Source organism: Primulina tabacum, chromosome 7 (assembly GCF_025594145.1).
Source record: "Primulina tabacum isolate GXHZ01 chromosome 7, ASM2559414v2, whole genome shotgun sequence".
Classification (NCBI taxonomy): Eukaryota; Viridiplantae; Streptophyta; class Magnoliopsida; order Lamiales; family Gesneriaceae; genus Primulina; species Primulina tabacum.
In genome coordinates, this window is record NC_134556.1 from 9,120,696 (window position 1) to 9,192,784 (window position 72,089).

The following is a 72,089-nucleotide window of genomic DNA, read 5'->3' on the forward strand; positions in this document are numbered from 1 at the left end:
ATAACCGTTTAATCTGCTCGCCATGAACCTTCGCTTGTTCTTGTAATAACTTACCAAATTCATCAACAACTTTGGTAGTCTTATCAGTGGTATGGGTCCTATCAACCCCTTCAGTAATATTTCACTTGGGAGGCATATCCTACACATATGCTCACTTTAACATGGATAGGAAGAAAATACATCAATGGCAATGAAATAGAATCAACTCTCAATGTTAAATCAATAGATACAGGATCGAAAACATACCGGATTGTCCAAGATAGAAGAAGTCATATATGGTCCGAAGAAAATGGCTCTGATACCAATTGAAACAACCTACTCCCATGACAATAACATTTAAAAGAAATAACATACGCGGAAGTCTTAACATTGAAAAGGGAAAGAATAAGATATCATTTGATCATAAACATCTTTTCCACTAATTACACATATTCATTTACAAAATATCCAAAAACTATCACAAAGTTTACCACAATTTATTTAACAACATACATAATACTAAAATTTCTAATGTTCACTACAACCCATATAAAAGTGACATGACAAAAGTTCAAAGATTTTTCCCTTTCCATTAACCATATGACTTCTTCCGTCCTTGACAATCTGTTTCATTTCTTTTTATCACATGCATCACATGATATTAACTGAAATGAGATATAACTCAGTAAATAGAAAGCTATAAATAACAAATACATATACATAGGATTGGCTTGAAACATGGCTATATCAATGGCAATGAAATTGAATAATACTATCTTCATATGAACAATAATATCAAAACAATAAAGATAGTATTTCTTAGCATGGATTAAAGAAAAGAAATGACAGTTTCTGTGACCTGTGAACTGTGGTAGTATCTCTTTGATATAAATATCAAAACCGTGAGAGATACTTCATAATCATGTGACTGGCCAATTACATGTATGAATTACTATCATTCCTTGGCTTTAATCATAGGAAATCTCATTGAAGCAATAAAACAAACACTTGATAGGCACAACGGTATATTAGTTCCTTGATCAATGAATTCAATCATAATCCTTGACAATGAATATATAACAATATATAGATCAACTATATACCAATGAAAGGAGCTAATCATCAATAAACATGGCTTATATACATATAATTATCATGTAAGCACAAGGAGAAGTTTCTACTTACTATCCACAATCACTTGATTGCTATAATATCTTGAAGGAATTCCTACAAGATAAACACAACAATAACTATAAATCATCACCAATAATCAAAGAAATTCACTAAGCCAACATGAACCTTCATCTTCTTAAACTCTTCTAACCTCTAAAAAGATAAGTTCCTTACCTTGATGCTTGAAACCTTAGGTGAAAACCAATAAGGACTCAACTATGATCCTTGAACTTGAAGTAGAAAATGAGGGAGAAAAATCTTGAAGAGAAACTTTGAGGGAGAAAGGCAAGAACCGATGGAATAATAAGGGAGGAAAAGAAAATGATTAGAAAGCCCTAGTCAATGCAATATATAAGTCCTTTAGTGCGTAAAAAACGTGTTTTCAAGTAACACTTCTCATCCGCCTAGCGCCGCGGCGCCACCATATTGGCGCTTCGCGCCTGGCAGCGCTGCAGCGCCAGGGCTTCGGCTAGGCGCTGCCCTGCACGCCTAGCAGCGCTGCAGAGCTGCTCCCCTGCGTTGCAGCGCTGTCCCTGCACTACAAAATCATAACCAACACACCTAAATCCATCCCATTCCTATACAATACCGATGAACTAAACATCCAATTACATCCTTTAATCATCCATCAAAACATCACATCAACAACTCATCCTTTTCCATACCCAATAACAATTAGAAAACATAACTCCAAAAAACATTCTAATAAACATAACCATAACCATTCTATTACCATTTCAATAAACAGCACCATAAAAAATAACCATTACCAATAACCATACTACATATATTCAACCATTGAGCCATATAACATATTCGTAATAATAAACCATAGATATTAACATGATAAAGGTTGGGCTATTACAGAATATCTCTCCGACTAAGTTTTTTGTGTTCAAGAAAGAGATTGAAGAGGAGGTAGCTGCCAAGTTGAAGAATATCGCCAAATCAAAGGCTGCTGCTCCTCAGAAACCAACTGAAGCTGCCTAAAATTCAGGCTTCAACTGGACCAGTCCAAATTGAACCAGTTTTGAAACAGACTATTGCTGAAAAGGTTCCAGAGACGTTTCTTCAATAACCATCCGAAGAAGCTCAATCCTCAACCTCAATCGTATTCATAGTCATACCCGTTTCTGTTTTGGAAGCTCAACTGTACACTTTCATTGATAAAGAACCATTCTCCGCCTTGACCTTCATCATCAAGGGAATCAAGATGAACTGGTCGTCAATTATTTTCTACCACCCTGAAGAATATGGTTCAATCGGCCAAACAGTCTACGAGATCTGCACTGCAACTGAGCTCATTGATTGAAGACTCAGGACTTCCCTTGGACTCAACTTCATCAATGTCAAAGTTCAAGATTTACAATGCCCAAAATGTTTTATCGAACAGGCCAAGACTGAATATCTCTCCGACCAAGTTTTTTGTGTTCAAGAAAGAGATTGGAGAGGAGGTAGCTGCCAAGTTGAAGAATATCGCCAAATCAAAGGCTGCTGCTCCTTAGAAACCAAACTGAAGCTGCTAAAAATCAGGCTTCAACTGGACACGTCCAAATTGAACCATTTTTGGAACATACTATTGCTGAAAAGGTTCCAGAGACATTTCTTCAATAACCATCCGAAGAAGCTCAATCCTCAACCTCAACCGTATTCATAGTCATACATGTTTCTATTCTGGAAGCTTAACTGTCCACTTACACTGATAAAGAATTGTCATTGCCAATGTGGATGAGCTACTGCAATAATTAACTGACGATATTCAACAGGAGTTCAAGGAAGAGCAAGTTTTTGAACAAATTTTTGATGAAGTATTAGTTGAGCCAGCTGTTGAGGCTGAACAGCTGATAGAAGAAGTTCAGTTTGTAACTGAACAAATAAGTGTTGATGAAGCCAAACCAACATTCCAGGAACAATTAGTTTTAACTTAACTGACTTCCACTACTCTGGTGGTTCCTAAGACATTTTTCTTTTCTGAAGCTTCTCAACATATCATTTCTGTTGGAAAGAATGCTGCTGAGGAGCTTGTTGTAACTATGAAGTAGTTGAAGATGTTGACCAAGAAGCTGGCACTAGTCATCTAGCAGTTGTGGATTTCAGTGGGAAAAGGAAAGCCAAGGCTATTGCTGAAGATTTATCCCCTAAACTACCAGTCGCAATTGATGTAATGCTTGAAAGTATAATGTCCAATATGACATACCTTGGGTCAACCATCTATCAGGTAAAGTCAACTCATTTGTTGCATTCTTTAAGTCTAGACACTCTCAAAGATTACACAATGAAGACTTAAAGAAATTGAGCAAGGATGTGTATGCCTTATTCATGACTATTGAGAAAATGAAAAAAGAGGCAGCCACAACACCTACAGTTTTACAGCATTCAAGCCAAAATATTCAAATCTATCTCTCAGTTTATTTCCACACTATTTTAGTTAACTGATTGATATTGACATATAAGATTTCGAGATGAGCTCCTCAAAGATGTGAATATCTAATTGAAAAAGATCACATGGCTTTGTGGAAGGGATTAAAAGAAATATTCCAACATATAAGGGAAGTTATACTTCCGACCGCCCGGGATGAATGGAATACGTTGAGATTCCAAGATTTTAAAAAAATCAGTGATTACAACTCGGCGATGTATAGAATAATCTCGCAATTGAAATTCTGTGGGCACGAGATTACTGAATTGGAAATGCTTGAAAAAACATTTTTCACTTTTCACGCATCGAATATAACTCTACAACAACAATATAGAGTGCGTGGATTTTCGAGATATTCTGAACTTATCGTCTGTCTCCTTGTGACGGAAAAGAATAATGAGCTGTAATGAGAAATCATCAGGCACGACCCGCTGGTTCAACGGCATTTCCTGAAGTAAATGTCGTAAGCAAAATGAATTTAAATCTGGAAACCAAAATCAAAGTTATAGACAAGATTTTGGTTGAGGACGAAATCGAGGTCGTGGTCGTGGACGTGGACGTGGAAGTGGTCGTGGTCGTGGTCGTGGACGCGGCCGTGGTTTTGAAAATAATCGAGATAGTTACTTCTATAACTCATCTCAAAAGAGCGTCCCAAATCATCCACTGAAAAGGCATCATGAGAATATGAGTGTTAATGAGAATCACTCCAAAAGATTTGAAAGTTCTTGTTTTAGATGTGGTACTCCAGGACATTGGTCCCGTATTTGTCGAGCTCATGAGCACCTTTGTAAACTTTATAAAGAATCAATAAAGGGGAAAGAAAAGGAGACCAACTTCACTGAACAGAGTGAACCTTTGAGTGATTCAACTCATTTTGATGTCGGAGATTTTCTGATTGATTTCTCAGACAATGATCAATTTGCTGGTGGAATAAATATGTAAAATATTTTATGTACCTGTATGATAATGTTTTATCGTGTGCTATATTTTTACATATGTATTGTATTGTATTTTATTTTATTTTTATAAATGTATTGTCAGTAATTTTATTTCATTGCATTTTTTTTTAAGTTCAAACATGGAAAATGCTATGAACAAAGCTGAAGTTTGCATACCGATAGTGGTACAACGCACACTATCTTCCGAGATAAAGATATTTCTTGGAACTGAAACCAACAAAAACAATGGTGAATACAATATCAGGTCCTGTAGACTTGATTAAAGGATGTGGTAAAGCACAATTTTTGTTATCTAATGGTACAAAATTTTTTTATCAATGATGCCTTATATTCACCACAATCGAAAATAAATTTGTTAGTTTTAATGATATATATTCCCATGGGTATGATACTCAAACAATGAATGAAGGGAATGAGAAATATATGTGTCTTATCACATATAAATCAGGAAAGAAATATGTGATTGAAAAACTATCAATGCTCCCTACTGGATTGCATTATACACATATAAATCCCATTGAATCAAACATGGTAGTTGATAATTCTTCAATATTAACCAATTGGCATGATCGATTAGGACATCCTGGTTCAACAATGATGCGAAGAATTATAAAAAATACACATGGTCATCCACTAAAAGACCAGAAGATCTTTCAGAATAATAAGTTTCAATGTAAAGCATGTTCTCTTGGAAATCTTATTATAAGACCATCACCAGTCAAAATCCAAACTGAATCACCAATGTTTCTTGAACGTATTCAGGGTGATATTTGTGGTCCAATTCATCCACCATGTGGATCATTCAGATACTTTATGGTATTGATTGATGCCTCCAACAGATGGTCACATGTATGTTTATTGTCAACTCGAAATGTTTCATTTGCAAGATTACTTGCTCAAATAATAAAATTGAGGAATCAATTTCCCGATTATACAAACAAGAAAATTAGACTTGATAATGCTGGTGAATTTACTTCCCAGACTTTCAATGATTATTGTATGCCTATGGAAATCATTGTTGAGCATCATATTGCTCATGTACATACACATAATTGATTGGCTGAATCATTGATTAAACGTCTGAAAATGATTGCTAAACCAATGATTATGAAAACAAAACTCCCTATTTCTATATGGGGACATGCAATTTTACATGCTGCTTCATTAATTCGCATCAGACCAAGTGCATATCATAAATACTCCCCATTGAAGCTTGTATTTGGTAAAGAACCAGACATTTCTCATCTGAGAATTTTTGGATGTATGGTGTATGTGCCTATTGCTGCACCACAACGAAAGAAAATGGGACCTCAAAGAAAGATTGGAATTTATATCGGTTATGATAGTCCATCAATCATTCGATATCTTGAACCTCAGACAGGCGACGTATTCACAGCATGTTTTGCTGATTGTCATTTTAATGAGGAAATCTTCCCAATGTTAGGGGGAGAACAGAACATACCGAAAAGGAAATTACATGGTATGTATCATCATTGTTACATCTGGATCCAAGAACAAAACAATGTGAAAAAGATGTACAGCAAATTGTACACTTGCAAAGAATAGCAAATCAAATACCAGATGCATTTGCAGACACAAAAATGGTGATTAAATCATATATACATGCTGCAAATTCCCCCGCTCGAATTGAAATTCCGAAGAAACAAATTGAAGATACTCATGATGTCATTAAACGCCTGAAGCGTGGAAGGCCAGTCGGTTCCAAGGATAAAAATCCTAGAAAAAGAAAATTTATAGAGAAACACGATGATCACAAAATAAAGAATGACGTTCCTGAAGAAACACATGATGATCACAAAATAGAGAATAATGTTTCGGAAAAAACACATGATGATGAAAATGTTCTGTCAGAACCACAAACTGACGAGAATCGTGAAATCTCTATCAATTATATTAATACTGGAAAAATATGGAACCGAAAAGATATAGAAGAAATTGATGATATATTTTCTTATGATGTGGCAATTGACATCATAAATGATAATGAAGATCATGAACCAAAATCTTTTGGTGAATGTAAAAATCGACACGATTGGATAAAATGGAAAGATGCCATCTAGGTGAATTAGATTCGCTAAATAAACGTAATGTTTTTGGACCTATAGTCCTTACACCTGAAGGTGTAAAACTATTGGATACAAATGAGTTTTTATTCGAAGCGAAATGAGAAAAATGAAATAGTAAGATATAAAGCTCGACTTGTTGCACAAGGTTTTTCTCAAAGGCCTGGAATTGATTATGAAGAAACGTATTCTTCCGTGATGGATGCAATTACGTTTCGGTATTTGATTAGCTTGGTGGTATCTGAAAATTTAGAAATGCGTCTTATGGATGTTGTTACAGCTTACTTATATGGATCACTTGATAGTAATATATATATATGAAAATCCCTGAAGGATTTAAGATGCCTGAAGCAAAAAGTTCAAAACCCAGAGAATGTCATTCTGTGAAATTACAAGATCATTATATGGGTTAAAACAATCCGGTCGAATGTGGTATAATCGCAAATTGATCACTTGATGAAAAAGGGATATGTAAATAATTCAATATGCCTTTGTGTTTTTATTAAGAAAACAACATCCGGATGCGTAATTATTGTTGTATATGTTGATGATTTAAACATCATTGGAACGAATAAGGAAAATCAAGAAGTTGTGTCATACTTGAAGGAAGAATTTGAAATGAAGGATCTTGGAAAAACCAAGTATTACCTGGGTTTACAAATTGAACAAAAAAAATGTGGAATATTTGTTCACCAGACAAATTATACAGAAAATATCCTTAAATGTTTTAATATGGATAAATCAAATCCTTTAAGTACTCCAATGGTTGTTAGATCATTAAACATAGAAAAGGATCCATTCCGTCCATGTGAAGATGATGAAGATATTATTGGTCCAGAAGTACCATATCTAAGCGTTATCGGTGCCCTTATGTATCTTACAAATTGTACAAGGCCTGATATATCTTTTGCCGTAAATTTATTGGCAAGATTTAGCACATATCCAACAAAGAGACACTCGAACATAATTAAACATATATTTCGTTATCTACGAGGAACGACAGACTTGGGACTTTTGTATTCAAAGATGCTAATCCAAGTATAATTGGTTATGCCGATGCTGGATACTTATCTGATCCACACAATGCACGTTCTCAAACTGGATATGTATTTACTCGTAGAGGCGCTGCAATTTCTTGGCGTTCACAGAAACAACACTCGTAACAACTTCATCAAATCATGCCGAGATTATTGCACTACATGAAGCAAGCCGTGAATGTGTGTGGTTAAAATCCATGACCCAACATATCCAAATCTCATGCGGATTATCATTCGACGAGAATCCTGTGATACTATATGAAGATAATGCAGCATGTGTTGCTCAAATGAAAGAAGGATACATAAAAAGCGACAGAACTAAACATATTCCTCCTAAGTTCTTTGCATTCACCAAGGAGCTTGACAAGAATAAATATATTGATGTTCGTCACATTCAATCAAGTGAAAACTCATCAGATTTCTTCACAAAGGCACTTCCTACGACAATATTCAGAAATCACATATATAATATTGAGATGCGCAATCTACGAAATTTGTGAAGAATTGTTCGTGTCGACATGAGGGGGAGTTTACGTGACTGCACTCTTTTTTCCTTACTATGGTTTTTATCGTAATGGGTTTTTCCTAGTAAGGTTCTTAACGAGGCAGTATAAAAACATGTAATGAAGACATCATCGTATCAAGATCATCATCACAAGGGGGAGTGTTGAAAATAAAAGATTTGAATGTTGAAAAAGTAATAGTTGAATATTTGAATGTTGAAAATAAGAGTTGTAAAAATTAGAAATTTGTGTGTGATGATGTAAGTAATGATTTATTTTATTTTTTGGATTATTATCAAAGAAATTCTATAAATAGTCTCACCATTTGTGAAGAAATTCACAATTGAGTTGAGAAAAAATATTATAAAGTGTGTAGTTTGATACTTTTGAGAGTGAGATTTTTTACTTTGTACCATAAATTTTTACTTTTTCATAACACATACCAATTTTATAGATATTATTTTATAATATATAGCTTGATTTCAAATATAAGAATCTAGAATTTCAAATATAAGAATCTAGAATAAAAATATATTTAATGAAAACCAGATTGGTAATAAAAAAGAAAAAAAAACCCCACGAAAGGTGATATATAAAGAAATAGGGGTGGCAGCAAGGGTAGAAATGTAAGTGAAGCAAAGACTCCTGTGTTGGGTATGGGTGGGCGGAGAGAAATCGCATAAAAAAGAATGAGATCGGAGAGAAGAAAGAGAGAACGGGGGAGCTTTAGCGGTTAGGGTTTTTCCAATTGATCCCATCACACAGCCTGACGTCATAGCTTTCTCTCCTCTCCCCTTTCCTCTCCACAAAACCCTAAATTTCTAATCAAAATCTACTTCACCAATTCAATCTATCTTTGCGCGTGGCAAAGCTATTCATTTCCATGGGCGCGCAAGAGAAATCGCCAAACTCCAGCAGTTCCATGCAGGTCAGGATACTGATATGAAAGTTAAGCAAGGATTGTTGTGTTCTAACTAGTTTATCCAAAATTCCACCATGTGCTTTCATTTGACAAGGATGAATTTTCCCCTGTATTTTATTTTTAATTTCCAGCTTCCAACTGCGTTTTAAGCTCCTCATTTAGCTAGTTTTTTGTTTAAATGGAGAAACATCTGGTTTGCTTATGCTAAATATTTGATTGTTTTCTGTTGATGCCACGTTTACCGTTACTTCCGTTGATTCTGTGTAGTTTTGGTTTATAAATGCCAGAGGCTACTGCTCCTATGAACAAATTATTTGCTTTTGTCTGCAGCATATAAAGGAATTAGAATCTCTTGATAACAAATCTCAACGCTACTCACCTGTTGAACTTTCAAACTGTGGATCTAATCCACAATTTTGGGCTACAGTAGTTAGTAGTTAATCACCAAGAACTAGTTTATATACTAGCATGTTGTGACTTTTTATTTAATCTAAGTATCTGTATAATGCAATTACTATGATGAAATAATCTGGTCCAGCAAAAAATGATGAGCAATTAGCCTAACATGCTCCATTGAGAATTGAATGGTTGTGGATTGTATGTTTTATGGGATTCATGCTAAGAAAAGGCATTTGTACTATAATATGGTCTTTCATCAGCATTCATTGGTAAGCCGGAGAAAGATGCAGGATGCACCTTTTGATATAGTCATACTTGACGATCAAATAGCCATGTCTAGAATTTATTGGTATCATAATTGCGAGGTCGGCTATGGAAAATATTTTATCCTGACAGCCTTGGACGCATGCTGGCTGTCTTGTTTCTTACACTCTTATGTGGTTAATAAAATACCACAAAAGGCATTGAAGCTAACCTTTGCATATAAAGATATGGCAAGGTGTATCTCTGTAGTTAGAAGCGGGTCTTGGATGTAAGTCACACATACGTCCACACATCTTGATGTGCCTACAGGCACAATGCCCCTTTCAATTTCGCCTCAGTTTAAAGTATTGTGTAGCTGAAATGGAGTATAGCCATGCTTCACTTGTGCATTAGTGATTGTTTCTTTGTTGTTTTATGCTTTGTGAAGTCTATATTACAAAATTTTATTCACATGTTTAGATTCTAAAAAAATATTCCTCAGTGTGCTGTGCGCCCGTGCCTTAGTAAGACATGGCTCAGCATGAGCCTTAGTGTTCTTTGTGCCCTTAACAACTTTGCATCCTTCCTCTGCATCCATGGAAGATACGGCGTTTTACCATTTTTTCTACCTGCATTAATTGATTCGTAATATAAACTTAAAAATTGCTTTAATACATTCAGTTGTTTGTTACCCAATTAATATTTGTTTACACGGAAATTTGTTCTCTCATACAGCATACTTCACCTGTTTTTGTCTTTCTCTCAGCGAGTTAAAGTATATCGCCTGAATGAGGATGGGAAATGGGATGATCAAGGAACTGGCCACGTCACTGTTGATTATCTGGAGGTTTGACATCTTTGTGGTTCCTTTTGTCCAAAGTTTCTTCTTAACATTATTACATTCCAGTATGAGATAGAAATGTTGTCACTTGTATTCCAGAGGTCCGAAGATGTGGGACTGTTTGTTATTGATGAGGAGGACAGTGAAACATTACTTTTACATCGAATCAGCTCTGATGATATTTATCATAAACAAGAAGGTATCTCTTATTATATTTAATTCCCTTTACGAAAGGAAAACTCATGCTTCTTCCAGTTTCTATTGATTATATTTGATCATATACCTTCAGATACAATCATTTCGTGGAGGGATCCTGAGTTCTCAACTGAATTGGCTCTTAGCTTCCAAGAGACTACCGGTTGCTCATATATATGGCTAGTATCAGATATATTTTATACCTCTTTTGTTTTCCTTTCTCTTGCTATTTAATTTCAGTGTTTAGTTTATCACATTTTGGTTCATATGCTTGTTTGTTTAGGGACCATATATGTAGTGCACAAAGGAATATGCACTTTAGCACACTTACTGGTATGTGATGTTGATTTCTTGGTTTTTCTGTTAATTTATTTTATGCCTTCTCTTTACTATCTTTGCTTCTCAAACTTTGGCCTTCGTACTAATCTAAGAGACAGCATGGTATAATGAAAACCTTATGTGTTTGAGAGGGCAGGGAAGAATATTAAAGCCATTTTTATTTTCCTTGTGAATGATTTCAAGTGAGACGAACAGCTATAGCCTATATGTTGGATTCTGAATTACAGTTCCTTTTTTCAATTAGTTGATCACCCACAATGGCAGCCTTATCAGATTTTGATCTCACTACACTATTGAAGCTTACATGTGGGCTTTAAGACTCAATTCACTTCTAACTAGATAGTTTGTTAGCTCTTATAGCGTCACTTATAAGTACCTGTGTTTTTTATAATCTGGAATTTTTTGAATGGATTCAGCCTTTTTTGTGGAAAATTTCAGTTTATAGCATATCCTGGCATAAATATATAGCTGTGATGCTCCATTTATGCTAAGCCATTTTTCAGATGAAACATACCACAACGTCGACAGCAAGCTGAGGGAGTTGCCTTCAGTTGAGCTGTCCACTCTTCCTTTGATACTTAAGGTACCTTCTGTTCTCCGGCATCTCCTTCCCAAAAAAAAACACATTTGTTTAGTTTTCTTTGTGGTTCTAGTGACACATGAAATTTACATATGTTAATGTACTCGAAGTTACTGCTAGGTTTCTTTTCTCTTTGCAGACAGTGGTTGAGAGTGGCATTGCTGATCAGATTCACGTTACCGAACTTATATTGCATGATGTAAGTACTCTGAGCAGACGACTTGGACATTATGTTTGTATTGATAGGGTTCTTTTAGGACAGTGTTTGGGTGTGGTGACTTTTGGTAGCACAATGCATATGTGATTGTTTTGTTGAACAAAGGCTTGCTTCAATTGTTATTTGGTTAATTTCTTATATTCCTCTTGTTTGGCTTTTGTTCTTTATCAAAGCAATCTCAACAGCTAGTTGCAGCGATCAAAATGGTCTTTGTTAGTGAATGACTTGGAGTTAGTTTGTTGTTTTAAATTATAGTTCACCCTTTGTAGGGATTTGTGGATAGTTTCCTAGAATGAGCCGATGAAATAAATTATTGGATTAAATGGTTGATGATGTTCTTTCGCTCTTTTATCAATGTTTTTGAACATTCAATTTCCGAGGATTAATTTGTACGTCAATTTCTTAATTTTTTTATCTGTCATGTTATTTGCTGGCAATATTAATTTTATCTTTCATCTTTGCTTGGCTCAAGTTATTAGTTTTTAATGGAACTGAAGCTCATCTGTGATGCAGCAAGATTTTTTTCGGAAGCTGATGGACTTGTTTAGGATGTGTGAAGACGTGGAAAACATAGATGGTCTTCGCTTGATTTTCAAAATTATCAGAGGAATCAGTAAATCTCATTGCTACTGCGCTTTGGCATGTTATTTCTTGTTTGTGGAAATGTGTTTATCTAATAATGCTTTATGGACCTTGCAGTTTTATTGAACAGTCCTCAGATCTTTGAGAGAATATTTGGTGACGAGTTGATCATGGATATAATCGGCTGCTTTGAATGTATATCCTTTTTCTAATCCCAAATCCCGTCCTTCCCTCCAGTCTTATTACTTTTTTTTCCCTAAGTGGATATCTGAGTTTCCCAAGGTTTTATTGATCTTGTCCTGTGGCTACATTTGTCGAGATAGGTGGTTAAATCCTATCATTGTTAATTTTATTTGTTTTTGATACGTTGTTTTCTATGTTGTAAGCTCTTTAACAGGGCTAGTCGTTTGGAATGTTATGTAGATATCATCCCAATCTTATGACTTGTATCGCTCTTGCCATTGTAAATGACCACACATACTTATGTTAAATCTTACAATTACTCGTGTTGGTATCATGTGATGTTTAATTTTGAACATTGAAGTTTGTAGATTATGGGGCGCTGATACCATAAATATATTATTTTTCGCCTGTTGAAATTCCGTTGATTATTTTAAATTGAATCTTTAAGATTCTTTCTCTAACGTCTTTTTCTCATTAATTACACTCTTTCATAGAATTTTGAACCTTTTCCCTCTGTTCAGCTTTATCTCCATGTATTTTATAGTCATTGGTTACAGCTTTAATATGAACTGAAAGTTGTCTCCAAGGAACTGGAACACGATGAATCGTAAGTGCATGCCTACTCCACCATACTAGGAATGCATTAGGCATTAAGATCTTGTGTTGTTAGTGCATCCTGGATGTTTCGAGTGTTATCCTGGCTCTCTCTCTGGTTGCCACCTTTTTCTGTGTGATTGAATTGCTTCAAATTTTCTGCACAGATGATCCAGATGTACCTCGTGTTCAACATCGCCAGTTTCTAGAAGAGCATGTGGTATTTAAAGAGGTACACTTTCACTTGCTTCTTCATTCTGCCTTCCCTACCCTACCAGCATACCACGTAGAAGTGATAATGCAAATTCTGCTGACAAGGATGTTGCTAATTAGTGCTGGGAGTTGAAGCGGTCCCTTAATATCTCCAATTCTGCTCACATGAGCTTGTTTCAGGCCATACCTATTAAAGATCCTGTAGTTCGTTCGAAAGTACATCAAACTTACAGAGTTAGTTATCTGAAGGTATACCTGTCAAATACAGATCTTGTTTTCCATTTAGTTGCTTTAAAGAATTCTATTTACACCTTGAATTGCCTCTTCCAGGATGTGATTTGGCCTAGAGCTCTGGATGAAGCAATTACTGCTAATTTTAATTCTATTATTCATTCAAATAATGCAACTGTAAGACTATTTTCAAATTTCTTTGGCACTTCATATCTTTTTTCTTTTGTAAACCAATTTTATTTTGTTTGATTTTTTCGTTGTAGGTTGCTTCTCTGTTGAAAGATGATAACACTTTCATTAAGGAATTGTTTTCAAAGCTGAAGTCTCCTAATACTGAAATGGAAACAAAAAAAACTTTGGTAAACATTGATCCCTATTTAATCTTTTTGCACATGTTTAAAGATTTAGCACGTTAATTATATGCCAAGTTGATGATATGGAATGGTGACATCACTCATCCATGGCAACCATGATGTTTTGACTTGTAACTGGCCAATTTGCTCTGACTTCAAAAGTTTACCTTTTAAAATTCTCTTGGATATGCAGCCTGCTTAGATTTGGTATATCAGTTTTATATATCAACTAACCCTTTTTATTTTGGCCTAGGTCATGCTCGCAATTAGTGTTTTTGCTTCTCATTTGCAACTTTTTAAACCCTTCCATGCAGAATATGGCTATAATACAGTACAAGTTTATGTCCTTTATGGGGTTGTGTTGGAATAGCCGAATAACACTAGCATGTTTACTTGTCGAAATAAACAGTTGCATATAATAGGATATTTTCTGTTTATTACCAAAATATGTTGGTTCAAATTGTGCCTGAGGTTAGTCCAATTTCAACATTTTAACTTGAAAAAATTTCCACGGTGAGCCTAATGCCATCGATTGTTCAAAAATATAAGCCCAAAAGATTAGAGATTGTTCCATGAATCAACTGTACTTGAAATATAATGAACTGATTTAAGTGACAGAGTCAAGTGCTATTTATATGGCAGAGAAGTTTGTAACAGGTGGAACATATGATTCCAAATAGCTCTTGGACTTTGTAATTGCTGTGTCTACACTCTACATACATCGAATAAGTTGTGACTTCACAACCTATTATCAAGCTTCTGGATTCTCAAAATCCTAAGTTTCTATAATTTGATGTAAAATCAGTTATTGCTATCTCGGGCCTGAATTTCCACTTCAGATTACCAGAGGGGAAACTGTTGATATTGGTTAGTTCAAATCTTTATGGGCTTGTAAATGACGAACTTTTTTGGAATGGAGCTTGCTTCTCAATTTGGACAAATAGCGAAAGTTATAATTGCAAAAGCAGTCGATTGAGTCTTTATCTTGCGGAAATGGTTTCCAAGAATGATGAATGTGCTATGTGGATTAAAATATTTTACAGGCATATCGTGTGATTGCACTTACAAATGTTAAGCGGTGTCACAGAAGTTCTACCTTCAGTGAACGCCCATGTTTTGGTGATTTCTTCTTTTTCGTGCAACTGTTCTTCAACTCCCCAATGTAATCAATCGGGCTAGTGTCTTTAGAAACCTAAGCAAGGCATTTAGGGAAAATTGTTGTTATCCAATACGATTTTTGTTCTTGATGAGATGAATGTCTGAATCATTTTAATTTTTCCCTGTGTTGTAAGATTTATATTTTAAGTGGTCAAGAGAGAACCTGTAGGCATAGGTGCATGAATCTTCCTGTCTCAACTCGAACCTTTAAGAAACTAACATTTTTTGAGCACTTTATGTTGGCGTAGGTACACTTCTTACATGAATTTTGTACCTTAAGTAAGAGTTTACAAATGGTCCATCAGCTTCGTCTATTTAGGTAAGTTAAATATTATTATATCACTTGCTGTGCTTTTGGAATTTATTAAACACATTAAATATGTTCTAAATAGGACAGTTTTAAAATTTCAGTGTAGTCTGCAAACATCTTTCTTCAACATGTTTTTGGTTTCTTTATGCTTCTAGGGATCTTGTCAGTGAAGGCATATTTGATATCGTGGCTGATGTCTTGCAAAGTGAAGACAAGAAGCTTGTATTGACCGGGTGATGAATTAAATCATTAGTTTAGGAACCTATTTTTTTCCTTATCTCATTTAGGTCTCTATTTTTGATAATATATCATGGTAAATTGTTGTGAACATGCAGAACAGACATCCTCATTCTTTTCCTAAATCAGGATCCAAATATTTTGCGCGGTTACGTGAGTCAGCAGGAAGGGGTTCTCTTTGGACTTCTTGTAAGTTATGAGATTGAATATTTAGTCTCGAGATTTCATAAACTATTCAAATTTTTGGTACTTTTTAAGGTGGTGGATATCACGTTTTTGTGGGAAAATATTATTAGTGTTCTTATGTTGATTATTGCATCATCAATTCTCTTAATTAGGTGTTCGTCACAGGTTTTCTATATATATCTTTTGTGTTTTTAATAAGGATTAGAAGCTGTGTAGAAAATTTTAAAAAATTATAGGAAGGAAAAACGCTTGAAGTTGTATCTTTTTTTAATAAGTGTGTTAAACTTTGATAATTACAGTGTCTTCTCGATTTGTAGGTGAAAAATATGTTAACAGATTTTGGAGATGATATGCATTGTCAATTTGTGGAGATTCTTCGTAGTCTTTTGGACTCTTATACATCTGGATCGCAGGTGCGCTGCTTGATTCTCATTGAATAAAGTCTCACCCTCCCTCTCACTCTCTCCTCAATTCCCCTGTGATCCTTTCTGTTTATCTAAAATATTGGTGTTCCTTGTCTTGTACATGATTTAATTTTGTTGCAGCGAGATACTATTGTGGAAATTTTCTACGAGAAACACTTGGGACAAATAATTGATGTTATAACATCTTCATGCCCTCCAAACAGTGCTGGGGAAATTAGCAGTAAGTACACGGGCTCAGATGGAGCACCCAGGAATCAAAGTCATGTGAAGCCTGAAATACTATTGAGTATTTGTGACCTTCTATGCTTCTGTGTTTTGCACCATCCATATAGAATAAAGTAATTTCTCTGTTCCTTGCTTGATTTATTTAGCTGTATATTTGACATTAGATTTCTTTTTGAATTTGTGCGCCGTTGTTTTCAGATGCAGTTTTCTTCTGAATAATGCGATTGATAAGATTTTGTATCTGACAAGAAGAAGAGAAAAGTATCTTATTATTGCTGCAGTTAGATTTGTGAGGACGCTTATTTCACGGAATGTAAGTTAACAGTTCTACCTTTCTAACTCTCATGAGTGATGTTTTCAAGAAAGAGATTCCATTGTCTTGAAACTTTTTATTACCTTGGTGAGCAAAATTATGTGAAGAAGTTTTACTAGCTTATATGCATACATTTATGTTATCATTTTTATTGTAAAGTTGTTTTCAGTATCTACTTATTTCTTGTTGACTTGCATCATTTCCTGATTATGTAGAGAATAAACCTTCAAAATATGTGATTGATTAGTTTACTGCATTCATGCATGCGAAGTTTACTCACAGATTTCATAGATGACTATAATTTACATCCATTTCTTCCCTTCTGCGAATTTGACATTCTAATTATATGCCTTGATAAAAGAACCTTGTGCAAGGAGCAAATGAAATACGTTCTTAAAAGAATTTGAACTTGTTATGTTCGGCCTCTCCCCCTTGCGCTTATTAAGTAGACTGGTTCTAATGAAAATTTTTATGAGTGTGTGTTTGAAGTCTTCGTAAACTAGAGTCGCCACTGGAGTGTTTCTGCATTTCTTTGAACTACCAATTCACCAGTGATTGTTTACCATTTGTTGCAGGATGAGCATCTGATGAATCACTTTGTGAAGAATAACCTTTTCAAACCAATAGTGGATGTATTTGTTGCTAATGGGGATCGTTACAATCTTCTGAATTCTTCTGTTCTCGAACTATTTGAATATCTTCGGAAGGTGGGGGTTATATTCACATAAGTCATTTCATTTGCTCACATGACTGATGCATCCATCTGCTTGTAGCAATTATATTTCTGAAGCATATCTTCTGCAGGAGAACTTGAAGATATTACTCAGGTATTTAGTTGATACATTCTGGGACGAGTTGTCCAAATTTGAGGGTTTATCTTCAATTCAAGCTCTGAAAGTTAAATATGAGCAGGTAAGTTTTTACCTTGTCCGAGGATCCACCTACACTAAAATCATGTGATTATGATACATCATGCATTTACAGTCTCTAGAAAATGTGGGTACATCAAGTACTGACAATCTGCTAGACCAAAGAAAACGAACTGACGAGCGTGCTTTGGAGAAAGAAGAGGAGGATTATTTTAATGAGGGCAGGTTTGTGTTGCATTTACCACTGAATTACATTCTTTTTTGTAGACTGCATACTGTATATGTTGGAACTTGGAATACTGATATTTCTGAGTGACAACGTGGATTCAAATCAGTGATGAAGAAGATTCAGCATCAGCACAAATGACCAGTGCAGAAAGATCCCAAATTCAAGCTTCAGTTGTAGCTAATGGGTCTGCACCTGGCCGCCCATCACCCAGGTACTTTAAGGCTTCACTAGAGTTTTAAAGTTAACTTCGTAAGTAAATGTTTTGTTAAATACACCTGTGCATCAAGGTCTGGTGGACTTGTTGACTACGATGATGATGAAGATGACGAGGAATATAGGCCACCACCTCGAAAAATGACAGATGCATCTAATGATGACGAGGGAGTGCGAGAATTCCCCTTGAAACGTAAATCGGTTTCAAAGGAGGAGCCTGAGGCCAAAAGGTTGCAACGTTCTCCAAAAAGCTTAAAACCAAGGGAAGGTGTTTTCGCTGCCTTGTGCTCAACCCTTAGTCAGGCAGTACTACCCAGTAAGAAAACAGCTACTATTGCGTTCAACATTTCCCAGTTGGATGCGAACAAGAACCCTACGGAACCAAATCATGAAGAGAGAGGATATATCAAGTCTTCTGGCAATTGTCAAAATGTTGAAGTGGAAAACCACACTGACACGGAAGAAGCTTCTTCTAGAAGCTTCTCTGATAGTTTGCATGATTCTTCTGACAACAGGCAACGTGGGGATGACTTGCCTTTGCTACAATCAAAGTCCTCACCAGAAATGGCTGTGAATGGATCTTGAGCTGCAATGAATGAGCTTTTTTTGCCATACATGATAGTTTACTTCTACTTAATTCTGGTGGGGTCTGAACGCATCAAATTTTCAAGAAAATTCGACTATATAAACACAGTGAAGGGTACAAACAAACAAAACCCTCGACTCTGGGAGAGGATACTGTACAGTACCATGCAAGCGTGCCGAAGGATGTGTGTTAAGTAGGCTGTTCTTGTTTAGGTTTCATTGGTTTCGGTTCAGTAATTGTGATGATGTAAGAATTTTATTAGCTATAGTTTTGGCTTCTCTAACTGTCCCTTCTGCTGAAGTCGATGTTACGTCTTAGTTTTATATGAATTATATATACATTTGATATAATGTAGGCCAGTAATCTGATTCTGCATATGTAGATTTGGTACAAAATGGCAAATGGTAGGGACCCTGATGGAGGCCAGTTTTGTTTTCCATGTGTATTTCTTCGAGGAAATGTAGATTATGATAGTTGTCAGGAAGATTATGTTCATATGGTTTGGCTGAAGCTCTGTAGCTATTTATATGGGAGTACTGCTGAGATGATTTAGGCAAGAAGAAAATTTGATGTATGAAAGACATAACTAATGTTTCTCTTTATTTTTCTCTCATTCTCCTAACCTCCTTTGTATATCTTTCGTTTTTCTCGGAGGAATACATATACCATGGCTGACTTAATGGTCACGTGGGAAACCTGATGGGTGAAATTAAAGGTGTGGCATGGATAACTGCCCTGAGGTTCCGGTAGCAAGTAGCTTCATATTTTTTTGTCAAGATTGGTTATTGTTTTGATCTAACGTCGCTCTAAAAATCTTGGGGTTTGGAGCCTCGGGGAAAAACGAAAATCAAGAAACATAACAAAACAAATTACTATTGATATCCTTGAAAAGCTTAGGGTTCTATTGCGTCTTTATATCACATAATTTGATAGTCGGGAACACACTTCAACAGATATTAGAAACATTGACCAGAGAGTTCTTATTTTGTGAATTTTGGGTGTTGGGGGAGGGGCTAATATTGTATTTGGAGGAAGTTTTTTTCTGTTGCTATTGTTGATTGATGCTCACTCGGATTTTGGCATGCTTGATGAGCATGTTGACGAGGGGGGGTGAGTTAAGTGGGTTTATAGTTGTGATGATTTGTGAGGGATCAAACTGGACGCAACTGGGTTTGTGCCCTTTTGACTCAAAATGCAATACCCTGTTAGTTAGGTGTCAAAGTCTCACTTATTTTCCTTTTTGTTTTTGAGAGAGAGAGAAACGTAGTAGCCTCTTTTTAGTGGGCTTGGCGTAGCGGCTTCCCCCACCAACAATCTATGATGATTTGATTTCACGAATGGTGGAAATGAGAGTGTGGGGGGGCGGGCGGCTATCATCATCTTCCCTCACAAAAGTCGACTTTTGCTCCTCCCCTTTATGTAAGTCAATTCCATCTTCTTGTGACCACCATTTGGTTGTTTCATCTCTTAAGTTTTACGAAATATTTTAGTTATAATTACTGTGTTATTTTATTTATAAATCTTATATAATACGTAACTAATTCATCTCGTCTCATAAAATCAAACAAATGTTTGAGATTTTGTAAGCTCCAAATTCCAATCAACGTACCTCTTTCCTTTTCCCCAAAGTACTAGAACGCTAAAATTTATAAACCGTTGGGTTAAATAACATACTCAGTAATTTGAGTACGTGAAGTGATATGGGATGTATAGCAATAAAACGATTTTTTTATTAAAAAAAAAAAAGTCAAAATTATTCTTTTGACTTTGAATATGTTAAATTTGTCAATAAATAGCAACTTTGAGATACCAGCAAAGTCAAACCATGGATATTTCCAATTAGTGACTAAGGATTTTGTTTTAATAATCGGAGTAGTTGATTGATTTTTTTCTCAATAATTGCAGACACGTGATTGATCGATGCTTATCATTAAATCTTTGACAAGTCAGAGTTGCAATGTACGAAATATTTAGGGGTTTTTTAAAAATAATATATTTTTAAAACTTATTTATTAAAATATAACAGATTCTAAAATATTATGAAAATATAACAATCCGGAGTTTGAAGTTTCGGATTCACTGTCTCGATCAGACTCCAGACTGACACGGATTCTAAGAATTCTATTTTAATTTTTTTTAAAAAAAGGAAATCGGCGACGGGTTTACAAAACACCGTCGTTAATTCCCAAAATTTTAAAAAAAATTTAAAAAATGTTCTTTCCTAAACAATAATAAAATAACTTTATTTCCCAAACAATATTTCATAATATTGAATCAAAAAATTTATTATTGTTTTGGGATTTAGAAGTTGCGATAACTTTTTTTAACCGTCGCTATTTGCGACGGTTTAACCAAAAACCGTCGTTAATTCCCAAAATTTAAAAAAAAAATTAAGAAATGTTTTTTCCTAAACAATAATAAAATAACGTTATTTCTCAAACAATATTTCATACTATTGAATCAAAGAATTTATTATTGTTTGAGAATCTTAATTGTTTTGGAATTTAGAAGTTGCGGTAACTTTTTTTAACATTGTTGCAATTAAACAAATTAAGATTTTCATGTTTCTCTTAAAATATGAAAACAATTATTTATAGCTAGAAAAGAATTTAGAATTTTTTTAACATTTTTTAAACATTTCATTGTTAAGTTACGGTAAATTTAAACAATTACATTATTTATACTAATGACAGTAATTTAAATATATTTATTTATAGTAATTAAATTTAGATAATAATAGTATGAATTGTGCACTAATTTTTGCATCCATGTTTAAACAAATTTTTAATTCAACATAGAATATAAATATATATTATGATATTAATTATTTAACTAATCGTTTATATTGAGATTAATATTTGGAGTATTAGTATAATCAAAATATTTGTAGTTATTCATATTACAAACATTATCAGAAATAATATACAAAAAACAAATCAATATAGAAAGAAAAAACAGAAATTCGAATTAGACTCGGCGCAATTCTCCCAAATACTCGGTGCAATTTATAGGCACGAAATTGTGTCACAGATTCAAATGAATAAGTAATGCAACAGAAAATCCATGCCGTAGCGACGGTTTAAAAAACTGTCGCGGATAGTTTCATAATGTTTTAAAATCTGTTATATTTTAATAAATAAGTTTTAAAAATATATTATTTTTAAAAAAAACCCAATATTTAGATAGTCAACTAGGACAAAAAAGTCAAAATGACACTTTTGAAATCATTATATATTAACGTTACTATCATCAGTGCGGAGGCACACAGATCTGTCTTCAGTCCAAAACAAAATCAAAGATGGATTATTTGTCGTTGTTCAAGCTCCTACTGCTCCTCATCATCCTGCACCGTTGTTCGGCCGCCGCCACTTCTTCCTTCCCCAAAGAAGCCCTCCCAACTAAATCAGGCTATCTCACGGTCAACTCCAAAACTGGTTCTGCTATTTTCTACACTTTCTATGAATCTCAAAACGCTTCACTTTCTCAAACACCGATCCTCATCTGGCTTCAAGGTGGCCCCGGATGTTCCTCCATGCTAGCAAACTTCTTCGAACTCGGCCCATGGCTTCTCAACCAAGACCTTTCACTTGAGTACAATCCAAGATCTTGGAATAGGATTTTTGGCCTTCTTTTCCTTGACAATCCAATCGGCACTGGCTTTAGCATTGCTGCTTCGCCTCAAGAAATTCCTAGAAACCAATATGATGTAGCTAAACACCTCTTCGTTGCAATACAAACGTTTATTGGCTTGGACAAGTCATTTAAAACTCGGCCAATTTACTTAACCGGCGAGAGTTATGCTGGGAAATACCTCCCAGCACTTGGATCTTACATAATAGAAATGAATGCCCGTTTGAGGAGGGACAGTAGGGTGAATTTGGGTGGTGTTTCCATAGGAAATGGATTGACTGATCCAGAAATTCAAGTACAAAATCATGCTGTCGTCTCTTACAATTTGGGTCTGATCAATGAAAAGCAAATGTTCCTCTTGGAGAAACTTCAGTCGGAGGCGGTTGGATTTGTCAAAAATGGTAAGTGGAATGAGGCTGCAAATGCAAGAACTAAGGTGTTGAATACACTGACAAACATGACTGGTTTAGCCACTTTGTACGACTTCAGAAGGCTAACCCCTTACCCCAATCGTGTTGTGGTCAAGTTCTTGAACAATGTGGAGGCCAAAAAGGCATTGGGAGTTAAAGAATCAATGGTTTTCGAGCTGTGCAGTGCAGCTGTGGCGGATGCGTTGCACGATGATTTGATGAAGAGTGTGAAGCCTATGGTTGAGTTCTTGATCAAGAACACAAGAGTGCTGTTGTATCAAGGGCAGTGTGACTTAAGAGATGGTGTGGTGTCAACTTCGGATTGGGTAAAGACTATAAAATGGGAAGAAATGGGTAAGTTCTTGGAAGTGGAAAGGAAGATTTGGAGGATGGATGGGAATTTAGCAGGGTATGTGCAGAAATGGAAGAATTTGACCAATGTTGTAGTACTGAATGCTGGGCATCTCGTGCCTACTGATCAACCTTTGAATTCTCAAGTCATGATAGAAGATTGGCTGTTGGAAAAGGGACTGTTTGCTCCTTAGAACAGTAAAGGAAGAACCACTGATTCTAGATGAAATTCGATTCTGTTGTTATGATAAGAAGTGAGAATAGTTAATTATTGCAAGTTTCCTTAAATGAGAATAAAAGGAGATAATTTGGAAGGTTAATGCAATTTATTCCTTGTAACCTCGTAAAGTTCACTCCCATCCTCGCCTTACTCAACCCCATGCATATGAATATTCAATTTCAGTATTTGTCGATTTTCATTCTCTCTTTTTAGCATGCAACTTGGCTGCCCATGTTAGAAGTCGATACAAACAATGAAACATCACGATTAGAATCGGAAGCATATCAAAATGGCACGAACACACACACGCATATCACGACATAAGTTGTGTAGGTAAAAAAAAATGAGGAAATTTCAAAATGTACACACATACGGAATAAATAATGGTGGAATGATTCACATAATTAACATACGTAAAAAAACAGCAGCTTCTGTTTTTTCATCATTTTTCAAACATTTTGCAGTGGAGGGGCTCTACCAAATTTGGAGAGTTGCAATTTGCCTCCTTCTCAATTGATATCATGATACACGGATCCAACTTTCTTCTAACTTTGATCACATGCTCCAGCCTGTCAGTTCGTCCAATCATACTCGTTAACGTGTGTAGGGAGCATACACAGCCACAGCTTCATCATCATCCAGATCAAACAAGTTTTCCCTAAGATCCAACATATCTGCTACCGCAACTACTTTGAAACAAAAGCTCAAGTTCAAGGACTGAGCAAGCCCAGTAAGTCGTCTACCATTCTCCTGTAAAACTGTTTTATTTGATTCACTACCCATGGCAGTGATCTTGAGATTAGTTATGGGACATTTACTTCGCCCCACAAGAGCCTGCATCAAAATCGTGCATTGTATGTATGCCACACCTGATACCAAGATATATCAATGATATGGAGCTTACTCGATTCCTCCACATGATCTACTACGGCTTGTACTCTAACAAATTTGGCAATTTGAGATATAGAAAGCTTCTTGTGGAATGGAATCAAAGACGACTCCGTACACTTCAACATCTCTAACAGATATACACATTTCTTCCCCAAACTGTTTGTTGTTATACTTCCTGTTTCTCTGTCAATCTTCTCGTATAAAGCTTCAGTGAAATAAAACACTGGTTTTTGAAGGAGTTCCTGTAAAAGAACTCATTCTGTGCAAGATCTTGGTTGCACGCTGTTATATGTTGTTCCTTACTTGCTCTGCACAAGACAAGATCCTGGACTAGTTAAACTTCTTCAGAATGGCCTGACATTATTAAACTAGCATTGAGGTCCCGTTGATATTCTTAGATGTTGACTGGATGAGTTTCTCTGCAGCCAATTCGATTATCATTTGAATAGACATATTTGGATCAGTAATATCGGTGGATTTTATGTCTTGGGCTGAGTTTATTTGTAGTCTCCGGCTTGCATGCTTCCTAAGAATCTCAAAAGATTGTATCCACATACGATGTTTTATCCTTGGATTCATCAGGCATGGCGTTAGAATTTTGTACCTTTGATGATTAAATCACTAGGCTCCAACTAATCCGGTATGACGGATCTAGCTCTTGATGGATTCCTACGAACGATCTTCAAAAGCTCATTTGTTTATTCTTCTAATTAGGTCCACGACTAGATGGTTTGATCCTCTTCTAAATTGCACTAGAAAATTTAGAAGAAGTTTTGCGTTGGAGATCAAATATCGAGAGACGGTTCAATCTTAGAATTTCTTCAAAGTGGCCGAAAATATTTAGGAGAGGATGAGAGCCTTTTTTTAGAAAATTGCAAGGAATGGAGGCTAGGGTTTTCAAAAATTATGAATGAATTAAATTAAACTCTAAGCCTAATACACATATATATAAGCTTAGGGTCCATTAATTAAATTAAATATTTAATGGACTTAATCAATTAATTATTCTAGTCCAACTAGTTTAATTAATTAATTAATATTTTAAAGTCCAATAAAGAACCTTAATAATATGTATGTTGGTCTTGTACTCCAACAAGCTCATTATACATATACCTATTACATTTAGTTTAATCCCCTTATAAATTGAAGATTTGAATTTAATATTTAAATTATAAATTCAACTCCTTGAATTTATCACATCTAAAATTTAATATTTAATAAACTCAACTTTTGAGCTTAATAAATTAAATCCTCAAATTTTATAAATTCAACTCCTTGAATTTATTCTCTCCAAATTTCATAAATTCAACTCCTTGAATTTACTATATCATAATATAAATTCAATTCCTTGAATCTATTCTCTCAACGAGAACAAACGATCCAGTGCTTGTGTGACCCTCAATGGTTCAGAGATACAGCTAGCCGTGGGTTCACAACTCTTTGTGATTCAGAATAACATTTATTCTTATTCGGGCTTACCCTAGTTAGCCCCATTCTTTTCATCAATACCTTGATTAAGAATGTCAGAACTTATTTCTGATTGCACCCATCGGATCATGTTAAGAGCATTTAGTAGCAACGCCCCATGATCCCTTAGGTATCACTGATAGTGTCTGCAAGAACCAGTCGATTATGATTAACGTACAGTACGGTCTCTTCATCTCATATATTCCGATCGAATCTGCAACCATTGGTTCATCGAGAGTTGCAAAATAATTCGATAAATATGTGATAACTATAAATAGTGGCATCGCATGTACGGTTGGATAACTCATTCTCTAACGTACATCTCACACTCTGGCCAGAGATTCCACGCATTATAATTTCATTATATCACATAGGATATCCACACCCATAGGTGAGCGGTGAATCCCTGACTACAATGCACTGGCTCATATATGTGTCGCAACTGTACCCAACCTCGCCACCTGATGACTCTCCTGGAGCCGGTAAACAAGTCAAAGCACAGCCCTAGCATATAGAGCCTCAGTGTTGTCCCGGGTCGTAAGGACTAATGGTTGTACAATCATAACCACGGACTTATCCTCTCGATGAATGAAAACCCCTTGGAAAGTCCGAGGGAGGGTTGTTCGGTATAATCATCATATGACTACCCATCTGCATGTTTGGACATCCCTATGCCCTTACAAAGAAACGCAATACACAACATCACAGATGCTAGTCTCGAGCTCAAGTGACCTTTATCCATGTTTTAGGAGGCTGAATCGACTAAGAACAAATTTAGATCATACAGTGTTTACAAACGAGTTTCAACATCGAATTACGATTCATTTGTATTAAAGTATAATCAAGTTCTTTATCTATATTTGATAACATGTGTATACAGATAAAGAAATAACAAACCATGAAATAATGAATTATATAAAATAAAGATTGTTAATTACAACTGAGTCAATAAAATCCCTAGCCAATAGTTGGCTTGCAGGGCATCTACTCTAACAATCTCCCACTTGCCCTAGAGCCAACTACCCATAAACTTTAATCCCATTGCTTCGCGATGCTTTTCAAACAATGGTCCTAGCAAAGGCTTCGTAAGTGGATCAGCAACATTATCTGCAGAGGGGACTCTTTCGACTGATATGTCTCCTCTTCCCACTATCTCCCGTATGACGTGGAACTTCCTCAGTACATGTTTGGATCGCTGATGAGACATTGGTTCCTTTGCTTGCGCAATGTCACTAGTGTTGTCCCAGTACAACGGGACTGGATCAACTCCATTGGGAATGACGCCCAACTCTTGGACAAAATTCCTCATCCAAACTACCTCTTTTGCTGCAGCAGATGCAACAATGTATTCAGCTTCAGTGGTGGAATCCGCAACGGTGTCTTGCTTGGAACTTTTCTAAGAGACAGTCGCACCATTTAGCATGAATACAAAACTAGAGGTCGATTTCGAATCATCTGCGTCACATTGGAAGCTAGAATCAGTGTAGCCTTCCAATTTCAATTCTCCACCCACATAGACCATGAACAAGTTCTTAGTCCTTCTCAAGTACCTAAGAATATCTTTCACGGCCTTCCAATATATTGGATCAGGGTTCGCCTGATATCTGCTTGTAACACTCAGAGCGTAAGCAACATCAAGACGTATCTATATCATACCATACATGATACTACCAATGGCTAACGCATATGGAACACGTGTCATCATCTCTATCTCTTCATCAATTTTGGGACACATAGCTTTAGATAGAGTAATACCATGACATATTGGTAAGTATCCTCTCTTGGACTCTTCCATAGAGAATCGTTTCAAAATGGTATCGATATAAGTGACTTGGGTGAGTCCTAGCATCCTCTTTGATCTATCTCTATATATTTGTATTCCCAATACATGGGATGCTTCATCCATGTCTTTCATGAAGAATTTACTTGCTAACCATACTTTGATCTTTAATTAAAACAAAAAATAATAAATGCAGCTGGATTCAAATTGGGTATTATTAATTCCAGAGGCCCAAATTCAATCACTAATTCCAGCTTCAAATGATTGGTAAAAGCCCTAACTTTTTGTTCGACTTTGGATTAACTACATTTTTGTTTTTTATCAGAAAGTTATTGTTTTATGTCTCGTTCAGATATTTTTATTGCTGGAAAAGGTCCAGATTTGATTTATATTTTTTGCTCAACTATGGTTGTTTTCTGTATTTGTATTTGTATCTGTGGGTTTTTTTTTTCGATTTTTATCTACTTTGATTCTGTTTTTTTTTTGTTTACCCATTGTAAGTTATTTTTCTATGATAATACGTACCTATACATGCTTGCAAAATACAGTGAATTGAATTTTTGGTATGATTATTTATATGCGAGAAGAGAAATGGAGCATGGAGATGAGTTTTAATTTCTGCAAGATAGTAAGGATTCCTAGTTCTTTACACCTGGGGGAAAGAGTTCTTGGGGATAGAGTTCCTCCTTTTTATTCTTGCACTTGGTTGACTATAGTTTCCAATTTTTGTGCTTTTTTTATAGTTGTTTCCAAATAATTTTCCTACTTGTAGAAAATAAATTTGCTTTCGTGGTTCTTGAAGAAATTTTGACGAAGAGATCAGTTTCGAGGGCTTTATAAGTGGAACGTGCAGTTAAATGTTTAGCTAGCATTTAACACTTCGAACAAACAGTTTCTCGTAAATGAGCTGGTGCATTAACGACCGTGGTTGCATGCGAGACACGGTTGAAGTATTCTTAGTGACATGACTGCATTATGAAATGACTCGTATGTTAGTTTGTTTCGGAAACGAAGGATAAAATGGGTAACCTTTAGTTCTATTCCCATCCATTACTTCCATTTTGAAGCTTTGAAGCAATCTGTCTTTGGAGTGAGAATTTACGGAAGCATCATTGGCCTGGCCTTATGAACTTTGTGGTAAGTTTTTCTTTGATTTTAAGTTCTATAATACGCAATTTGTTGTGAAGAATGAGATGCAAACTGAGATTTAGAAATGTTGAGGTCTCTTGTTGTTTACATTCTAGTTTTCCAGAAAAGCGAGCATGTTCCACAAGTTTGCAAATGATAACACTATTTTATTCTTCATCTTTTGCTTGGTTTTAGAGATGTGTATATTTTCTTGAGGGGGTGTGCATATATGTTTATAATTCTACCTTATTTTACCCATTTGAATTTGCCAATGTATATGAGATAAGATACATAAACATAACCATAGATGCTATAATTGAAAATATCAGATTCCTTAAAGAACTGTTTAGTTTCCATTTTCCTATTAAGATTTGGCACTACGTTTGGATTCCATCACAAGAAAACTTTTCGTTTTAGTCGTTTGGTTTAAAAGTTATGCAGCACGGAAGTACACTGTTTATCCATGTCTTTCAGCTTTATAATGTTTTATCATGTTGAGGGTTCATGTTAGTTTTTATCGTATTTCTGTGCTTCAGGGGCGTTGTCTTTGTTTCAAGCACTTTTCATGCTTTGTCTCTTGATAGCATTAAAACTTTATAGTTTTTTTTATCATGTGGAGGGTTCATGTTTGTTTTTATCGTATTTATCTGCTCCAGGGGCATTGTTTTTGTTTCAAGCACTTTTCATGCTTTGTCTCTTGATAGCATTATAAAATTATTCTGTGGTTAATCTTGATTATTCAATAATGGAGACACCCGTGTCCTGTGTTGCTGAAGGTATAGTGATGCTGAACCTTGATTATAAAGGCCATCAATCAGAAATTCAATTCTTAAATTTTAAAAAATTTGGAGTGTCGTGCTTATCATGTGTTACTGGTGATTTTAGGGAGTTTGAAGAGTAAAGGATTTCCGAAGATTATAATTTGTAATGGAGCAGAAAGGAATGGACAGTCGCCGGGTATTGGGGTGGTGGGTAGCTCTGCTCAGATGCCATATTGCATGATGTCATATCCGGCCAACCAAATGGCTGGAACCTCTTCTCCAGTACCCGTTGGATCGATTCAATCGTCCCAAGCTGGTAGTCTTTCTGCTCTCCAGCTCAGATGGCACATCATTATCTTACCTACCAGCACATACATCATTAGTAGCACCAACTCCAAAATTTTTGGGCTAGCCAATATGAAGATATTGATCAGGTAACCGACTTTAAGAACCATAGCCTGCCGCTGGCTAGAATCAAGAAGATAATGAAAGCTGATGAAGATGTTAGAATGATATCAGCTGAAGCACCTGTTATCTTTAATTTGCACGAGCCTGTGAGATGTTCATCCTTGAGTTGACACTGCGTGCATGGAACCACACTGAAGAGAACAAAAGGAGGACGCCTCAGAAAAATGTTATTGCTGCAGCAATTACAAGTACCATAAGAATGCTCGTCGCTGTTTTATGTAGTTAGGTCTTCCGCTAGCCACATTCTCACAAACAATAATGGCCGGTGCTTGTATTGTAAACCATATTCTTTGCAGCGTTTGTATTGCTAGATACACGTGTGTAATCTTGGTCCAGAGACGATGTTGTAATGTAAAAAAGTTGCAGTTGTTAGCTTTGAATGTTGTAATGATTAATCTCATCATTTCGATAATAATAATAATCTTTGCAAGATCATGATAATTTTATTCTAAGTACCTGTTCCTTTCCTTCTTTAGTCTTGACGTTGACAACATGTGCATATAAGTAACAACCGCAAGGGTTGAGATTGAGTGAAAGTGAAGTTGATACCACTCATTCTTCTCTTTGAAATTGAGATTGGCATAATTTTTGGATTTAACATTCTCTCTGCGAATTGCGAATTGAGGCTTGAAATATGATAGTATTTGCAAAATCATTTATTTTTTTACATACATTAATCAAATATACAACATGAAAACTGGCAACAAAAATTTTTTAGATTCTAATTTCGATAAATTATAATTTCAGTTATTTTTTTAAATGAATTATAATTTCAAGAATACTCGATAACTCAAATCATCCACCAGCTATCAGTCTAGCTAAAGCTAATCAATACTCTTACCATATTCAGATATTGAGTAGCAACTTGTGAACACACAACACTATGCATGATAAATAATAATAATAATAATAATAATAATAATAATCGGTACCAAAATTGGACTATAATAATAATAATAATATTAAAAAAAATGTTAACGTTGCAGAGGAAAAAAATTAAATAAAATTTAAAAAACTCGCTCGAAAAATGATTCCAAAAAATGTGGGTTTAACCCCTGCATATAAAGAAAAGGGCAGTTAACCACTTTTCAAAAAATTTTCCGCTCCTCTCTTATGATGGATAAAGAAACGATCGCCTCATCCAGCAAGAAATGCTCTGAACTCATGCGTCGTGAATCTGAAAACTCACCAAATGAATTCGAAATTCTACACACAGGTGGAAATGTGGAGACTTCTGACCCGCCTCTTCAAGAATCTGTACTCCAGGCGGGTAATATCCTGCTTCTACAGAAGGTTGAAAACCCTGGTGAAAATGTGGAGACTTCTCTCCCGGTTATTCAAGAATCTGGACTCGAGGTGCCTAATCACGAAAATTCTTATGTAGTCCAGGATATTAGGATCGGTAATATCGAAAATGAAGATTCTGGCCTCATGGGTAATCGCGAGAATTCTCGCCCCGTCAATTTGGTTGTCGAGAATCTTCATATCCGCGGAGGCAATAATATACCTATATCCAGGGCTGGTGGTCTCGGAAACGCAACAGTGAAGATCTTGTGTGGAATTTCTGCAATTGTTCACTGCTGTGCCGTTGTTTTCGTGGCGCTGAAGATTGGGCAGGGGGTCGATGGTTGGAAGAAATCTGGTTTTGCCATAAAGTTCAAACCAAAAATAACTATTTTCGGTCGAGGTAAATAGATATCTGTGCTAAATGGGATTTTTTGTAGTTTCGGTTTCTAGTTGTAAAAAGATTTGGAAATTGACTTTTCGAGATATATTTGTTCCTAGCAAGTTTTTTAGGGAAAAGGAAGATGTAGATGAGAGAGTTCTGAGTTCTTACTGTAATCAATGGAGAAAACACAAAGGATATTGCCAAGCTTCAAGCTCCAGTACCCTTATTTCTCTGCTATGAGATTCTGGATATAAGTCAGCCTTTTAATTAACTTATAATGCTACTTCCATATAAGACAGATAAAAAATAAAAATTATTTTTCCATGGTTACTTATGTGACCTCTAACTCCAGCATTGTTGATCAAAACGTCCATTCTTCCAAATGCATCCCAAGCGATCTGCACCGACGGCAGCTCAACTTTAATCGCTCTGGGTTGATCTCGGCTCGACGAGCCGAGCCCATTATTGATCTCAGTACACAGCGATTAATTGTAACCGGTCGACACGCCGAGCCGCGGCTATAATTCTGCAGCCGGCTTTGGCCAAGTCCAGACAGAAGTCTCGGCCAATTCCGGACTACGCCCCGGTCACCATCGCCACCTTGTTATCCAGCCGAAGCCATGGCTCCAAGGTGTCGTGATTTCAGGTGCATAGTTAAAAGAAAGCTTTTGTCATTTACAGTATATTATCTCATAAATATCACATACATACAATATTCCGTTTTCCAGTGAAAAAGGGTTACTACTTGTACCAATGAATTCTTCCATTAGTAGAACTAGTAAGCACAACAACAAAGATGAAACAATAGAACAGGCTATGGTCGTAAATCAATTAGACATGCTTACTATGTTATTGTAGTGCATTTTGAATTTAGTTTACCCCTATATGTTTTATTGTAATTTCATGTAAAAGAATGAATATACCAATTCTTTCCTCTCTGACACTTGCTATTTCTACTGTTCAAGTGAAGATACCACCTTTTCTTTGTTGGGGGTGCCTAACATAGATTGATGGCAATTTTATCACTCCCCTGTTTAGTTCGTTGGGAAAATTAAAAAAGAAGCAGCAAAATATCGATGTGCTAATAATTTGAAAGGTTGCAATTGTCTGCTGGATCCTCATGAGTCGCGTTTTTTGTTCCTTACACGACTAAAAGATTAGATAGCTACTCCCCTGTTTCTTCTGTTCCCAAGTAGTTAATTTTGTTTTCGAGAAAAAAATTAAAATATTTATTATTTAATCGATAGTGTGATATATTATTAAATATTAACTTTTGTTAGAAAAAGAAAGTTGGAATATTAGTGTCCTATAATGCATGTGAGTGGTTGTTGTGGTCCTAACATAGAGTGTAATGATTTATTTGAGGTGGATACGTGGAGAGAGAAACGAAATGTTATTAAGAATATTTAAGTTATAAAAATATTTAAGATCATATAAGATTTAATAATTAACGATATGAATTTAAAATAGGCTAGGACAAATGCTAATAAAATGTGTTCATTTTTTTCTGTAATTTCTAATTTTAATCTTTTAGTATATTGTTAATTTATGAGCTTACAAAATATATTTTATGTCGTGATTGCTAAACAAAAATTCAAATATTTTGTCCAAAATTTCTCAACTAAATATGATACTGACATGAGCACACTTTTACTGACGAAATAATCTCCTTCAAGTGATATAACAAACAATATGAGTTAATTGATAACACAATTGACATATCTTAAATTATGCATACACTAATATTTATTATTTGACGTATACTCTCTCTAATGTTTATTTGTTATTTAATCGTTCGTCGTTGTTTTCCGAGTTACAAATCTTAAAAGTCTAAAAATTTTAACATGTGATTTAGACGATAATCAAGGAAACTCAATAAAAATTGTTGTACTTAATGAAGTTTTTCATACTTTGAAAAATATTTTTCTCACATTACATATATTATTCACGATCAATTTAGTTTCTATTTACGTTTTAATTACACATTAAAAATTATCATAACATCCAATTTTATCAAAATTCATTCATCTAATAAATGACGAGAATTTTGATTTTTTGAAAAATATTTATTTATTTTTTAAAATTTTGACAGACGAAATAATTTATAATTTTCTAAACTTTTTATATTTTTTTATTAATAGTAGTTTCACTCATGTAAGATATCGATTGCAATGATAAAAAAACAACGTGACAGTAGAAGATTATTATTCTCATTTGAGCATTTTATTATGCAACTTAATTATCAGAAGTTTAGTATACTTTTTTTTTTAACATATTCTAAAAAATATTGCAATTTTTAATCGAAAGTAATTCATCTAATAAATGAAGAAAATTTTGAATTTTTTAAAAAATATTTATTTATTCTATAAATTTTGATAAACAAAATAATATATGATTTTATAAATATTTTTTCTATTATTTTTATTATTAGCGGTTCAAATGATCCAAGATATCGAATTCAATGGTAAAAATTCAAGATTATTATCTTCTTTTGAGTGTTATATCAAATGGTATAAACATTTTTTTATATAATAATATTTAAATTTTAAATATATTCATTACTGTTAGGATCGATTTAGAGTTTGGAAGGGGTGAATAAAACTTTAAAGATTATTGGAACTTTAAACTGTTCTTAACAGTTTTTAATCTGTAAAAACAATTCTTGGAACGGATAGCTTTACTCTACCACTTTAAAATAGAATTCGTGCAGCAAGAAACATACTGGTTTGGCTAGTGATAAATAAACCCTTGGCAGCTTAACAGAGAGAATGACTGGATCCTGAAACAGCTCAATGCTTTTTATTTTGTCAATCACCAAAATTTAATGGTAATAGAAATATTCTAACAATTTCTCCATTTTTTGATGATGATAAATTCAAGTCGCAAAACTATACAATTAGTTAAGAAAAAATATCGTAACTGAGATTTAAGCAAAAACTAGTTATATTCATTGAGATAATAAAATTAAAATGTTACATGTGCGTAAAATTTGAAAGCCTATTACCTCTATTAAGTAAAAACAAAATCTTCTAATGCTCGAATCGCCTCTGCCTCTACCTCTTCTTCTCCTATCTTCTTCAGATCGCCTCTTGTCTTCTTTAAATTTAGCTATGTCATCTTGTCTTTTCTGCTCTTCTAGCTTTTTTTAATCCACTGCTTCCCCATTTTTTATATCACCAGGTTACATATGATCAATAATTTCTTGCCACTGACTACCAATCGGGGGTTGGAGATGATCAAACCGGGGGTTCATGTGCTGTTGGGATCGAGTTATTTGACTTGATAGAGTTATACCCAAATTTTAGTTTGACACTTGGCTATGGCTAGATCAGTGGCAAGAAGAATGAAGTTCTTGTTCATAGAGTCAAAATCACGGAGAACACCTCTCCAAAAATTGTCAAAATCGACAGTATGAGAAAACTATTTGATCTCGATATTGTTGATGGCTGTGGAGAGATTCTTGATTTGCATGTGAACTTGATCAAGTATAAACTTAGAAGAATTATCATCGAACTCAGAAAATACATTTAAGTTGATACCAGATGGAAAATATTCTTCACGAATAGGATATCTTGATTGGAGCTATAGATGTTGGAGAAGAGAAATAGAAGAGATTACTTCTTGAGGATCAACGGCTGAGAGAGCGACATGAATTGTGTATCTTCAGGCCATTGTTTAGCCAACATCTACTTCTGTGCCTGCTCTGCACCGTAAAACACTATCTCCGAGCCAGTCAACTTCTCAGGAGAGAGTAGGATCTGCTTCATTTCTATGCCGGCCGGGGAAGTTGGAATTGATCCAATGGTATCCTACTACAGCAAAAACGCAAAATATCCGTTGTCGTAGCTGCCATAAAACCGTTGTAACTGACAGTGTTGTTGAAAGTGCGTTCAACGACAACGGTTTTCAACCGTTGTCTTTTAGTACCAACGACAACATTTTTGCAACGGTATTAAACCGTTGTCTTTTAGTGCCAACGACAATAGTTTTGCAACGGTTTTAAACCGTTGTACTTTAATACCAACCACAACAGTTTCGCAACGATTTTAAACCGTTGTCATTTAATACCAACGACAACAGTTTCGCAACGTTTAAAGACCGTTGTCTTTTAGCACGATTGACAACAGTTTTTCGACGGTTTTAACCCGTTGTCATTATTTATCAACGAAAATAGTTTCGCCACGTGTGGGACCGTTGTTTTTTTAACACAATCGACAACAGTTTTGCAACACCTAAAAACCGTAGTGTTTTGTTGAATCTACATCAATTCAAAACCGTTGTCTTTAAATTTTCTTCACTAGAATTCAAAACTGTTGTCTTTAATAATGAAAAAAATTATTGTATTAAAATGTTTTTTATTTACGATATATATATAGTTAAACCAAAAATAACAATCGAAAATAAAATATTTACTAATTTCAATCCGTGGCTATGTTATGTTCAAAATCCATCATCCAAAATATGCCAACGATTAACAAAATTTTAACAAATTTGAATTTAATACTGTAATTGACCTTGATACATGTTCGTCATCAATGTGGCAATATGGCAGTAGAGTCCCACAATATCAAAATTTTCCAAACAGAAAATACGGATATACTGCAATCTTTTGTCATTATCGGCCTCGATCTCCTCAAACCTCATCAACATTTCTGCATCAAAACCTTCCCATGCCATTTCATCCCTGGCATATAATCCACACATAGAAAGCCCATTAAAACCCCATGTAAGAGATGATATTGCAAGCAAAGACATACACTGGAAATGCAGCTAACACAAATGGTGCATAGAGACGATAATACATTGTTTTCCCATAATAAATATATCCCACACAATGGAATTTGAAAGCTAAGTGAATTTTTACATTGTATATGTCACGCCCCGAGACCGGGGTTGGTCGACACCGGCGTTGTTCATCAATCACACAATCGAAAAACAACCAGCCTCGTAGCACAGTATAAACCGAAACCAGTTTATTTCATAAATTCGCAAAATTTGAACATTTGTCTTACAACGGAAAATAAATAAATGCGGAAACGTTTTACATGAAAATTAAACTGCTAAAATTCGAAAATAATGAGAACATGGCTAAGACTAAATCTCGAAATCACCATCCCCAGAATTGTTTCGACTCTTCTTCCTCAACCTGTTCTTCTGATTTATCTGGGGAGGGGAGAGTAAGGGGTGAGTATTTTGGGAAATACTCAGCAAGTGGCGGCCGTTCGAGTACACAACAACATGCATATAAAATTTCGAAATACATACACACACCATGCATAATTTGACTCATATCACATTCGTATCATTGACCTGACACTGAGATTCCTCTACTTTCAATGGTTTACTGAATTCAGTCCCTAATTTTTATTCCTCTAAGGGGGCGAGGCCGAATCGGTTATATCCTCACCGTATGAGGGTCATATCATAGTTGGGATTCCCTCTCATATCAAGTTGAATCCTCACAGTGTCGACATAAAACTCATGCAGAAATCATAACAAGAAGGGGGTAGAAGAAGAATTGTACTCGACTGAATTTTTCAAAAAAAACGAAAATGCATACACCGAAATTACACATTTAAAACAAGCCCACTTACCTTAAATTCTTGAGGAGAAAAACGTGAAAACCTCGGGATTCTTGCACTGGAATTTCGAAAATTCCAGTGCGGCGACTGAAATGCGGCAGCGCTTCGCGGCTATCGAGAATCATAAGAAAACTAGGGGAGAAACTCGAAAAAACTGGAGTAGAAAATGGTGTGAATTTTTGAGTTATAAGCCCTCCTATTTATAGGGGTTGGTTGCTATCTCGATCGAGTTTATCCGTGCGTTTGAATTGAATCAAATCTTCATCTAGAATCGTGATCTAAATCTAAATATTTATCCCTAATCCTGGATGATAAATTTCGAAATTTGATATCCTTCCCTTGGATAAATTTCGAAATTATGCTATGTCCAGCCAGAAAAATTTTGACTTCTGTGTTTAATTTCCAATATTCGGTAGACTTTTTATTTCTCAATTATATTTCTTAAATCCCAAAATTTCCCTACCTAAACTCGAAATTTAGTGGTATTTTTCCAAGATAAGATTTTGATATTTTTTTCTTAAAAATCCTGGTAGTTAAACTTTTAAATTTTTCCCAAGCCTGTATTTTATCGTGCAGACTTTTCCCTATATCTCATCAATTTCGAAAATCCTCCCTAAATCCTTCAATATTTTCGAAAATCCTATGATATCTACTTCAAGATTTGTAATCCAAGATTGCATTATCTTCCTGCTTAAATCTTTATCCAGGTATATCAAATCTTATATCTATATCCGGTATAATTATGCATATCTCAAATTCCGAAATATACACGATATTATTTAAATTCTTGAGTTCCAAATAATGCTCAAGATAAAATTATCCATTCCATTTCGAAAATCTTGCAAATCTTGGTACAAAATATTATCAATCTAAAATCCTGGATTTTACATCCCTCCCTCCTTATGGGAAGTTTCGTTCGTCCTCGAAACTTGGGTTGACTAGTTCTATGAAGAGGTAAGGGTATTGGTTCCTCATCCTTTCTTCCAGCTCCCATGTGGCTTCTCTTTCAGTGTGATTAGACCATTGCACCTTGACGTAGGGAATGATTCGTCGCCTTAGTACTTGGTCTTTGGTGTCCACGATCCTGATGGGAACTTCTTCGTACTTCAGCTCTTCTCCCAAGTTACTTTCGGTCATGAGCGGTTCTACTTCCAACACGTGGCTTGGATCAGAGATGTATCTCTGTATTTGGGACACGTGGAAAATATTATGAATTCTTGACATGTTTGGCGGCAGTGCCAATCTGTATGCCAGTGTACCCACCTTTTCCAGAATTTCGAAGGGTCCTACATAACGGGGGTTCAGCTTCCCAGCTTTGCTGAATCGGACAACTTCTTTCATAGGCGAGACTTTAACGTAGGCCTTATCGCCCACGTTGAATTCCACTGGCCTTCTTTTAAGATCTGCACAACTCTTTTGTCGGCCTTGAGCTGTCTTGAGTTTTTCTCGGACAACTGTAACCTTGTCTACTGTTATCTGTACGAGCTCGGGTCCTACTACTGCTTTTTCTCCCACTTCATCCCAATAAAGTGGTGATCGACATTTTCTTCCATAAAGAGCTTCGTATGGGGCCATTCCGATGCTGCTGTGATAGCTGTTGTTGTAAGAAAACTCAATTAAAGGTAGATGAGTGCTCCAACTGCTACTGAATTCAAGAGTGCATGCTCGCAGCATATCTTCCAAAGTTTGGATGGTTCTCTCCGTTTGTCCATCGGTTTGAGGATGATAGGCCGTACTTAGGGTTACTTTTGTTCCCATGGCCTCTTGAAAGCTCTTCCAAAAGCGCGAGACGAACCTTGGGTCTCTGTCAGACAGGATGCTCACTGGTACTCCATGAAGTCTTACAATATTGTCCATGTACAGTGTAGCTAATTTGTCCAGATTGTAGTTCATACGGACGGGTAGGAAGTGTGCAGATTTTGTAAGTCTATCTACAATTACCCATATTCCGTCCTGACCTTGCCTTGACTTTGGTAATCCTACCACAAAGTCCATGGAGATATGGTCCCACTTCCACTCAGGTATCTCCAACGGTTGCAATATACCTCCGGGTCGCTGGTGCTCTGCTTTGACCTGTTGACAAACATGACACTTAGAGACGAATACTGCCACATCTCTTTTCATTCCGTTCCACCAAAAATTCCTCTTAAGGTCTCTGTACATTTTTGTACTGCCTGGATGTACTGAAAACTTGGAATTGTGTGCTTCTGATAGTATTTCTTGGCGAAGGTTATCGTTGTTCGGTACGCACAGTCGTCCATTCATCCATAGGACTCCCTTGTCATCAATTTGTAGATCTTGAGACTTCCCGCTTTCGACTTGCTCCTTAAGTTTCTTTAGCTCGGGGTCTCGGTCCTGATTTAACTTGACGGTCTCCTGCAGACATGGCTGGGCCGAGAGGGAAGCTAGAGTGATCTTGCCTCTATTTTTCCGACTCAGAGCATCGGCCACTTTGTTCGCTTTACCTGGATGGTAGCTTATAGTCAAGTCGTAATCCTTCAGTAGTTCGATCCATCGCCTTTGCCTCATGTTTAGTTCTTTTTGGGTGAACAAGTACTTGAGGCTTTGGTGATCTGTGAAAATTTCACACTTGGCGCCATAGAGGTAGTGCCTCCAAATTTTTAAGGCAAAGACAATTGCTGCTAACTCAAGATTATGCGTAGGGTAGTTCTTTTCGTGCGGTTTCAACTGCCTTGACGCATAGGCGATCACTCTTCCCTCTTGCATGAGTACGCATCCCAGACCTTCCTTAGATGCGTCACTGTAGATGGTGAATTCCTTATCTTCAGTAGGTAAGATTAGCACTGGCGTGGATGCAAGTTTTTCTTTCAATGTCTGAAAAATTTTCTCGCAACCTTCGTCCCAGATGAACTTGGAATTCTTTTGAGTGAGCTTAGTCAGTGGTATAGCTATGGAAGAAAAACCTTCGACGAACTTTCTGTAATAACCTGCCAGTCCAAGAAAGCTCCTGATGTGTGTGGCGTTCTTAGGTTTTGGCCACTCTGTAATTGCCTCAACTTTCTTGGGATCCACTGATACTCCTGCTTCCGAGATCACATGTCCTAAAAAGGATACACTCTTAAGCCAGAACTCACATTTCTTAAACTTAGCATATAGCTCTTTCTCCCTCAGTGCCTGTAGTGCAAGGCGGAGGTGCTCTTCATGTTCTTCCTCGTTGGGAGAATAAATGAGGATGTCATCAATAAATACCACTACGAACCGGTCCAGAAATGGTTTGAACACTCTGTTCATTAGGTCCATAAAGGCTACAGGCGCATTGGTCAACCCAAAAGGCATCACTGTGAACTCATAATGCCCATATCTTGTCCGAAAAGCTGTTTTGGAGATATCTTCAGCCCTGACCTTCAGTTGGTGGTATCCAGTCCTCAGATTCAATTTATAAAAGATTGCGGCTCCCTTGAGCTGGTCAAATAGATCGTCTATTCTTGGAAGAGGGTACTTGTTCTTGATAGTGATCTTGTTCAGTTCCCTATAATCGATGCACAATCTCATACTCCCATCTTTCTTCTTCACAAAGAGTACTGGCGCTCCCCATGGGGACACACTAGGTCGAATTTGTTTTTTGTCCAGCAATTCTTGGAGTTGCTCTTTTAGCTCCTTGAGTTCAGCTGGCGCCATCCTGTAAGGTGCTTTAGAGATTGGTGCTGCACCAGGAACCAGATTAATTTCGAACTAAACTTCGCGGTCAGGAACTGTCCCTGGGAGTTCTTCTGGGAAAACATCCGGGAACTCACATACTATTGGGATGTCTTCTATCCTCATTTCGACTTCTCCTTGCACTTCGTTGATCATTGCTAGGTAGATGTCTTCTCCGGATTTCATGGCCTTCCATGCCTAGGAAGCCGAAAGGAGTGATTTTCGTTTCTTGGATTTACCATGATACACGATCTCTTTTTGATTTGGGGTTCGGAGCTTAACTCTTTTCCCTTTACAGTCCACTATGGCATTATTATTGGCTAACCAATCCATCCCTAAAATGATGTCGAAATCGACCATAACCAATTGTATCAAGTCGGCACTGAAAGTCTGATTAGCGATACCGATCTTACAATCCTTGTGAATTTCATGAGTTTCTATGTTCTTACTCATAGGTGTGGCTATCCGAAAAGGTTCAGTTAGAGATTCGGGCTTAAGTCCTAATTTCTTAGCAAACCTTTTTGACACAAAAGAGTGTGTAGCACCACAGTCAAACAATGCATAAGAAGGTAATTTTTGAAGTAAGATGGTACCTGATACGACTTCATTGGCTTCGTCCGCCTCTTCTTGGTTCATAGCGAACACCCTGGCATTAGGCTTATTCTCTTTTTTTTTGTTGGGGTTAGCTCCCACATTCGGCCCAGTTCCCTTGTTGGGCCCAACTGCTTGGTTGGCGGCCGTAGGACAATCTGCGATCCTGTGCCCTGCTTTCCCATATCCGAAGCACGCACCACTGGCTCTTCGATATTCCCCGGGGTGTCTGAAACCGCACTTCGGGCATGGCTTGGGTCCTTGATGGTTGGCCGCTGAGTTTTGCCCTGAGGAAGGTCCACCTGATTGGTTTGGCTTTCTGAACTTCTGACCGCCCTGAGAAGACTGACCGGCATGAGGTCGCTTGTTCTTATTCTCTCCCTCCCTGCGGCGGATGTCGGTTTCAGCTCGGATAGCTGCACCCATAAGATCTGCAAAATTGGCGGGGTGATAAACTGCTAAGGCTGACTGGATTCTACTATTTAATCCTCTCTTGAAGCGGTGCAGCTTCAAAACTTCGTCCGCCATGATGGCCGGAGCATAAGACCCAAGTGCATTAACTGGGTGGTGTATTCCACCATTGACATGTCTGGAGCTTGAGTGAGATTTTCAAACTCACTTAACTTCTGCAATCTGACCTCTGCCGGATAGTACTGTTTCAGAAATGTTTCTCGGAAGTTTCGTTATGTGATTGGTCCAGCAGCGATCATGGCTGGCGAGACTGCTTCCCACCATTTAGCTGCTCTGTCTTCCAGGAAAGGCACAATCACATCCACTTTGAGTGCCTCGGGAACTTCCAAAAGCCTTAACTGAGTCTCGACACTCTTTAGCCAAATCTGGCCAACTTCGGGATCAGCGTCCCCTCTGAATATCGGACATCTGTTCTTTCGGAGGGATTCATAATGAAATTTGATTCCATTCGGTGGTGGTGGTGGAGGTGGTTGATTAGCATTTGGGTTTCCCAACCCTTGCAGTGTTGTCGCCACTATGGTGGCTATGGCCATAAGATCAGCTCGGCTTAGATTAACTGCAGGCGGTGGTCCATTCTCCTGTCGATTCTCCTGTCTCTCTTCGCGATCGGCATTAGCGTAACGCGGGTTGCGGTTTTGCCTTGGGGGTCTGCCGGCCATTTCCTACATTCGCAAGTTCTAAAAATTGGTACGAGTAGGTTTCATGCAATAGATTGCGCAGAAATAAATTTAAATCAATGGAACAAATAAAATATTTTATTGACTTCTCAAACAGGAAAATAAATGAACATGACCAATCTAAATAAATAAATGTACTGAAGAAAAGAAAACGTAGCAACAATGGGAATAAACTACTAAGAATGATTCACTAAAATTTTCTAATCCGCTATCTCTCCATTCCCCTCGGCCACATCAGGTAGGGCTTCTTCCTCCTCGGGATCCTCAGGCACCTCTGGGTCTAAGAACTCTGCAAACTGCATATGAAGACTCTGATTTTCCGATTCCAACTCAGCAATCTCTTCCCTGTGGGTCAGAATCTTTCATATCGCGTCATTCAATTCATTTCTTGCGTGTGCGCAGTTTGTTTCATTCTTCTGGATGAGCTCCCTCTCCTTTGCTTTCCTTTCGTCTACCTCCTTGGATAGCCTTTGGTTATTCTCAGATAATTGCATGATCACATTCCAGGATTCTTCAATTTTTTTCTTATCCCTCAGCCGGGCTTGACGGGCTTCAGACAGTTCTATGGTGCGTCTATCCACTTCCTCCTTAGCTTGCTTGGCTTGACTCATCGTTATTTGTAATGACTCTCGCAGTTCGCAGTTATGTTCTTTAACGAGCTCGAACATTTGGAAGACCTCGTCAATTCTTTTCTCTGCTGCCTCCAGTTTGGTAGTCAGATTTTCCACTTGTTGCCTCCTCTCAAGATTACTAACTCTCAGCCTCCTGTTAGTCCTATCCTGGTGTCCTATAGCAAATTCCTTTAAATGTATAGCAGCCTGAGCGCGCGTGCAATGCTGGTGGTAATCCAACTGAATAGTCTCCCTATGGGTAATCGAGTTACTTTCTTACGAGCAGTGACACGAAAACGAGCCATTTCCTGAAAAATAATAAAAAGAAAATGCTCAGAATATCACAAATAGGACAGAATAAAAATTTCAAGGTTATATAGAGTCAAATATACGAAAATAATCAAAATTTTCGGAAATTTCAAAAATGGAAAGTTTTGAGATAGACACATGGATTCGAAGCATATGTCGAGAGGATTCCAGAACAGTTGACGGAATCGAATTCGGAGTTTCCTATGAAAAGTTATAAGGGTTACAAAACTTTCCTAAAACGGAAAAAACGACGTTTTGGAGGCCTAAACGAAGGATTTTCGCGATTTGGACCCCTACCTCACGACTTTTGGGTCGTGAGTCTCGATCGTTGGGCCGTTTCGGAGGGAATAGCGTCGGTCCCGATTAAAAATTCGTCCGAAAATTTTTCGTTTTTTTTTTTTCCGAAAAAAAAATCTTTTCCCACCCGGATTATGAACCTGGCGGCTCTGATACCACTTAAATGTCACGCCCCGAGACCGGGGTTGGTCGACACCGGCGTTGTTCATCAATCACACAATCGAAAAACAACCAGCCTCGTAGCACAGTATAAACCGAAACCAGTTTATTTCATAAATTCGCAAAATTTGAACATTTGTCTTTACAACGGAAAATAAATAAATGCGGAAACGTTTTACATGAAAATTAAACCGCTAAAATTCGAAAATAATGAGAACATGGCTAAGACTAAATCTCGAAATCACTACCCCAGAATTGTTCCGACTCTTCTTCCTCAACCTGTTCTTCTGATTTATCTGGGGAGAGGAGAGTAAGGGGTGAGTATTTTGGGAAATACTCAGAAAGTGGGGGCCGTTCGAGTACACAACAACATGCATAAAAAATTTCGAAATACATACACACACCATGCATAATTTGACTCATATCACATTCGTATCATTGACCTAACACTGAGATTCCTCTATTTTCAATGGTTTACTGAATTCAGTCCCTAATTTTTATTCCTCTAAGGGGGCGAGGCCGAATCGGTAATATCCCCACAGTATGAGGGTCATATCATAGTTGGGATTCCCTCTCATATCAAGTTGAATCCTCACAGTGTCAACATAAAACTCATGCAGAAATCATAACCAGAAGGGGGTAGAAGAAGAATTGTACTCGACTGAATTTTTTCAAAAAAAAAACGAAAATGCATACACCGAAATTACACATTTAAAACAAGCCCACTTACCTTAAATTCTTGAGGAGAAAAATGTGAAAACCTCGGGATTCTTGCACTGGAATTTTGAAAATTCCTCTTCGGCGACTGAACTGCGGCAGCGATTCGCGGCTCTCGAGAATCCTAAGAAAACTAGGGGAGAAACTCGAAAAAACTGGAGTAGAAAATGGTGTGAATTTTCGAGTTATAGGCCCTCCTATTTATAGGGGTTGGCTGCTATCTCGATCGAGTTTATCCGCACGTTTGAATTGAATCAAATCTTCATCTAGAATCGTGATCTAAATCTAAATATTTATCCCTGATCCTGGATGATAAATTTCGAAATCTTGATATCCTTTCCTTGGATAAATTTCGAAATTATGCTATGTCCAGCCTGAAAAATTTTGACTTCTGTGTCTAATTTCCAATATTCGGTAGACTTTTTATTTCCCAATTGTAAAATCCAGGATTTTAGATTTTATCATGATAATATTTTGTACCATTGCAAGATTTTCGAAATGGAATGGATAATTTTATCTTGAGCATTATTTGGAACTCAAGAATTTAAATAATATCGTGTATATTTCGGAATTTGAGATATGCAAAATTATACCGGATATAGATCTAAGATTTGATATACCTGGATAAAGATTTAAGCAGGAAGATAATTCAATCTTGGATTACAAATCTTGAAGTAGATATCATAGGATTTTCGAAAATATTGAAAGATTTAGGGAGGATTTTCGAAATTGTTGAGATATAGGGAAAAGTCTGCACGATAAAATACAGGCTTGGGAAAAATTTAAAAGTTTAACTACCAGGATTTTTAAGAAAAAATATCAAAATCTTATCTAGGAAAAATACCACTAAATTTCGAGTTTAGGTAGGAAAATTTTGAGATTTAAGAAATATAATTGGGAAATAAAAAGTCTACCGAATATTGGAAATTAGACACAGAAGTCAAAATTTTTCAGGCTGGACATAGCATAATTTCGAAATTTATCCAAGGGAAGGATATCAAGATTTCCAAATTTATCATCCAGGATCAGGGATAAATATTTAGATTTAGATAACGATTCTAGATGAAGATTTGATTCAATTCAAACGCGCGGATAAACTCGATCGAGATAGCAGCCAACCCCTATAAATAGGAGGGCCTATAACTCGAAAATTCACACCATTTTCTACTCCAGTTTTTCGAGTTTCTCCCCTAGTTTTCTTAGGATTCTCGAGAGCCGCGAAGCGCTGCCGCAGTTCAGTCGCCGAAGAGGAATTTTCGAAATTCCAGTGCAAGAATCCCGAGGTTTTCACGTTTTTATCCTCAAGAATTTAAGGTAAGTGTGCTTGTTTTAAATGTGTAATTTCGGTGTATGCATTTTCGTTTTTTGAAATTTCGGTCGAGTACAATTCTTCTTCTACCCTCCTTCTGGTTATGATTGCTGCATGGGTTTTATGTTGACACTGTGAGGATTCAACTTGATATGGGAGGGAATCCCAACTATGATATGACCCTCATATGGTGGGGATATAACCGATTCGGCCTCGCCCCCTTAGAGGAATAAAAATTAGGGACTGAATTCAGTAAACCATTGAAAGTAGAGGAATCTCAGTGTCAGGTCAATGATACGAATGTGATATGAGTCAAATTATGCATGGTGTGTGTATGTATTTCGAAATTTTATATGCATGTTGTTGTGTACTCGAACGGCCCCCACTTGCTGAGTATTTCCCAAAATACTCACCCCTTACTCCCTCCCCAGATAAATCCGAAGAGCAGGTTGAGGAAGAAGAGTCAGAACAATTCTGGGGCTGGTGATAAATTTCGAGAATTGTAGTATTCGGATTTAGAATTTTCGTATTTTTTTTATTTGTAAAACGTTTCCGCATTTATTTATTTTCTGTTGTAAAGACAAATGTTCAAATTTTGCGAATTTATGAAATAAACTGGTTTCGGTTTATACTGTTCTACGAGGCTGGTTGTTTTTCGATTGTGTGATTGATGAACAACGTCGGTGTCGACCAACCCCGATCTCGGGGCGTGACACCAATTATATTTCTTAAATCCCAAAATTTCCCTACCTAAACTCGAAATTTAGTGGTATTTTTCCAATATAAGATTTTGATATTTTTTTCTTAAAAATCATGATAGTTAAACTTTTAAATTTTTCCCAAGACTGTATTTTATCGGGTAGACTTTTCCCTATATATCATCAATTTCGAAAATCCTCCCTAAATCCTTCAATTTTTTCGAAAATCCTATGATATCTACTTCAAGATTTGTAATCCAAGATTGCATTATCTTCCTGCTTAAATCTTTATCCAAGTATATCAAATCTTATATCTATATCCGGTATAATTCTGCATATCTCAAATTCCGAAATATAAACGATATTATTTAAATTCTTGAGTTCCAAATAATGCTCAAGATAAAATTATCCATTCCATTTCGAAAATCTTGCAAATCTTGGTACAAAATATTATCAATCTAAAATCCTGGATTTTACAGTATACAACATATCAAATTAGTTAATGATATCAAACTGAACCCAGATTTTGCAGCCTAGCTTTGACAGTATCCAATTGCACTGCTCAAATAATCAACAAAGACAATCACAACACTAGACTACATACAAAGACAAAGAATATTGACATGGTTAAGAGTACACTTACTTTGTGATAATGTCGTTGCTTTTTGAATGGTTGTTCAAAAAAATATATTCCCAATTTTCCGATATACAGCCTGTATGAAGAAACAAAATAGTTGTATAAAACTAATGTTTCTGATGTACAATAACATTTATGTTCTAGGAAGCTAGAACTAATGTGAAACTGAAGTCTAACTTCTAAAGTTATCAATGAAAAGAGTCATGGTTGTCATAATGGTACTATAAAAAAAAGTTTTAAATACTGACATATTACACTACAACTGCATATGAACCACAAGTCTGACTGTTTAGAACAAATAAACCTCAAATTTACCAAGCTAAATCTTTGTTGGGAAGTATTCATTTCATCATGGTAAAAAAATAACGGGACAAAAAGTACATTAATCAATCTTCTTTCATCCAGAGTTTCAGTTGAAACGATATAAGTTAACGACACTACAATAGCTGTATGAAACTTTTTAACTTGTTAACTTCACCCACCAAATTCTACACGAACAAGATGCAACAGACTCACGAAAAAGGTCTGAAAAGTTCATATTCAATCTTAAGTTGGAAGACTCAAACAATGAAAACAACATTTGAGCTTAATTATGCAATCGTGCATCACCTCCTCACAATATGTATCCATTATAATTCAGATATCTTTAAAGTTGTTTCACAAATACACCATTTGGTAGAAAGGCCTCAAGATAATACATGCCGCTAGCAAGCAATACAATTCCGGACTGTAACATTTAGTGGATGGATAATTGAACATTATTTTTGTAGAGTTTAGATTTTCTACTGAATAAAGATCTGAAAACTATTTCATTGCCCTAAACCTAATAAAAAGCATCTGAAAACTCACAAAAAATCATTTTTTTAATGTGATGTTAATATTGTTGACAAAAATCCCTCGATGAGCAATAATTTAATTGCCGTAATTCAAAACCTCCAAAACCTATGAAAATCAACTTAGCATCACCCAGCTTATTACAGGTACAGCCCATGACATCGTTTTCTTTAAGAAAATGAATACAAAATATTCCTTCCAATTACGTACTGAGAAAACCCAAAAGAAAACAGAGACGAACTGCATATTCTTGTTGGCTAAACAGAGAGAAAAAGCAAGAAAAAGGAAAAACAAAAAAGAGAAGGATACGAGGTGCGAGAGTGCTATAAAAAAACAAAGTTTTAAATACAGAGATATTACACTACAAATGCATATGGAACCACAAGTCTGACTGTTTAGAACAAATAAACCTCAAAAACAGAGAAAATAAAACGGGACCAATATTCACAAGCTCTGTTTCGTCTCAGAAAGATTTCAATTTTTTATAATCATTGAACCTACCTGGGATTGTTACAAAATATACAATTCAAGATCATGAGCAGAATGTTCGTATGATTTAGACTATTTACTATCATGACCAGAATATGTGCTCAGGGGCATCATTTACTGAAGAAAATAGAAAAATGATTGATTTGGGTCATTCTAACACAAAGCACTTCATCAATACTTTGCATACCTATTCGTAAATATAATCTTGTATGCATTCCGCCCACTCAGATCACACTTCATCAATTTCTTCCTTAGAGTACTCTGTTTTCATGAACTGTGAACAAAAACAATGATAATATTAATAAAAAAAAAATCAATAAAGACATTGAAAAATGAGAAATACACAATTATTTGTGAATATTGAGAATATGTCGAATATTACAATTGAAGATAGTGAGTCCTTCTCACTGGTATCATTTTTTTCAATCATTTCTCTCATAAAATCTCATAACATAAAAACCATATTGTTTTGCATCTAGTTGTCGAGAACCCTATGTTTAAAAAAAATTGTTAGTGATTGATACACAAATTGAAATAAACGTTAATTAATGACAAGTACACATGCATACCTTTACTACTTCCCATATAGCTTGTTTTTTCCATTTCCTTTCCTTGTTTGAATTAAACAATCTTACACTCCTTCATACATCAGTAACAGTCAACATATGATTGTTTTATTCACTAAATTAAATTTGACATAAAAACAAAATATTAACTTACATATCCACCACATATTTCCAGTCATCGTAACGGTTTCGATGACTAAGTGAATCCAAAAAATAAACCATCTCCTTGTAAGGATCGATGACAGTGAGAATCCAATGGTAACTACGCACAGAACACATAATTAGTGTATACAATTCAATAAACTATCGAGAAAATAAATTAAATCTGATATTGTAATTTTTACTCACCCAACATTATGTGGCACCAAAACTAGTTGATTTCTTGATGCACCACTCAGGCTGTCGGCCAAAACACTCGCTCTTTCATTCAAGTGTTCGATTTTACCGTTTTTGTCAAGTTTGGTCACATATGGAATGTATGGGATCGTGTGTGGATTCACAAATCTAAACTTGTCGGTCTTGTTATCTTTTTTCATCTTTTTATAAAGATGCCTACAATTTCAAACAGAATAATGTGAATATGCTAAATTAATGAAGTTTATACATCATAAGTGGTAACAAACAAAAGAAGAAGACTTACCACATGTACACAACTATACAATTGGAAGATATTGGATCCAAATTATAGAAAGGAATGATGTCTTCAAGGTGCACAAGTAGTTCGTAATCCTCGTCAAAGAAATCATGATAAAAAACCAGTGATAGATTTTGTTCATCGTCTAGAGCACGTTTACAATAAGAATACAATAGATGTAAATATCTTGGCACACTTGAAGACAAACCAAGGTTATTTATGCGGTCGACATTTTTCTTCCTTTGAAGCTTCTAAACATCGAAAATGTACACATGTTAGCTGCAATATTGAATTCTTTATGATAATTTAAATTTAAATATAATATGACATTTACCTCATCTTGCATTACTACCAAGTGTGCTGGTAGCATCACCAACAATATCACATTCATTTGGAATTGAAAATGGCAAATGTGATAATTTGTTCACAACATTATCAATGGATACGTGCATGCAACTCATGGGTAATGGAACACCATGAAATAATTTATCAGCCGCATTGACATGGACAATTGTACTTTAGGCAACAATATTGGCCCTAGATTCCAATGCCAACGCAACCGGCTTACCCTAGAAGACAAATAATCAAGTTATAAATTGATACAAATCATAGTCATTGACAATTGCAATAATCGGCTATCTTTTTCATTGCTCAAAGCTAATACAACCAGAATTTAGCCAGATTCAATCCTAATAAAATACTACAAAGTAATATAACCACAATTAAATATTTACCTACAAAAAATCAACATAGCTCAAAGCTTTCACGTCATTATCATTCGAAGTAGCATAGTTCGAGACACTCTTTTGATTTTATCGTCACTCGTGGGATGCAAATTTACCGAGCAACTACCTTTTTCTTCAATCTCAAAGTTGCTTGCACCCTTTTTGAACATTTATTCAAGTCTCTGTATGCGTGCATCTTGATCTGATATGCGTGCATTTTGTTCTGCGATGTGTGCATCTTGTTCTGAGATTAATATCTTCGCCTCCATCAAATCTTTCTTTTGATTAAGGATTATATGGTCATCAACAAGAGGACTCTTCCATATTATACTAATATTAAAGTAGATGCTTTGAGTGATATGACCTCCAACACCTCTCACACAACCAGCATGTTCATGTGAATCCAGTGCTTTCGTAAGGATATCATTTTTTCCCTCTTCAAATTGCAAAGTACCCTCGAGTTTTTGTTGCACATAATCATCCTGTCATGCACAAAAAAACAAGATAATTACTAAAAACAGTAATAATGAATAAAAATTATTCATTTTCATGTATTGTTTTCTTACAATCTTTTCTATTGCCGATTTCAACTCATCGCCTTCATATTGACCCTTCTTATTGACCCGTCCTTTCTTCCACATAATTGCTCGATTTAACTCATCATCGTCACATAACTCATTTGCCTACAAACAATATGTATGATATCAACAAATTTATAAATCACATAGCATGGATTTAATAAACTTTCCGAATTAACTCCCTTTCTCTGCCTTATTTGTTCTGCAAACTTTCTCAATAATTTCCAAGTAAAACATTAAGAGTTTCTGAACAGTGTGGTCATCAGAAGGCAAAAAATATCGAACAATAGTGATAAACAGCTGAGGTAGGGATTCACCGTTAAGTAACAACATTATAGCTTTTTTCATTGCATCAATTTTCAAATACACGTCACTACTCATCTGCCTACAAAAAATATGTATGTAGGCAGATTTATTAAAATCATACTTACTATTTCGTCGGCAAAACGTGCATATCCTTTGCGAGACATACAATGGGGTATATGTTTTGCTTTCTTCTCTTCTTTTGTTCATCACTTACTTTCTAGTTAATTGAACATTGCCGACATATTTCAGATTTCAATAGAAATAATTTTTTATGGTCTACTTATTTGAAAATATCTTTGGAGTCGTATGGAACTCGAACGTGTTAAAAATAGACCGAATAGAGTCTAGAATGGCCTAGAATTGCTTGTGTTATTTCGAGATGGCTTGGGGCTGTTTCAGAGGTGATTCTAAGGGTATGGACAGTGAGTTAGGTTTCTGGTCAAATTTTAGTCGAGTCCCGAGTCGTGGGGTAAGTCGTAAGTCGCTTGATTTAATTCGAGAGTCGTACGAGTAAGATGCAAGCTTATGGGCTGTTTTGAGTTGTAAGTTATAAGTGGTGGCAGCAGGTCCATGACATTCGTAAATAAATATAACATGCTAAAATATTATTTTTGATGTATGTAAGTTGTCTTGTGGCAAAATTATGCATGTACGGGTTTGGAAGCCGAAAAATGTGTCCGGGGACCTTTCCAACTTATATTTTATGATTGGTAGTGGATATGCAGTCCGAGGACTGTGGTGATCCTTATCGGACAAGCGCTGTGGTGTTAGTTTGATCAAAAAAATATGTTATGGTGCCACATTTCAATGAGCAGAACTCTACGCAAAATGATTAAATTTATGTTATGTCAAGTACGAAGCACATTTTATGGTATTATTTATGCAGGGACGTCACGTCATATTTATTTATGTCTAAGTTATTTCACGTATCAATTATGTTTAATTTGCATGGTTTTCTTTATTATGTAGTATTTGCTACTCAAAGTTTATGCATGCTGAGTCTTTAGACTCACTAGACTTAATTGATGTAGAGGATATTGTTGAGGAGGCCGGAGGCCATGACGAGTGAGAGAGCTCGGACAGTAGGCAGTGCACGTCCGATGGCCTTGCAGTTTATGAGTCTTTTGGATGTTAAAATTTCTTTAGACTCTGATTATTTTATTTTACTTATGGTTGGGAAACAAATTACTTTTAGGTACGCTTTGAAATATTTTATGGATGTTTGAGATGAATAATTTTTATGCCTTAAAATAATCAATATTTGAATTTTTAAATATGTAGTTTTTGAATTTCTTGAGTTTATTTATTGTAATTTTTGAAAATATTAATTAGGTAATTATTAAGTTTAAAGTTAAGAATTATTAATTTAAATAAATAGAAAATTTTATTTTCCGCATGCTTTAAGTGGTAAAGTAGTATGTGTCGTTACAGATCTTGTCATGGCACTGGATGACATGGCAAGAGAACAAATGATTCTCGCAATTATTCCATGAATCCTATACAAGAAGCAAAAACTTGAAAGATAAATCAATCAATTCTAGCTGTTTGCATCGAAAAGAGGTTGACGGTCTGAAAGTAAAAGTTAATCTGTTAGCAGTTGAGAATGATGATATGCAGAGAATGTTCCAAGAAACGTTGAATGAAAACAAACCGTTGACACTCCTAGTTAACTCTTGGAACAAGTCTCTACTTCCATAGAGAAGATGCATGAATTGAAAAAACCAGTCGATGATAGAACTGGGCAAGGGTTTGACAGTAATGATTGTAGTACTTCTAATGCAAATATTCAATCATGTTTAGACAAGGGGCAAGTAAAAAACGATAAACTTTTCAGATCTAGAATGATATATGAACATTTCTTGCCTGATGTTCAAACCAACCAGAATGTAAATCTCGATAACAAAGTCAAGCATCATTGCTTAGGTTACATCAAATTTGAGAGTTCTAAGTCCAACCAGTCATGGCTAAAGGGAAGACAAAATCAAGCCGTTCACCACGGCTTGAAATGGTCTTGCAAAAAGTCAAGTCCAACGGATATTATTCTTCGAAGGGAAAATCAAACTGTTACCATAACTACCGGCTGGTCCAAAATAGATTTAAATTGGACGGGAATGATGAACGACCCAAACAACATTCAGTAAGAGAGAGAACACCCTATTGGTAACAAACAATGAAAAATATGTTTGGATAATTCAAGTGTGAGTCCTAAAATGGTTAATTCATTCATTATCCAACTATTCGTGGGTACCAAAGTATTATATTGATGATTGCAGGTACAAAAGAAGAAGATTATTAAAGAATATATCCGATTCTTGGACAGTGGATGTTCGAGACACATGACCGGTGACATCAAGCTATTTTCAGAAGTGATTGATTACAAATGATCAAAAATTACATTTGTTGATAATTCTAAGGATAAGGTCGTGGGTAAGGGTGAGATTATCCATGAAAAAGTAATCATTAGGGATGTGTTGTTGGTTAAAAATATTTGTTACAATTTGATTAGTGTAAGTAAGTTATGTGGTAATAGGTAAACTGTTGAGTTTCAAAAGCACTCTTGCACTGTCAAATTTGTAAATGGTGACATCATGCTAACCGATTTGAGAGAACAGAACACTTATAAAGTTAGCTTGGACAATGATAATCTAAATGATCCTACATGCTTTATTGCTCTGCATGGTAATAAGAACTGGCTTTTCCATAAACAACTTAATCATCTAAATTTCAAATATATTGTCAATCTCATTAAACAAAAAATGGCAGCACAGAGTGCGACTACTTGAGTGCTAATGGGACGGTTGTTAGGTACATGGGTCCGGGAGGTGCGTATCTATCTGCTAGTGTTGTCTCACATACTTTAGAGATAAGTCTTCACATTTTCCTACTGTCGACCATTTCCTAGGAGAGACAATATTACCCATTAAGATCTGAAGTCACTGTTTTACGGCCTTCTAAGCCAACCAGATCAAGCGGCGTAATGTCAACAGATTGACGCACGAGAACTTCCTACGAGGTCACCCATCCTAGTACTACTCTCAATAATGCACGCTTAACCCAAAAAAGACCGCTGCCCAGTTAATCAAGCTCATAAGAAGATTACAAACTAATATAACCTCTATTGTGATTATTATTAGGAGTGAACGAGGTAATTAGTTCCCAATCAGACTCCTCTCAACCTATATAGAAGATAATGGATCAAGCATGAACTTTCGGCCACTAGATCACCTCAAAAAAATGGTGTGCTGAGAGAATAAACATAACACTCAAAGTGGCTGCTTGAACCATGCTAACAGAATCTGGCATGTCTCAAAGGTTTAAGGCAGAAGTTGTCAACATCGCATGATATTCACGAAATAGACCAATTATTAACAAAAATCATGGAAAGGATCCTTATGAGATCTGTTGGGACATCGTATTCTCGCACCCAAGACGCAGCGGAAGTTTAAAAATTTTTGTTCTTGGGCGTCGTGTGTTTAAAACATTCATAGGGCGTTTAGGATTATACCTTTGACTCCAAACTATTCCGGTTTGAGGCGGATATAGCCCTTCTTGTAAATCCCTACGAACGGCTCTTCAACTTTGATCGTCTAATTTGGTCCACGATCAGAAACTGAATTCCTTGTTTGGATTGCACTAGTAATCACAAACGATTTGTGCGTTGAGATAGCAATCTCCGAATCTCCAAAATCCAAAGATTGTGCAACGATTGGAAGAAAAACCAAAAGGCCAACAATTTTTCCTTTTTTTTCTTTGTTATGGCCGAGAGCTATTTATCAAGGGGAGGAGAGTTTTTTTTTTTTCCTTTTGTGTGCAAAAACTAGGTTAGCAATTATGAGTTCTAATGGTTTATTTATAGAGTGAGACTCCTAATCTAATTAGGAGTCCCCCTCCTACAAGGACTCTAATAATTTCATTATATTTAAACTCACATATAATTAATATATAATGTATTTATTAACCTTTAATAATACATGATATAATAATATCATATACACATATTTTATATCACCATATAAAATATATACATGTATATGTATATTAAATTAAATAACCATTATTTAATTTATAAACTAACTCCTTGGTTAATTTAATTCTAGACTATTCTATAATATTTAAGGGAATTTATGCATATTAGTAGTCACCACTACTAGCATAATCATTTAATTAGTAAATTCAAAATTCACTAAAAAAATGATTGCGAACTCATTATAATCCCGATCGACGATCCGAAAGCGTCGATGTACCAATGATACAAATCTTGTTCATATAATGAAAATCGAAAATTTCGAAGATCAAAATTTTCATTTACCGAATTTAGAACTTACCATATATGGCAGTTACCATATTTGGCAGCTGCCAGTTTTAGTGAACTCCTTCACAAAACAGGCAGTTCCATTTTCCTTTCTTGTTTAGCAATAATGCCAACTTCCATTTCTTCCATCTTATGGAATCAGCTAATAAACTCCTTTATAAGCTTCTTGTTTGATATTCATCAAACTATAGTCGCCAAATTCCAACTCCTTGAAATTCGACTATCTCAACGGGAACACAGAATCCGATACTTGTGTGACCCTCAATGGTTCAGGGATACAGCTAGCCGTTGGTTCACATCTCCATGTGATTCAGAATAAAATTTATTCTTATTCGGGTTTACCCTAGTTAACCCCATTCTTTTCATCAACTCCTTGATCAAGAATGTCAGAACTCATTTCTGATTGCACCCATCGGATCATGGTAAGAGCGTCTAGTAGCATCGCCCCATGATCCCCTAGGTATCACTGATAGTGCCTGCAAGAACCTTTAGTCATGGTTAGCGTACAGTACGGTCCCTTCTACACATATATCCCGATCGAATCTGCTACCATTGATATATCGAGAGTTGCATATGAATTCGATAACGATGCGATTTATCTTTGAGTATTAATAGTGGCATGGTATGTGCAACTAGGAAAACACCTTTCCCTAAAGCACATTTATTGCCTTGGCCAGAGACTCCTTGCACTATTAACTCAGCAGATCACATATGATATCTTTACCCGTAGGTAAACGGTGAATACCAAACTACAATGTAATTGCTCCTACGTATTTCGAAACTACACCCAACCTCGCCACCTGATGACCCTCGATGGAGTCGGTAAACGGATCAAAGTGCATGTTAGTACGTATAGCCCTTACATTGTCCTGGTCAAAGGACTAATGGTGTACAATCATAACTGCGGACTATTCCACTCGATAAGTGGGAACCACTTGGATAGTCCGAGGGAGGGTTGTTCATTGCATCATCATATGATCACCCATCTGTGTGAATGGAGATCTCCATGCCCTTGCCAATGAAACATGGCGTTTACACCACAGATGCTAGTCTCAAGCTCGAGCGACCTTTATCCTTGTTTTAGGCGGCTGATTTGACTAGGAACCTGTTTAGAATATAAGGTACACTTCCTAATGAGTTTCATGATCTTACGTTGCGACGCAGACCTCATGGTACCTATTGTATATCCAAGAACTTTATCTATGCAGCTTGCATGGGTATACAGATAAAGTATAATGCCATAATCGAATAAAATCGTAAAATATTATTAAAACAAATATTATTTTACATTAGAGTCAATAAAGCCCGAGCCACAAGTTGGCTTGCCGGGCACCTACTCTAACAATCTTCCACTTGCCCTATAGCCAACTACCCATAGATCTTAGACCCATTGCTTCGCGATGCTTCTCAAACAATGGTCCTGGCAGGGGCTTCGTCAGTGGATCAACAACGTTATCTGCGGAGGAGACTTTCTCTACCAATATGTCTCCTTTTCCCACAATCTCCCAGATTATGTGGAACTTCCTCAGTATATGTTTGGATCACTGATGAGACCTCGGTTTCATCGCTTGCGGAATAGCACCGGTGTTGTCATAGTTGACCGAGACTGGATCAACTGTTTGAGGAATGACACCCAACTCTTGGATGAAATTCCTCATCCAAACACCCTCTTTTGCTGCAGCCGATGCAGCTATGTATTCGGCCTCAGTGGTTGAATCCGCTGTGGTGTTCTTCTTGGAACTCTTCCAAGAGACAGCACCACCATTGAGCTTGAATACAATTCCAGAGGCTGATTTCGAATCATCCACATCTGATTGGAAGCTAGAATCAGTGTAGCCTTCCAATTTTAGTTCTTCACTCCTGTATATGAAGAACAAATTCTTAGTTCTTATTTAGTACTTAAGAATATCCTTCACTGCTTTCCAATGCAGTGGACCGGGATTCGACTGATATCGGCTTGCAATACTCAATGCAGATGCCAGATCAGGTCGAGTAGATATCATACTATACATAATACTGCCTATGGCAGACGCATATGGAATGCGGCTCATGGTTTCTATATCTTCATTAGTCTTAGGGCACATAGACTTGGATAGATTCACACCATGAGACATTGGGAGATATCCTCTCATGGACTCCTCCATAGAGAATCTCCTCAGTATGGTAGCGATATATGTGGATTGGGTGAGCCCTAGCATCCTTTTTGATCTATCCCTATAGATCTGTATTCCTAATACATATGATGCTTCACCCATATCCTTCATGGAGAACTTACCAACTAACAATACTTTAGTTGACTGCAACATCCCTACATCATTTCCAATGAGTAGTATGTCATCAACATAAAGCACTAGGAATGTCATTGCACTCCTACTAACCTTCTTGTATACACTAGGTTCCTCAGGATTTTTGGCAAAATCAAACTCTTTGATATTGTCGTCAATTCTGAGGTTCCAGCTCCTTGATGCCTGTTTGAGTCTATAAATGGATCTCTGAAGTTTGCATACTTTATGCTCACTTCCTACTGATGTGAATCCTTCAGGTTGAGACATGTAAATCTCTTCCTTAATATCCCCATTAAGGAACGCTGTTTTCACTTTCATCTGCCATATTTCATATTCATACCATGCTGCTATGGCTAGCAGTATCCTAATGAACTTGAACATTGCGACTGGAGAAAAGGTTTCCTCATTGTCAACGCATTGTCTTTGAGTATATCCTTTTGCTACCAATCTATCTTTGAAGGTCATCACCTTCCCATCCGCTCCAAGTTTCCTTTTGTAAATCCATTTGCATCCTATTGGAACAATTACCTTAGGTAGATCTACTAAGGACCATACTTGGTTCGAATACATGGAGTCCATCTCGGACTGCATGACTTCAAGCCATTTAGATGAATCGGCATCAGACAATGCTTCCTTGAAATTTCTTGGATCACATCCAGGAATGTGCTTACCTTGGCCCTCTTCAAGAAGCAGGCTCAACCTATTAGGCGGCCTTGAGATCCTTTCAGATCTTTTAAGAGCATTTGTTCCTTTGATTGGATGTTGGGGTGTAGGTTCTACTACTTGTGTAGTGGGTAGTTCTCAAATCTCATCGAGTTCTATCATCCGGTCTTTTCTATCTAATAGAAACTCCTTCTCCAAGAAGGTGGCATTTCTTGAAACAAATACCTTTGTTTCACTAGGATAATAATATCCAACAGAGTTCTTTGGTTATCCCACAAAGTAGCACAAATTGATACTACTAACCAATTTGTCTCCCACTGCCTGCTTCACGTAAGCAGGGCATCCCCATATTCTTAGATAATAATCTTTGGGCGGTTTTCCCATCCATATCTCATATGGTGTTTTATCCACTGCCTTTGTATGGACTCGATTCATCAATTTTGCCGCTGTTTCAATCGCATATCCCCAAAGGGATGGCGGTAACTCAGTGAATCTCATCATAGATCGGACCATGTCCATCAATGTCCGTTTACAATGTTCTGACACACCGTACAACTAGGGTGTGGCAGGTGGAGTCTACTGTGAGAGAATCTCATTCTCTTTAAGGTACTCTTGAAACTCAGTACTCAAGTATTCTCCACCTCGATCTAATCGTAGTGTTTTAATACTCTTTCCTAATTGTTTCTCTACTTCTGCTCTGAATTCTTTGAACTTTTCAAAGTCTTCAGACTTGTATTTCATTAAATACACATACCCAAACCTCGAATGGTCATCGGTAAAGGTAATGAAGTAGGAATGGCCAAATCTCATGCTAACACTTAGTGGGCCACACACATCTGTATGGATCAAATCCAACAGATCATGCGCACGTTCAACTTTCCCTAGGAAATGGGCCTTCGTCATTTTTTCTTTCTGACAGGACTCACATGTCTCTTAGAGAGTTTATGTCTGACGAGTCAAACATGCCCTCTCCCACTAGCTTGTGGATCCTTCTTTGGGAAATATGTCCTAGCCTGACGTGTTACAAATGTGCTTGGTTTAGACTATCTTGTTTTCTTTTGGTTGTTGTTAAAATCGTGTTTACTTGGACATTCACTTATCATTTCCAAAACATTTCTGGCCCAGATAATTTCTTATTTCCTAACTTCTTGTAGTGAAGCAAAATGTTCTGACTTATCGGGCTTTGTCAAATTCCAGGTCCACCACTTTCTCAATAGACCCAATCATACTTACATCATGCTCATTGGCAAGAGCCCCATCTTACATGCATGTAGTCATGTGTTTCTTGATAATGGTGTGCATCATTATGCGAGTTTCATGCACTATGCAACTCTTGCATGTGTATTTGAATGTCAACAACATTCAACATTTTCTCAAACTGTCTCTACAGTTCATTTGACATAAAAGCGAGCACATAACACTTTAACTTGCATATTATGGTCCTACCATCTTGCATGCTTTGTCAGTTCAGCAAGACTGACATTAGTGTGTATGCTATTTTCTCCGAATTTAGAACAATTTTCCCAGCCAATCTTGAAAATTAGTATTCGGTTAGCTTGTTTTAATGATAGAAATGGATTACGTGACGAAATCATAAATATACTGATATGGAAACAGAATAAACATTGCCGACTATTTTAAAATATTTTGTAAGACGTAAAATATGGACTTTTATTTTTACGAATTGCCTCCCACTATTTTGACATTTTCACCACCCTCTGATGAAAAACGGGAAATCCAATTTCCTTAGTGAGTACGCAAGGCCCAATTGCGAAATTATGATCACGAGTAATATCAGCCAATCATAACTTCCAAAAGGTAGAGCCCAATTGCAACTCCTTGCAACCCTTACGTAATTTTGCCTCATGTTTGGGGAGGGTCCAATAATATAATCCCCTTTCTCTTCACGTGTCAAGCCCGGCCCATCAATGTTGAACCTTAATGGACGGTCGCCATGAGATCCCCCAATAATATGAGCCGAAGTCATGGGAGTTCCACGTAGTTCACATCAAATATGTCAGTGGAAGTCACAGCTTTCCGGAGTCCAGGCCTCCCCAATAATATGAGGCAGAAACTGACCGCGGGTAGCGTTCATCATGAAACCACCGTTGATGGAAAACAAGGAATTATTAAACTTTCTTTTAATTATCCTTTTAATGGGCTTGATTTAAATTTTGGATCTCATCCAAAATGAGGGATTTTAATTTTAAAAATTTGTCTCATCATTAATTTTAAAACTCGTGCCATGATTGTTTGTATGATTGCCGGATTCCTGCAACTCTTGTTATCATATTAATAATAACTCACATACTGATTATTCATAATATATCACATATATCATAAATAATAAAGGATGATCGATAACCGAGAGCTAATTGATCCGTACGAGTCACATACGGATCCATGTCCATAACCTAGGTAAATGCAGGGATGCAAATGCAATATTACATAAGCTTCCAATATTTTACATGTCTTCGATCTTCAAAACTCTTTTCGAGGATCGGGCCCACCGTCTTCAAATCTTGATCTCCAACTAATTTTAATATTTACATTAAATATCCATGGCACATTGGGATACAAATTTAGGGGGTGGGAACAGACCATAAACCAGGTCCACTTTTAATTATCAAATAATCAAAATTAAAACACGTAAAATATCCTAACATACACCTAGCACATTGGTCATGGCTCTCGATCATCCTTTTAAAATATAATATCATATATTATATAAATACCATAATATAACATATTATCAATAAATCGTGTATCTCGTAAATTATCACTAACCATCATAATTATCAAATTAAATAAACACTTTTATTTAATTTCAAATAATTAAATTTCTTGTAAAACACCTTTTACCATAAATAATTAAAATCATATTTCAATTATTTATTTTATAAAAATTTTGTACGTGTAAAATTTTCCGTATTTTCATAAAATATCAATTTAACCAAAATTTTTTAAAAAATCAGAAAATCGCCTCCGGGCCCGAACAATTCAAGCCCACAACCCAGCACGGTGCCCGAGACGTTCCCGTGCACCCGCCCGCTGCCCGATCCGATCGGGCGCTGGCGGGCGCGCCGTGCGCTGGCCGCGCGCACAGGCGCGCAGGCCGTGCGCGCGCGCTGCGCGCCTGCCGTGCGGCGCCTGCGCGCGCGCCGTGCAGCATAGCGCGGCGTGCGCGGTGCCCCGCGCGCGCGAACAGTTCCGGGAAGACCCAAAAAAATATATATATTTTTTAATTTTATATTTTTTTTCTCAAAAACATATTTTTCAAAAAAAAATTTAGGGGCGTTTTTCATAAAAATTCTTACGCGGTTAGAAATAATAAACTCAACACAATTTAATTAAAACACACGATTGAGAATAACCTGCTCTGATACCACTGTTGGGATATCGTATTCTCGCATCCAAGACGCAGCGGAAGTTTAAAATTTTTTGTTCTTGGGCGTCGTGTGTTTAAAAAATTCATAGGACATTTAGGTTATACCTTTGCGTTTTAAACGCTGGACTCCAAACTATTCCGGTTTGAGACGGATATAGTCCTTCTTGTAAATCCCTACGAACGGCTCTTCAACTTTGATCATCTAATTTGGTCCACGATCAGAAACTGAATTCCTTGTTTGGATTGCACTAGTAATCACAAACGATTTGTGCGTTGAGATAGCAATCTCCGAATCTCCAAAATCCAAAGATTGTGCAACGATTGGAAGAAAAACCAAAAGGCCAACAATTTTTCCTTTTTTTCTTTGTTATGGCCGAGAGCTATTTATCAAGGGGAGGAGAGTTTTTTTTTTTTCTTCTTTTGTGTGCAAAAACTAGGTTAGCAATTATGAGTCCTAATGGTTTATTTATAGAGTGAGACTCCTAATCTAATTAGGAGTCTCTCTCCCACAAGGACTCTAATAATTTTATTATATTTAAAATCCCATATAATTAATATATAATGTATTTATTAACCTTTAATAATACATGATATAATAATATCATATACACATATTTTATATCACCATATAAAATATATATGCAAAGGCCCTCGAACTACTTGCTTGAAAATTTGCGGAAAATTAAAAAATTTTTTTTTTTTTTTAAAAAAGAACTTAATGGCCTCGCTCATAAAATCACTGGTGAAACAAGTTCAATATTTCAAAATAATTGCAGCGGAAGAAAATAAAGTTTGCCAAAAATCACAATTTAAAAATATCCAACAACTGATAAAATTGTTTGCGGAAAAACATAACAACTGCTGCACTGAGGTCCTCGGGTGCCACTACTGCCGACCCAAGCTGGCTCACTGGTCCCCGCCCTCGGCCCTGGCCTCATCAGTACCTACAACAATCAAGTCTAGTGAGCCTAAAGACTCAGCATGCATAAATCGCAGGTAACGAGTAAAAATCTGAATTTAAAATATGCATGTGATAAAATATCCTGTCCTGAGGCATACTGAAAATAATCTGTACTGAGCAATTATAATACGTGCATAACTGAACTGGAAGTCACTGTAAAAATATTTGCTCCTTGGAGCCTGTACTGAAATAACTGATAAAATTTTCTGTTGAGATTATGTTTTACGCCTGTGGCCACTGCACTAAGCTGAACTGATCGGTAACTGGCTACCGGGAGGCTGAAACTGAACTGAGCTGGCCGGTCACTGGCGACCGGGTGGTACCATACTGAACTGATCGGTCACTGGCGACCGTATAAAATAACACTCCCACATAGTGAATGAACCACAAGCCATATCGCATAAATCTCAAAAATAATCATTTTCTATTTAATGCACGTAAAATAATTAACTGGCATAATGAAAATTCCTGTAATTTTACCAACTGGATTGGATTGGATCGTTCCCAGGCTCGCTGCAACCTAACTGTGCCATGAAAAATATGCAATAGCTTAAACATGACCAACTATGCAATTTACGTTCAAAAGATGCGACTATGACGCCTAATGACTTCGCATTTAATCATGACTCCGAGCCAACCTGAACCGACACTGAACCGACGTATAGTCATGATTAAAATACGCTGAAAAATCATAAAATAATGTTCCTAAAATGATAGGGTCGAAATCTAGGTGAAATGGAGGCCAAAACACGAAACGCTCTTTCGAGAGTCAATTTGGCACATTGCACCGTAAATTCTCGTACGACCTCAAAAATGATCCAAATGACAAACGGTCGAAAACATGACCTTCCTAACTCAATGAGGCACTGTCCAGTCCAAGGCCATGGGCTAAAAGCCAACCAAGAACTCAAACGACGCTTCTGAACAGCAGCATACTTGCTGTCAAAAAAATACAGCAGCTGCGCACTACAAGACTTGCATTGGTTTCGAGACTATCGGCCATTAAGGGCGTGAAACACCGACCAGAGACTCTTACCAACATCCCAAGGAATGATTTGAACCATGGCTAAGGGCTCTAGGCCAGCCACAATCCGCATCACACCAAATCTTAACCGAAGGGTCCAACCGAGAGCAACGTGCATGCGTGTGTAGTGTTTATGCTATGATCGATGTCTTGCGTCGTTCCAGTGGCCATTTGATTGACCATGGCACGATCTAGACATCTAGGAGCATGATATGAACCGTGGCTAAGGGCCATAGGCCAACCAAGATCCACACCAAGCCAAAAAAGAAACGAACCATATGCTGAAAAATGGAAGGGCCGAATGGGGAAAGGGGCTGTTCTTGTTGATTATTTAAAAACCGATGAGCCATGGACCAAGCCACCAAAAGGGCAACTTAGTCACGTCTTAGACATGCTAGGGAAGTGATCCAACCATGGCTATAGGCCCTTGGGGCAGCCAAGATCAGATCCTTCCTCCATGACAAGAAACTGAATTTTTCGAACAACATTTCTGCACCTATGGGGACTTGCTGTCATTCTGAATTTCCAGCAAGCATGGGGCTGGTTTGAATGGACCAAAATGGTCCTAATGCATCCTATTACGTGTCTAGGAGTCGCCTTGGGAGCCTGGAGTCAATCCAATACCTGAAACTCACAAACCAAAAGAAATCGTGAAGCTTGCCAAGGAAATCGAAAATTCTGCATGTGTGGTTTCAAAATGTTTTGACATGGATCTCGATTTTTACTTGAATAAACATGATCATGTACTGAAAAATAAATGATAATATGACTTGATTGAGGTTTGAAAGAAATCTAGACATGCCTGGTTTCGTTTCGAAAGAAAACGAAAAGAAGAGACGAGACGGCGCGGAGGAGACGGAGTGGCTTGCTTCTCTACCTTTCTTGGCTCTCGATTTTTCTCCCTTTCTCCCTAGCTGTTATTCACGTTTTTTCTACTGAAAAGGGGTCTTATTTTCGGTGGAGGTGGAGGGGGGAGTGATGGTTATGAAGGTGAGGAGAAGGGTGCACAAAAATAGGATCATATCAAGACCAAGTCTTCATGCATTTGAATTTTGAATTTTGAATTGCTATCAAATGATCTCTTGGGTGGTTCTAGACTATAGTGGCCGATTTTATCATGCCAAAAAAGGGTTAGGATAGTGGTCTAGTATTAATTAATTAAGGTGGAAAAATAGCTAAAAGAATTAGCATGCTAATCAACCAAGAATGGGTCAAAGGTGAGTTGGCAAGTCCTAGTTTGTTCTTCTAGGGGTGTGGCCGAAAATGCATGATAAATGGTAGGGGGAAAATTGATTATCTAGTAATTTAATAACCCTTAAAAGCCTTACTAATCCTTTAATTAATTTAGTGAACTAACCCCTTAATTAAGTAACTTAAATGAGCTCATTTCTTAATCACCTCCAATAATTAAATTAAAATCCTCAACTAACTTAAATAATTCCTTAAACTTCTTTTTAACTTAAATGAACTTACTTGCTAGCTAAATTAACTTCTGGAAATATTTCTCAAATCTTAAATTCTATCTCAAAACTCCAACTCCAGTCCGGCCTCACTGAAATAACTGAAATGCTAAAAAATCAAACTACTGAACTGAAATAATGAATAATTAACTTCAAATAAATGCATTTAAAATAATTATGCAATGAAGTCAATTAAATTTTAAAAATCTAGAATTATGCATGGATTATACGTCTACTGATTTACGGGTTCTACAATATACATGTATATGTATATTAAATTAAATAACCATTATTTAATTTATAAACTAACTCCTTGGTTAATTTAATTCTAGACTCTTCTAAAATATTTATGGAAATTTATGCATATTAGTAGTCACCACTACTAGCACAATCATTTAAATAGTAAATTCCAAATTCACTAAAAAATGATTCCGAACTCATTAAAACCCCGATCGACGATCCGAAAGCGTCGATGTAGCAAGGATACAAATCTTGTTCATATAATGAAAATCGAAAATTTCGAAGATCAAAATTTTCATTTACCAAATTTAGAACTTACCATATATGGCAGTTACCATATTTGGCAGCTGCCAGTTTTAGTGAACTCCTTCACAAAACAGGCAGTTTCACTCTCCTTCCTTATTTAACAATCATGCCAACTTCCATTTCTTCCATCCTATGGAATCAGCTCATAAACTCCTTCATAAGCTTCTTGTTTGATATTCATCAAACTATAGTCGCCAAATTCCAACTCCTTGAAATTCGACTATCTCAACGGGAACACAGAATCCGATACTTGTGTGACCCTCAATGGTTCAGGGATACAGCTAGCCGTTGGTTCACATCTCCATGTGATTCAGAATAACATTTATTCTTATTCAGGTTTACCCTAGTTAACCCCATTCTTTTCATCAACTCCTTGATCAAGAATGTCAGAACTCATTTCTGATTGCACCCATCGGATCATGGTAAGAGCGTCTAGTAGCATCGCCCCATGATCCCCTAGGTATCACTGATAGTGCCTGCAAGAACCTTTAGTCATGGTTAGCGTACAGTACGGTCCCTTCTACACATATATCCCGATCGAATCTGCTACCATTGATATATCGAGAGTTGCATATGAATTCGATAACGATGCGATTTATCTTTGAGTATTAATAGTGGCATGGTATGTGCAACTAGGAAAACACCTTTCCCTAAAGCACATTTATTGCCTTGGCCAGAGACTCCTTGCACTATTAACTCAGCAGATCACATATGATATCTTTACCCGTAGGTAAACGGTGAATACCCAACTACAATGTAATTGCTCCTACGTATTTCGAAACTACACCCAACCTCGCCACCTGATGACCCTCGATGGAGTCGGTAAACGGATCAAAGTGCATGCTAGTACGTATAGCCCTTACATTGTCCTGGTCAAAGGACTAATGGTGTACAATCATAACTGCGGACTATTCTACTCGATAAGTGGGAAACACTTGGATAGTCCGAGGGAGGGTTGTTCATTGCATCATCATATGATCACCCATCTGTGTGAATGGACATCTCCATGCCCTTGCCAATTAAACATGGCGTTTACACCACAGATGCTAGTCTCAAGCTCGAGCGACCTTTATCCTTGTTTCAGGCGGTTGATTCGACTAGAAACCTGTTTAGAATATATAGTACACTTCCTAATGAATTTCATGATCTTACGTTGCGACGCAGACCTCATGGTACCTATTGTATATCCAAAGACTTTATCTATGCAGCTTGCATGGGTATACAGATAAAGTATAATGCCATAATCGAATAAATCGTAAAATATTATTAAAACAAAGATTGTTTTACATTAGAGTCAATAAAGCCCGAGCCACAAGTTGGCTTGCCGGGCACCTAATCTAACAAGATCTGGAAAGGCAAACAACCTAAAATATCATACTTTCGGATCTTTTGTTATAAAAATGGCAAAACAAATCTAACCAATTTTGATGCTAAATCTGTCAATGGTGTCTTTTTAAGCTATTCAACTGTCAGTAAAGCTTATAGATCCTATAACTGTAGAACTCTGGTCATTAAAGAATTTGTGCATGTAGTATTTGATAAATCATTTATCTGACATGATAACAATTGTAGGAATGTGAATAATTTAAGTAAAATATTTGATGCTACTAGCAGTGATCGTGAGATAGATTTAAGAAGAATGACTAGAATCAATTTTGATGAAAATCAAGTTGTCCATAAAGAAATTGTACAAAATCAAGCCGTCCTAGAAACTGAGTCAGTGGACAATCACCAGCCCAAAATTCATCAAGAAGAAGATTATGTTGAAAGCAATGAATATTGAATTGTTGAACAGCCAGATCCAATCTATTTGGACCAAGATTCCGATGAAATAAGAATTATCCACTCGAGCTAGTCATTGATAACACAACCGCTAGACTTGAGACTATTAGGATATTTCATGAATTTGTTGCATTTAAAGATTTCAAAGTATATCAAAAGGATGTTAAATCAATATTTCTAAAACAGTTTTCTTAATGAGGAAGTTAATGTTGAACAACCTCTTGGCTTTGTTAATCATATTAATCCTGGCTATGTGTATAAACTTGATAAAAATTTATGTGGTCTAAAACAAGCCTCTCGTACATGGTATTGTACTTTGACTAAATTCTTGATTGAGCATGAATTTGCAATTGGAATGGTCAATAAAACTTTATTATAATTTGTTAAAGGTGTTAATGTTTTACTTGTACAAATATATGTTGATGACATCATGTTTTGCTCAACTAATCCCAAATTGTGTGAGAAATTTTCCATGCTAATCAGGAAAATTTTGGAATGAGTATGATGAGAGAACTCATGTTCCTTCTCGAGATACAAGTCAAACAACTAGAAAATGGTATTTTCATCAACCAAGCTAAGTATACAAAGATCTACTCAAAAAGTTTGGTACAGAGAATTGTGATGTTTCCACAACCACTATGAGCTCTTCAATCAATCTAGACAAATATGAAGGGGGGGGGGGGGGGGGGGGGGGGGATATAAATAGACATCTCAACAGACAATCAAGCCGCTGACATCTTCACAGCCTTTACCAGACTCTAAGTTTTCTTAATTTCATAATACTCTCGGTTTAGTTGATTTAAATTAATGCATGAATTTAGGGAAACAAATTTCGAACTGATATAACAGTGTATTAAGTAAGTGCACAACTTCAACCTGTCTGGCTGAAATTTGTGGAAACTTAATATTATCATATGTTCTGACAGTTTCCTCCTGATACATATCAATCAATTATCGAACGGTCCAATTTTTAGATTTCAAAAAGTTCAATTTTTGAATTATTTAATATTACACATTTAATTGTCTGATATTTACTTTTCAATTTTTAAAATTATTTATTTTTAATCGAAAAATATCAACAGCCTAAAATTTGTTTTTCAAAATCTTAAAATCCTCTAACGATATTCAGACATGTGGACTGACATGTCTTTCACATCAGGTTGTATATATGAGTTTACCAACTTTATTTATTTCCGATCAATCGGATAATCAAACTTTTGGCATTCTTTCATTTTTATTCTCTTGTTTTTAATCGATTCTGTAGAAAAAATTTCAAGTCGTTTTCATTAAATCTATCAAAAGAAAAACTTCTCACAAAACACTATAGCAGTGAATTTTGTTTCTGTACTGGCCATGAAGTATGAGCCCATGGTTATCATCTTCAAGATGCTCAAGGATTCAGGCCTCGGGAAGTTTCTAGGATGCAGTGAAAGATGCTCAGATACAATGCTGAATGAACTTTTCTCTATAACCACGATGGAACATGGATCTATTATCTACTCAATTCAGGGAACTTCAATCTATATTACCCAGAAGTTGTTTGCGGAAATGTTTGATCTGCCAAAGATTGACATTACATCCTTCTCGACTCTTCCAGAAGGTAACTTTGCTAATTGGAGGGAGGAATTTTCACCCTCCAGCTCTTCTGTAACGCCCCAAAAATTTAAAGGTCCACGTGAACCACATGCATGCAAAGGTATCAAATTTCATATGTATTTTAATTAAATTGTTTTAATTGCATCTTGTAATTATAGTAGGCATGTTTACATGTTTAAAATATGGTTTTCAACTAGAATGCATAAAACTATGTTTTAAAGGCTATTCGAGATGCAATCGAGGAACGAAGATCGAGGGCTGAAAAAAAATTATTTTTATTAAATAATTGTTTTTAATTATTTAAAATATGGTACATGCTATATGGTAATTTTCGAAAATGATGTGTTTGGTGGTGTTTTTATATGCCAAGACGTATTTTTAAACGGTATTCGATTTTCGACCAAAATATGAATTTTTCGAGAGCTCGGCTAATATTTTCACGAACTTTCCTTAACGAAATATTTTAAATATTCACTAATAGGCTTAATGGACCTATTAAACCATGCTAATGGGCCTAGGCTTATACTAGGAGTTTTAAAGCAAATAAATAAGTCACAAACCCTCCCCATAACCCCAAAACTCGCGTCCCCTTCCCCTCAAAATTTACAAGGACTCTCCCCATCAGAATTCAGCACACACCACATGTGAGTAAAGGAGGAAACGCACGCCTTTGAGAGAAAAGCAAGCATGGGTTCCGTTCGTCTCAGTTCTTCGCATATCAACTTAATTGTCGTGCGTAAAATACGCAAAGGCACGCCATAATCTTATTTCAAACATTTTTCACACCATAATACACGATTGAAGCATGTTTGCATGAAAAATATGTTAGAATTTTAATTATTTTCGTTTTTATGCCATAGCATGTATATAATTCAAGTTTTTTGTGATCCAAACCATGTTGTGTTGTTGCTTGAAGGGCTGCCACCTTAGGGACACTAAAAAAGGATGAGTTTAAGAGGGTTTGAGGGCCTAGATACATCGACATAAGGGATGGAGATGGGAGGCACCTAGGCTGAACGTATATAAGAGTCCTAGTGGCTAAGGGGTCTTCGCTTGGGGAGTCCTGGTGGGTTAAGGGTTTCAGCTACTGTGGGGCGTAACTAGGAGACCCAAGGGAGGCTGTACAAGGGCCCTAAGTTGGCTGCACCATGGTTGGCTCGAGGGGAAAGGTCGATCGCGGGTCATGGGGGTGCCGCGCACATGCTAGTTCACGGGTTGAGGGGCCAAGGAATCTAGGGCTTCTAGGGTTGGTCCAGTAGGGTCCTTAGGTTTTGAAGCAGGGTCCTAGGTGGTTCAGCTAGGGTCTGGTCGGGGTGGACATGGGCTGGAGCCGTGGATTGTATGGCTAGGGAACTAGGTTTTCTCGAAACTAGAGGGCAGGAAGTTCAGTAGGTGTTCTAGCATGTTCAAGGGACTTATTGGGTTTGAATTGGGTCATGTATGGTTTAGTTAGGTGTTATGAAGCTTGGGTTCAAGTTTGGTGAGATTTGGTTAAGTTTCGAGTTCATACGAGTCAAAACCGGGATATACATCTAAGTTGTCAAAATGAATTGGGAAATTAGTCGAGAGGCATAAGTTTACGTCTAAAAAATATTTACGGGTGTATTTTAAGGTGATATGTTAAGTTTGGAATGATTTGGGGTCGTCGGTTCGAGGTCTATGGATAAATACGAAAAATTATGCTTCTAGGGGTAAAACAGTCATTTTACACCTAAAAATAGTAGAAGTGCCGTGAAGGCTGAAAAATATGTTAATATGTTTATTTCAAATGTTTATGAAATTTATGATAAAACGTTAATGCTAAAAGATATGTTGCATGCTTGATTTTAAAAGAAAAATGATTTATATATGCATGAATTTTTAAAGTGATGAAAATATGAAACGTTGGAGGAGTTGATGTAATTATGACTAATACGATGATTATGATGATACAATGATTATGATGATATGTAAGGCCAATGCTCAGTTGACGGGTGAGAGTGTCGCTGATGTCCCCGTCGCCCAGTACTTTGTTTACACGTAGTTGGATCCATCGACCTTCAACTGATACGAAAGTTACAATTAACGTTCCGAATTAAATAAAAAGAAAAACGTATACGTATATGATGAAAAGGAAAATGATTATGATGAAAAAAAAATGTTTATGTTTATGCATGTTCATGAAAGCTATTTTAAGTAAAAGTATTTTCACAGTTGCATGTGATTGTATATGTATTACTTGTTATCATGATTATGGTTTGCTGAATCAATAGACTCAGTAGGTGTGCTAGATGCATGTGAGCATGATTTGGATGGAGGATTTGTTGGTTGATCTATTTGGACTGAAGGTGCACACAACCGAAGGACCGTCGGTAGCTTTCCGCACTTACGATTATGATTTATGATTTACGATTATTTAAATATTTTACGACTTTTATATATTTTTGAGAGATTTAAGAGTTTATGATTTATTTTGCAAAATGCTAAGTTAGGTTTGGTAAAATGATTTGCGTTCTTATGTTTTGGATGCTATCTTTTGGATTTTCAAATAATTAATTGGTGAGTTTATTTTAAAGGATATCAAACATATTTATATATTTATGCATGGTGTTTTCGGCCAAGTGGTTTGGAAAAAAAAATTAGTATATTTTTAAAAAAACGAGTAGTGGACATT

The 72,089-nt window shown here is 36.4% G+C and overlaps 3 protein-coding genes and 1 pseudogene across 4 annotated transcripts; 3 read left to right on the top strand and 1 right to left on the bottom strand.

Annotated features, from left to right (window-relative positions):
* The first annotated feature begins 8,770 nt into the window (after positions 1–8,770).
* On the top strand, positions 8,771–19,399 carry LOC142551104 (uncharacterized). Of its 2 annotated transcripts, none has more exons than XM_075660152.1 (24): positions 8,771–9,082; positions 10,485–10,565; positions 10,659–10,758; positions 10,849–10,933; positions 11,038–11,087; positions 11,597–11,676; positions 11,813–11,872; positions 12,404–12,503; positions 12,590–12,667; positions 13,417–13,481; positions 13,583–13,711; positions 13,793–13,870; positions 13,957–14,052; positions 15,453–15,523; positions 15,670–15,747; positions 15,850–15,940; positions 16,255–16,350; positions 16,483–16,700; positions 16,786–16,900; positions 17,476–17,607; positions 17,705–17,812; positions 17,885–17,994; positions 18,105–18,209; positions 18,286–19,399. In XM_075660152.1, exons 1-24 carry the CDS (start codon positions 9,038–9,040, stop codon positions 18,794–18,796), a joined length of 2,682 nt encoding a protein of 893 aa, XP_075516267.1. In that variant the 5' UTR covers positions 8,771–9,037; the 3' UTR covers positions 18,797–19,399. The 2 variants fall into 2 exon arrangements, with proteins under 2 accessions (XP_075516267.1, XP_075516268.1); XM_075660153.1 differs by having other exon boundaries at positions 13,643–13,711.
* Positions 19,400–22,043: 2,644 nt separating this feature from the next.
* On the top strand, positions 22,044–23,598 carry LOC142551105 (serine carboxypeptidase-like 50). The gene has a single exon (XM_075660155.1). It carries the CDS (start codon positions 22,096–22,098, stop codon positions 23,380–23,382), a length of 1,287 nt encoding a protein of 428 aa, XP_075516270.1. The 5' UTR covers positions 22,044–22,095; the 3' UTR covers positions 23,383–23,598.
* Positions 23,599–28,789: 5,191 nt separating this feature from the next.
* LOC142551106 (nuclear transcription factor Y subunit C-4-like) lies at positions 28,790–30,328 on the top strand (annotated as a pseudogene).
* A 5,683-nt stretch (positions 30,329–36,011) lies between these two features.
* On the bottom strand, positions 36,012–50,201 carry LOC142550543 (uncharacterized). Its single transcript, XM_075659617.1, has 7 exons — positions 50,145–50,201; positions 49,817–50,061; positions 49,525–49,728; positions 49,331–49,438; positions 49,180–49,249; positions 48,798–48,871; positions 36,012–36,256 (listed from the first exon to the last, which is right to left on the bottom strand). Exons 1-7 carry the CDS (start codon positions 50,199–50,201, stop codon positions 36,070–36,072), a joined length of 945 nt encoding a protein of 314 aa, XP_075515732.1. The 3' UTR covers positions 36,012–36,069.
* Positions 50,202–72,089: the final 21,888 nt, after the last annotated feature.

Excerpts from the sequence above, each read along its gene's own strand:
- LOC142550543 (XM_075659617.1), bottom strand. The coding sequence starts at position 50,201 with ATGAATGTGATATTGTTGGTGATGCTACCAGCACACTTGGTAGTAATG. Across the intron at positions 48,872-49,179 it reads CTATATGGGAAGTAGTAAAG|AGTACTCTAAGGAAGAAATT; the intron begins GTATGCATGTGT and ends TCATGAAAACAG. Across the intron at positions 36,257-48,797 it reads AAGATTATATTTACGAATAG|GGATGAAATGGCATGGGAAG; the intron begins GTATGCAAAGTA and ends ATTATATGCCAG.
- LOC142551104 (XM_075660152.1), top strand. The coding sequence starts at position 9,038 with ATGGGCGCGCAAGAGAAATCGCCAAACTCCAGCAGTTCCATGCAG. Across the intron at positions 15,524-15,669 it reads CATCAGCTTCGTCTATTTAG|GGATCTTGTCAGTGAAGGCA; the intron begins GTAAGTTAAATA and ends TTATGCTTCTAG. Across the intron at positions 15,748-15,849 it reads AAGAAGCTTGTATTGACCGG|AACAGACATCCTCATTCTTT; the intron begins GTGATGAATTAA and ends GTGAACATGCAG.
- LOC142551105 (XM_075660155.1), top strand. The coding sequence starts at position 22,096 with ATGGATTATTTGTCGTTGTTCAAGCTCCTACTGCTCCTCATCATCCTG.